This window comes from Schistocerca americana, chromosome 5, assembly GCF_021461395.2.
Source record: "Schistocerca americana isolate TAMUIC-IGC-003095 chromosome 5, iqSchAmer2.1, whole genome shotgun sequence".
Taxonomy (NCBI): Eukaryota; Metazoa; Arthropoda; class Insecta; order Orthoptera; family Acrididae; genus Schistocerca; species Schistocerca americana.
Window position 1 is genome coordinate 497,740,053 of NC_060123.1, and position 72,089 is coordinate 497,812,141.

A 72,089-nucleotide genomic window follows, 5' to 3' on the forward strand; every position below is an offset into this window, starting at 1 on the left:
ATCTCCATGTTCTCCACTGGCGATCGTTAGTCTCATTCATGAATAACAAGCAATACTGCGAGGCGTATCGCCTACTTTTCGTCAGAATACAAAGCCACGTTTGCTGCGAAGTGGGTGGTCTAGTGGCAGGGGCAGGCGCCTATAACTACGACGCTCTGTAGCGTCTTTCAATGACGTTTCTGGACACGGCTTCCTATCCTCGATTTGTTCTCAAGGCACCCTCTAATACCCCTTGAAGTTTCTCGCAACATTTGTGGGATCACGTGTACATAAAGAGGACACTGATTTTCAACGTTAGCTAGAGACATTTAAACTAGAAAATGGCACGATCAGATGGATTTTACAAAAAATGGAAATGAGCGTTTGGCGTCAATGGCCGGGAGGCCCCTTATGGGGCTGGTCCGGCCGCATTGGTGTAGGTCTCATCACATTCGACGCTACATTGGGCGACCTGCGCACCGGATGGGGATGAAATGATGATGGAGACAGCACAACGCCCAGTCCCTAAGCGGAGAAAATCCCCGAACCAGCCGGGAGTCGAACCCAGCTATCGGGGTGGACGATTTTACAAAGAAAAGTAGCAAAGCAACACTATTAAAATTTTACGAACATGCTCTTACAATATATGGAAGTTAGACGAAAAACGGATACACCAGAAACTCATCCGGCCGGTGTGGCCGAGCGGTTCTAGGCGCTACAGTCTGGAACCACGCGACCCCTACGGTTGCAGGTTTGAATCCTGCCTCGGGCATGGATGTGTGTGATGTCCTTAGGTTGGTTAGGTTTAAGTAGTTCTAAGTTCTACGGGACTGATGACCACAGATGTTAAGTCCCATAGTGCTCAGAGCCATTTGAACCAAAAATTCAGAGTGCGGGAATGAAGCTTTGTAGTCATATAGCACGATACAAAAAACAGGGTCAAGCCTGAATAACAACGGCAGAGTTAGGACTTATACCTCTGTATACAAAAGTAGAATAATATAGAATAAAATCCAATGATCGTATCAGTGAGATAGAGAATCCTATTTTTTTTTTCAAAATTAGTGTACAGATAAAAGTAAGAGAAGAAAGGACGATAGGAAGATACAAAAATGTATCGAAGGAATTTTTTACGTTGGGTACCCGGCAAAGTTTAGTACGAGCAGAAGAACAAGAAGAAGAGTTGTCTTTATACAGCCAGCGGAAGCATTTATGTTGAACTATACAGGGCGTTAGTGCTGTAGGGACAGATATTGCTGTCCTTGGCAGCTTAATATTTACCTACTTCATTGTAATAGTGGTTTTTCCTCTGCGTCTAATAGTCTTAACGCAAACAGATCACATAATTAACTACCTGATGTTTTCTGAGCGGTTGTAGCTGCCCTGCGAAGTGGACTACGCCAGTCAGGTCCACACTTTAAGAGCTGACCTGGTGCCCAGGCGAAAACTCAACATTGACGGCTTGCTTCTGCCAGAGGTACTTGGAGATATCAACCAAAATTAGTCTGCAGACGAAGTAGATACTGATGTAATGTTGTTCAGTACACTTTCCTCAGTTATCAGTAGAAATATCTGTACTTATACCCCCAACACCCTGTGTATGTGCACACTCGTCAGATTAATATGCGAGGAGGGAAGAATGAAACAGTTCATTGGAGTGTTCCAGAAGAAACTAGATTTGTAGATCTTACCATCACTATTACCACAATGACATTGACTGCTCACAAATTTGTCTCTCTTCCCCTGTAATCTCAGTTCCTGTTTTCACTGCCTAAACGGTGGCCCTTCTACGACAGTGCTGCTATAACAGCTAAGATCACGTTTCAACTGACCGCGATATGCTGTTTTTCTAAGACCATTATTTATTTGCTCATACCTACATCCTATTCCGGCCAAACTACATGCTCTCCAGTTATTATCTTTACTACCTTCTATCCATTCCACGTAGAAAAAAAAAAGACATTTCTAAGCCACGTCACGGCCATTTTCCATTGACGTATTACGCCTGAAGGGGCTTCGCCTGTTATTGGCTGGCGGATTAACGACAGCTAACAGCTTGCGTGCTGTTTGATTTTTATTCACTTTTTGTGGTTTTCTTCCCAGTGGGATGTGAGCAAGTCGGAATCAGACATAGTGAGTTCAGGAGCCCCAAGAATGATTCCATTTCGTGCTCAAGCTCCCTAAACAACATGAAGTCAGGATTTTTCTGTAAATTTCTAATGACATCGACTGTTAGTTCAAAGCTAAAAAATACAGGACTGTATTTTGATCGTCCATGCACACCTCATTATACTTTCTTTCAAATTTCAACTTTTTAGAACTGTCTGAAATCCTCTTCCCGAACACACGTCCTCGCTATATGTCTGCTGAATTATTTCATGCACCTCCCGATATAACATTGTGGAAAAGTAAAATTGTGTCAGCTGTGGGGCGGAGATCTACCGATATGTCAAAACGAGATGAATACGTTTACTCACCGAACTATTGAAGCAACTCTGATTAACAGATTAGCAAGAGCAGAGTAATCAGCTTCTATCCTGTTGTTTCATTTGCATGTGTTTCAGCTTAGTGCTTGTACTGAATGTGAAGCGCAAAAGCAGATTATGAGGCTTAAAATTTATCTCCGTATTTTTCGACAACCCTGTCTAAAACCGCCCAGTCTCAAAAGGCGTTGTATAATTCGGTGTAATAAATAATACAATATTTATGACCGATTGCAGTTTCCACTCATTCAAAATGGACTGCATTTTCGAGTAGTACACTGTCAATGAGTCTATCCAGTAAACATTATTATGTAGCAGTAAAAAAAAAAAAAAGTCTTGATAAGCCACTCTATGAGAAGCCCTTTCTCCGAGACTTATGATGTTCTAATATGCTATAGAAGAAGGCATGATACTCGCTTCAGTGTCTTAAAAGGTAATGTTGGCTCAAATGGCTCTGAGCACCTTGGGACTTAACATCTGTGGTCATCAGTCCCCTAGAACTTAGAACTACTTAAACCTAACTAACCTAAGGACATCACACACATCCATGCCCGAGGCAGGATTCGAACCTGCGACCGTAGTGGTCACGCGGTTCCACACTGAAGCACCGAAACCGCACGGCCACACCGGCCGGCAAAAGGTAATGTCAATGCTTCGGTTGAAGAATGGCAACAGCAGTACATGAAATAGACTAAGCATAAAAGCGAGTCTTTCTTGTATCCTCATTTACAACATCCTGTTCCCAATACGATTTTGAAACCGCAGATATGCTTTAAATAGTTACTACCATACGCGCAGACGCTACCAATGAAACAGTTTCTACAGTGTATGACATACATAAATTTCGATCATACTTGCGCACATTAAAATGAAATCACCAGAAAACAGTATATACATTACACTATTATACAAATACCTCTAGCTTTGAAACCATGCATATATCACACAATTCTCATTTAGTAGAAATGTACTGCACGACGCCCTGAGACTTATAGTGCACAAAACGTATTTTAAATTTCTGTTACGGAGAAAATTTCGGCAATGCATAACGTTCTGGGACGATGTTTTCTTTATCTTTAATTAACACCTGCTATGTGGTTTTTTCTGAAAGTTTTTTGTCTCCTTTCGCTGCATTTTAAGTAGAAATCCAGTATCTAATGTGAATTCTAGATTTCGTTGGTTTTTTTTGCTGCATATTAGGCTGTTAGTCAGCTCACATATTTATAGAGGATGTTTGAACAAAAAATGTGGAATGATGCACTGTCAAATAGGAATCAATACATATACGAGCATTTGCATACAAATTGCCATAGCTGGTATAGTAAAGCTTTATTAAATATACACTTATCATTTTTGTGATGTCTGTCTGCCACTGCATTGCAGTTTTTCTCAAAAGAACATAAAAATTTAAGCTATTACGTACACGGAACTACGTGATTATGAGACACACAAAAGATATATATTTAGTAAATTGATATATTTAAGTTTGTGTACCGTAAATAATAAAATACATTATAAGTCATACCCCATATCCTTTGTATTTAGGTTTGAACGTGTTTTATTCTTGACTCGTGTAGACCGTCGATGTAGGTTGCAACTATTTGTAATAAAAGATAACCCATATTGCTACATACTTATTATTCATACGCTCGTTTCCTTTGTATTTCGGTTTAAAAATTATTTCGTCAAGATCGTCAGTATACATTGTGGGTCTTTGTAATAAAAGATAAATCATACTGCTACATGTTTCAAATGACTTTTTACAAGCATGTAACAGCTGATTCCCACCGCTTCTTGAAAATGTTACTTCGTGACCCCATTTCTCAGGCTTGCAATCTTCAGACGCCTTGAAGTAGAGTAGAAGCGAAAAGCAATCTCATGAGAGCAGACTGAGCGGCCAGGCTTCACCTCAAAGCCTTGGTAAAGCTTCAGTGACACTAAAAATATTCGTAGTAGTCCAGTAGCCGGTGGTCCAAATGTAACCACTATACAAAAAAACCAATGGATGTTCAAAACTGCATCATAAAACAATGACATCTGTAAAACCGTCTCCTACGACCTGACAGCTCCTACAGTTCCAGTTTGCCGACGAACGCTATATTTCACGCTTAGAATACTCAGTCTGTATGCCACAGGTCAGGCTGTATGTCTACATCTACATCTACATCTACATCTACATTGATACTCCGCAAGCCACCCAACGGTGTGTGGCGGAGGGCACTTTACGTGCCACTGTTACTACCTTCCTTTCCTGTTCCAGTCGCGTATGGTTCGCGGGAAGAACGACTGTCTGAAAGCCTCCGTGCGCGCTCTAATCTCTCTAATTTTACATTCGTGATCTCCTCGGGAGGTATAAGTACGGGGAAGCAATATATTCGATACCTCATCCAGAAACGCACCCTCTCGAAACCTGGCGAGCAAGCTACACCGCGATGCAGAGCGCCTCTCTTGCAGAGTCTGCCACTTGAGTTTATTAAACATCTCCGTAACGCTATCACGGTTACCAAATAACCCTGTGACGAAACGCGCCGCTCTTCTTTGGATCTTCTCTATCTCCTCCGTCAGACCGATCTGGTACGGATCCCACACTGATGAGCAATACTCAAGTATAGGCCGAACGAGTGTTTTGTAAGCCACCTCCTTTGTTGATGGACTACATTTTCTAAGCACTCTTCCAATGAATCTCAACCTGGTACCCGCCTTACCAACAATTAATTTTATATGATCATTCCACTTCAAATCGTTCCGCACGCATACTCCCAGATATTTTACAGAAGTAACTGCTACCAGTGTTTGTTCCGCTATCATATAATCATACAATAAAGGATCCTTCTTTCTATGTATTCGCAATACATTACATTTGTAATGTATGTATGTGTGTGTGTGTGTGTGTGTGTGTGTGTGTGTGTGTGTGTGTGTGTGTGTGTGTGTCTGTGTGTGTGTCCTTCACCAGAGGAGCCACCAACGTCCAGATTGAACTATGAAAGAATGGGGAACTATTGTCATCGCATGCGAAGCTTGCTTCATTTTACATAATGGTTATCCTTGCCCATTGTTCTAGAAAGACGAACTGAGGAGTGTGGTAACCTCAACAGTTACAGAAACATCGTGGAAGGAGACCAGTATGAACGTTTAGTAGTTCGCGGTTGGGCTGCAGTCTTGTGGAAGGAACGTGGGGAGCTTCACGTATTTGTCGGAAGTCTGAAAAAATCATACTAACGCACAGAGATTCAGTTTTCAAGTAATCCAGCCGTGTATACTCTCAGAAGAGCAGCTGGAGTAGGCTTCCTCCTTGTGGGTGGTAGCACCAGTCCACACCGAAGGTCTCAGACAAGTTGTGCTCTGCCCAGTGAGATATTTGTATCTGATTGTATGACAACATTGTCATACTATTAAAAGGAAAGCATTAAAAACCTATTACTCAGTAACACACCTCATCTTGTGCCACGCTCTTGCAGAATTTTAAGGTAACTGCGCTCTCTATCAACTGTTTTCTTGGGGAAGAGATTGGGGTTTAATTGTCGTTTTACTTCCCTGGCTAGTACTTTATCCCAACCCTACCTTTGACAAAGGGATTAAAATTGTTTATGGCATTAAAGCAAACTTTGTACGAGCGTAAATTTCCACAGCTCTTCTCATCTTCAATTAAACGTTTCAAGGTATATCTCGACAACGTCATGTTTACAAAATCAATGTTAAGCGTTTTCTAACAGTGGCTGAAACGTTGGTTTTTTGTACAAGATTACGTGGTGGTCGCACTTCATCAAACGTTTTATTGAAAAATGTATTTACTTGTCACTTCCTTTCCTACCCCACATTCACATTTAATAGTTCCAGAGCTGTATTACCCAAACAGTATTTTAATGTACATTGTGAGGCATATGTGTTCAAAATTAGGTCGAAATTTCTTCAGGGGTTTCGGAGTTGAGCTTACTGGCTCATCCAGGCTCGAACATTAGAAGCTCAAAAATGTGTGTGAAATCTTATGAGACTTAACTGCTAAGGTCATCAGTCCCTAAGCTTACACACTACTTAACCTAAATTATCCTAAGGACAAACACACATACACCCATGCCCGATGGAGGACTCGAACCTCCGCCGGGACCAGCCGCACAGTCCATGACTGCAGCGCGTTAGACATTAGAAGCGCCAAGACGATCAGAATCTCACAAAATATTTAACTCAAAAACTGTGGCTTCGATGTTAAGATATTCAATTTTCCGTTATTTTCATATGTTATTCCTTCATACCTGCGCCCTATTCACATGGGAACTAGGTGTTTTTTACTCCGAAAACATCCTTTTTCCAGATACAGATTTTGTTGACATTGTTGCTTGTATTCCCGAGATAAAATTCTGTGCCACCATTTTGTGGAAAAAGAAAATTGAGGATCCGTTAGTGACCATCAGTTTGGATTTAGGAAAGGTAAAGGCACCAGAGAGACAGTTGTGACGGTGCGATTGGTAACAGAGGCGAGGCAAGGTTCGCAGGAGAGCTTCTGTAAAGTTTGGAAGGTAGGAGACGAGGTACTGGCAGAAGTAAGGCTGTGAGTACCGGGCGTGAGTCGTGCTTCGGTAGCTCAGTTGGTAGAGCACTTGCCCGCGAAAGGCAAAGGTCCCGAGTTCGAGTCTCGGTCGGGCACACAGTTTTAATCTGCCAGGAAGTTTCATATCAGCGCACACTCCGCTGCAGAGTGAATATCTCATTCTGGAAACATCCCCCAGGCTGTGGCTAAGCCATGTCTCTGCAATATCCTTTCTTTCAGGAGTGCTAGTTCTGCAAGGTTCGCAGGAGAGCTTCTGTAAAGTTTGGAAGGTAGAAGGCGAGGTACTTGCAGAAGTAAAGCTGTGAGTACCGGGCGTGAGTCGTGCTTCGGTAGCTCAGTTGGTAGAGCACTTGCCCGCGAAAAGCAAAGGTCCCGAGTTCGAGTCTCGGTCGGGCACACAGTTTTAATCTGCCAGGAAGTTTCATATCAGCGCACACTCCGCTGCAGAGTGAAAATCTCATTCTGGAAGAAAAATCTGTTTGTCGACATAGAAAAAGCGATAGACAATGAACAATGGTGCAAGGTATAATACTGGTGTTATACAAGATGAATAAGAATCAAGAAGATATAATAAGAATGAAAGACAAAAATTCAAGTGCTCGGATTCACTGCAAGACACGGAGGAAATTTTTAATGTTCACTGTTCATTCTGTACATAGAATAATCTATTGCTGATATAAAGGATGGCTGAAAGAATATCAACGATGACTTTGCTATCCTCAGTGGAAGTAAAGAAGGATTACAGGGTCTGTTAAATGGAATGGACAACCTAATGAATTCAGAATGTGGATTGAGAGTAAACCGAAGAAAGACGTAAGTACTGAAGAGCAGTGGAACTGAGATTAGTGAGCAAGAAGAAGAACTGAAGGAACCTTGGAAGCAGAATGACGTATGACGGACGAAGCAAGGAAGCCACAAGAAGTCGAGCAGCACATCCAAGACGGCTCTTCTGGCAGAAATAAGTCTACTGGTAACAAACACAGTTCTTAATTTGAGAAAAAAATTTCTGAGAACGATGTCTACAGAACAGACATATAAAGCACATATACATGGATGTGAATCATGTTGTTGTTGTTGTTGTGGTCTTCAGTCCTGAGACTGGTTTGATGCAGCTCTCCATGCTACTCTATCCTGTGCAAGCTTTTTCATCTCCCAGTACCTACTGCAACCTACATCCTTCTGAATCTGCTTAGTGTATTCATCTCTTGGTCTCCCTCTACGATTTTTACCCTCCACGCTGCCCTCCAATACTAAATTGGTGATCCCTTGATGCCTCAGAACATGTCCTACCAACCGATCCCTTCTTCTGGTCAAGTTGTGCCACAAACTTCTCTTCTCCCCAATCCTATTCAATACCTCCTCATTAGTTATGTGATCTACCCATTTAATCTTCAGCATTCTTCTGTAGCACCACATTTCGAAAGCTTCTATTCTCTTCTTGTCTAAACTATTTATCGTCCATGTTTCACTTCCATACATGGCTAAACTCCATACGAATACTTTCAGAAATGACTTCCTGACACTTAAATCAATACTCGATGTTAACAAATTTCTCTTCTTCAGAAACGCTTTCCTTGCCATTGCCAGCCTACATTTTATATCCTCTCTACTTCGACCATCATCAGTTATTTTGCTCCCCAAATAGCAAAACTCCTTTACTACTTTAAGTGCCTCATTTCCTAATCTAATTCCCTCAGCATCACCCGACTTTATTAGACTACATTCCATTATCCTCGTTTTGCTTTTGTTGATGTTCATCTTATATCCTCCTTTCAAGACACTGTCCATTCCATTCAACTGCTCTTGCAAGTCCTTTGCTGTCTCTGACAGAATTACAATGTCATCGGCGAACCTCAAAGTTTTTATTTCTTCTCCATGAATTTTAATACCTACTCCGAATTTTTCTTTTGTTTCCTTTACTGCTTGCTCAATATACAGATTGAACAACATCGGGGAGAGGCTACAATCCTGTCTTACTCCCTTCCCAACCACTGCTTCCCTTTCATGTCCCTCGACTCTTATAACTGCCATCTGGTTTCTGTACAAATTGTAAATAGCCTTTCGCTCCCTGTATTTTACCCCTGCCACCTTTAGAATTTGAAAGAGAGTATTCCAGTCAACATTGTCAAAAGCTTTCTCTAAGTCTACAAATGCTAGAAACGTAGGTTTGCCTTTCCTTAATCTTTCTTCTAAGATAAGGCGTAAGGTCAGTATTGCCTCACGTGTTCCAACATTTCTACGGAATCCAAACTGATCTTCCCCGAGGTTGGCTTCTACTAGTTTTTCCATTCGTCTGTAAAGAATTCGTGTTAGTATTTTGCAGCTGTGACTTATTAAACTGATAGTTCGGTAATTTTCACATCTGTCAACACCTGCTTTCTTTGGGATTGGAATTATTATATTCTTCTTGAAGTCTGAGGGTATTTCGCCTGTTTCATACATCTTGCTCACCAGATGGTAGAGTTTTGTCAGGACTGGCTCTCCCACGGCCGTCAGTAGTTCCAATGGAATATTGTCTACTCCGGGGGCCTTGTTTCGACTCAGGTCTTTCAGCGCTCTGTCAAACTCTTCACGCAGTATCATATCTCCCATTTCATCTTCATCTACATCCTCTTCCATTTCCATAATATTGTCCTCAAGTACATCGCCCTTGTATAGACCCTCTATATACTCCTTCCACCTTTCTGCTTTCCCTTCTTTGCTTAGAACTGGGTTTCCATCTGAGCTCTTGATATTCATACAAGTTGTTCTCTTATCTCCAAAGGTCTCTTTAATTTTCCTGTAGGCGGTATCTATCTTACCCCTAGTGAGATAGGCCTCTACATCCTTACATTTGTCCTCTAGCCATCCCTGCTTAGCCATTTTGCACTTCCTGTCGATCTCATTTTTGAGACGTTTGTATTCCTTTTTGCCTGTTTCACTTACTGCATTTTTATATTTTCTCCTTTCATCAATTAAATTCAATATTTCTTCTGTTACCCAAGGATTTCTACTAGCCCTCGTCTTTTTACCAACTTGATGCTCTGCTGCCTTCGGAATCATAGGCCGCAGAAAAGTCGTAAAAACAGGAAATCGAAGGGTTGGAGACGTGGTTCTGCAGAAAGATGCTGAAAATGAAGTGAATTGATAAAATAAATGAGGAAGTTCTCCATGTAATCGGCGAAGAAAGAAATAAGTGGAAAAAAACAAGAAGGGATATGATGACACACTGACACCCTCTCGTCACCCCCCCCCCCACCCCCACCCCCCGCCCCAAAAAAAAAGACGTCTTACTCGAAGATTAAAACTGTATGCTGAACAAGACTCAAACGTGGAATCCTACATTTCACGGGCAATGACGCTCTTACCAACTGAACTACCCAGGTACGTCTCACGACTCACCCTCACTACATTTTCTATTTCCCAACTTCACAAAAACTCTCCCACACAACTCGCTTCACTAGCACTACCGGATGAATGTTTATTGCGGGGTCTCTTCGAAGCCGCTGCCTAGAAGACTGTTTCCAAATTCGGTCTTTGACTATGGAGAGAACTGTGCGCTGTTTTGAAGCTTCCTGACAAATTAGACTGTATGTCGCATAAGAATGACCTTGCGATATGACTCTGCGTTTCGCGAGAAGTGCTTTCCCAGGCTGAGCTGCCGAGGCAAAGTGCAGGAGAACTTACATGAAGTTTGGAAGGTAAGTAAGAAGTACAGGCAAGAGTATTGCTGTGAGGGTTAGTGATAAGCCACGGCAGTATACTTCAGTCGTTAAGAGCATTGCTGGCGAAAGGCAAAGATGTCAGGTTCGAGTCCCGGCCTGGCACACACTTCTAATCTCCCAGAAACTTACAACTCTCTGGACTATCACAGCCTGCTTGTCTGGCACAGCCGTAATAATTCCGGGTGACGTAAATTTTGTATCCTGCCTGGATAGGCGGTGCGTGGGTCTGCTCCTGTGAACTGCTTCTGTAATACATGCCGAGAGTGAAGGAAGCGAGCAGGAGAGGTGAAGCACTTCAGTACTGCATGGAACTTTAACACTTTTAATAGAGTCAAAAACGTAAGTAAATATCAAATGTATACATAACTTTGGCTAGGATGAGCACGTAGGTGTGAAGCCGTAGTCCATGTCTAATCCTGTGAAGTTAGATGACTTCTGTATAATCTCAAAACTAACGAAAACTCGTTGCTGTCAAAACTTTAACTGAACGTAACTAATACAAAGTCTCAATAGCAAGCTAGCCCACTAGGTAACTGAAGCGATATTTCCGGCCGTCTGCTCTTGATGAAATGGGCGAAATCAAGACGGCACTCCCTGAGCTCCACAGCGTCGGCCAGAGGGCGCTGTGGTCGGCGTAGTCAGTCTTCTTTCGTAGTGCCAACTTACGACAGCGTGCACCTACGTTGTGGCATCGTAACTATCGACGCCACAGTAAATAGAAAAACTTGCCACAGTTTGCTGGCGAGATAAACAGGAACAGGCCACTGCGATTTTAACTTGATTCTCTAATCAGTATGTGATCGCGCAAGGTGCCGGCGAAGTTTTCACTTGTAGAGGGGCTCTGGTTTGTACATCTACTAGGGAAAGGTGGTAGGAATTTGTAACACTAATACGGAAAAACGTTTTGAAGGAGTTCAGAAACATATTGTGAAATTGAAATGTGACAGAATACTATTAAGCAGAGGTCAACCTTCACTGATATTACACAATCACAATACGACACCGTGAATGAATATCTAACCGTAGCTATATACACATAACCAAGAACGAAATCGAGAAGGAATACTGAACCCATGAGAAGCAGATCAAGGTAACGAAGAGGAAAGGGGGAGGGTGGTGGGAACAACGAAACTTCCACGAGTCTTACCGAATGGCCTTCGCCATTGGTCAGCAGTGGAATCACGAGATACTCGGGAACGAAACCACGAGCGAAATCAATATGCTTAGTACAAAACAATGAACAGTTAATTGTGACTCCTGCACGGTGGTCAATGCTTACAGCAAGCCGCAACCGCGAACGGTCTCGAGGCTGCAGCTGCTAGTGGTTCTCAGAAGCTCTAGAACAATGGTTCCCAACCTTTCTGAGAATATTATCCCTGAGTGTTATCTAATATTAGCTAGTACCCTCCCCCCCCTCCACCTCCCGTCGCTCTCCCCCAGCCCCACCATCATCAACTTCAGCTCGTAATTAACCCTAGCAATCCCAATGTATTTTCCATAACGCGAATTACCAAGATGGGTTTGGGGGTTTGCGTGGGGGAGACTTTCTGTCTACACTAACAAATATTTTTTTTAAAAAGCGTAAACTGTTGTTGACTTACATTAACAAACTGCATTTTAAAGAGATACACGTGTGTGAATTTTGTCCAGAACATGAAAACACTCTGTGCCTTATCAACGCAGTTTCAAGAACGTGTATTACCAACGTGAGAGGGGGTGAGGGTGAGGGGATAGGGTGCTTTATGTCCACCCTAAAAAAATTTAAAAGATACTAATTTTGTTAGTTGTTGTTGACTTTTGCTCACAGCGTGTTATTTAAAGTGATACTGATTTGTAAGTAAGGTCCCGAATCTGGAAATATTGGAAATGACCTTCACTGGGGAAGTGACATCAACTACTAAAACTGTTGGATTAAGTTTAACCGAAAAATTTAAAATATTTGTGAGAGCTAGTAGAAGAATTCAAATGCAATAAATATTCTTTCATAATTTCCAAATATAAAGTAAGTGACTAAATCACAATACTTTCCAAAGGTAGGCATATAGTAATGTCCCCCACGGTATTGCAAGGGTTAAAATTTAATTCTTGTAACTCTTTTATTAAACTGTGAATATTGCTTTAATGAGACAATTCGTACTGGTTATTTCTATAGAAGACGAAGCAATTCACAGAGCACAGAAAATGCTTTCTACAACTCCTTCTCGGATAAGGAAGCCAACTACCCGTATTGAGGGTTGATATCTGCTACAAAATACGGCTTCTTTGCATCAGTCCTCACCAGCGATACTAGCTTCACGAACTCTCATCACCCCCTCTTAAAATCAACCAAGTTAAAATGCATGTACACTTACTGTTAGTTAGTCGCTTGATGCTGGACTTATTAATTTTCAGCTGGCAGAAATTGAAAGACTTCAGGCTCCCGGTGTCTTGTGAGAGACCACTACAACTAATAATAATAATAATAATAACAATAATGATAATGATAATAATAATGTACACGGGCTATAGCAGTGTAGTAGCTATTACATGGTTACTGTTGTGTTCTGTTGTCAGTTCGTTATCTGCTGCGAAGTGAATAATGATACAGTTTCTGGTCTGTTCAGCGAAGTACCTGTAACTCATGAGATATTTAGCTTATGTGACGTATATGTGTCACTTTTACTACCATTGATACATACTACAAAGTACACTGTATGTGTACAGTGGATGGACTCCTTATTTCCGAGTCATCAGTCATCTGACTGGTTTTGCGCGGCCCGCCTCGAATTCCTCTCCTGTGCCAACCTTCTCACCTCAGGGTAGCACATATAACCTAAGTTCTTATTTATTCTCTGGATGTGTTCCAATCTCTATCCTTGACAGCTCCCTCTACTACGATGGAAGTTGTTCCCTGATATCTTTACACATGTCCTATCATCCTGTCACTTCTTGCTGTTATTTCCTTATATGCCTTTCTCTGCCGGTAGTTCGGAGAGGCCCCTCATTCCTTGCCTTCCCTTACCAGTCCAACTCATCTGTAATGCTTCGATTCTTTTCTGCTCCCGTTTTCCCACGGTCCTTGTCTCACTACCACACAATGCTGCGCTCCAAAGTACATCCTCAGAAATGTTTTCCTCAAATTAACACCTACATTTGATACTAGCAGACTTCTTTTGACCTAGAATCCCCATTTTGCCAGTGCTAGTCTCCTTTTTATGCCCTTCTTGCTCCGTCCGTCGTGGATTATTTGCCCGCATAGAGAGCAGAATTCCTTAACTTCATGTACTCGGTGATCACCACTACTGATGTTAAGTTTCTCGCTGTTTTCATTTCTGCTTCTTCTCATAACTTTCGTCTTTCTTCTATGTACTCCCAATCCATATTCTGTATTCATTAGACTGTTCATTCCATTTACCAGATACTATAATTCTTCTTAACTTCCACTGAAGATACCAAAGTCACCAGCGAATCTTTGTTAGCACTGGAGTCTTTCAGCATGAATTTTAATTCCGCTCTTGAATCCTTCCTTTATTTTCCCTCATTTATTCTTCGATGTATAGATTGAAAATTAATGGCGAAAAACTACACTCTTGTTTACACTATGCGAGCAAAATGTTGTACGTACATTCGTTTCACAAGCTGTAATCTCCACCACTTAGTTTCTTTTTTCCTTTTCTTTAAGTAATCATTCCCTAAACCTATGAAATCCGTAACGCAGTCTTCTGAAATAGTGATAATAAAGACGATCTTTTAAATATTTTTTAATATTTTTTAATTTGGTGACCGATACACAGTCTAATCCTATAGTTTTTACTCCTCAGAAATATTCATTTTACCCCTCGAGGGTGGGGGGTGGAAATTAGCCTATTTCTAACAGAATGGCAGGACGCGGTGGCGGACAGACCTTTTATAGGATGACTGGCTCCAAGCACTCGTAAGCCTACGAGATCAACAATTATCATCGTTTCTAAGCTCGTAGGAGGGAGGGTGGCTGTAGCTTGCCTGCTGGGATGTAGAAAGTGTCCACTTTCTTTTTGCCCCGGAGTTTACCTACCCTGACGGAGTTCTCGCAACGGCGGATTTTTCTGTATTCATATGTCCCAAAAACAAGAGACTTGAACAGTTTTTAACGATTACTGCCATATTCAGTAAATTATCATCACCTCTCAAACAGACAGCAGTCGTAATCTGCTTCTGGATCCGCGTTCCTCGGTATGTCAAGTATTACTATCATAACGCCTCTTTTCTATCTGATACGAGGCGTATACGGAAAGTAAGTACAGTTTCGTTCTGCCGCCACCGCACCACCAATGTCTTAGTTGCAGACATCCGCACTCGTCTCTCTGGTTCACTGTCTTTCCGCTGATCCCATTATAGCTGACTTGTGTTTTGTTTTCATATCTTAGACATCGTTCAGAATGTCTAAGACATTCTCAGAGCCGTCGACTGGTAAGTACGTATTGTAAAACGGTTGAACACGAAGTCAAGCCAGCTGGAATTCATCGTCAATTAGTAGAGATTTATGGTGAAAATTTTATGACTGATAAAATGCTGAGAAAGTGGGTGAGACAGATCAATAATGGACGAAAAACGTTCGTGACGAAGCACGGAGTAGGCGGTCTTCTGTTGCCAGTGATGATTTAATTGAGAAAGTCAATTAGAAAATTAGAGGATTCACAATCAGAATGCATTCTGATGCGTTTCCAAAAATTTCAAAAACTGTTTTATATGAGATTTTCCCAAATCGATTAAATTTTCGCCAATCCTATTCCTGTTTGGTTCGGAAAATGTTTAAAGATGTCCGCAAAACGGAGCTACTAGGCAGTACTTTGACATTTCTTACCCTATACGTTGATGATGGAGAAGAAATCCTAAACAGAATTGTGACCTGATATTCATGATAACGCAAAAAAACCACGTAGCCAACACAAAAAGTCACGTGCACCTGTATTCTGCGACAGACAGGGGATTTCGCTTGTTGAATTCATTCCCAGAGGCGAAACCGTCAATGCGGTAAGATACTGTGAAACATTGAGAAAACTTCAGTAGCTCAAAACAAAAGATTTGGAATGCTCAGCAAAAGCATTGTGTTGCCACATGACAATGCACGTCCCCATTCTGCTGGTGTCACTCAGTTAATTCGGTTGGGAGCAAATCGACCACCCACAGTACAGCCCCGATCTCGCACCTTCTGGCTACCATTTAGTCTTGTACTTGATCAGCAGTTGCTGTCTTCACTGGTAGCATCTTGCTATGAAGAGGGCGTAGAGAAGTTGGTTTACCGGTATGACAAATCCCTGTACAATGGTGGCAACTATGTGGAAAAATAGTTTAAGTAAAACTCTTTAGAAAAAAATTTTGTCAGACAGAAATTTACTTTTTCATTTTTTTCCCCAAAACAGAACTAACTTTGCGCACATGCCTCGTCTTTCTTTAGTGGTTTAATTCACACTGAGTACGCAGGCGGGTTTTTCATCTCGAAAGGGCCCTGAATCTGCCACCTGATTTATTACTTTTGATTTCTACTCGACTTACCCTTTGTTTTCTGTCTTGAATGAAAGATTGATTCAAGACATGTGTCTGGTAGAAGCTTTTCCATGCATTCCACATTTTGATATTATTTGCTGTTAGCTAGCTTACTATTAAGCTTTCACTGTCGTATAACACTTCCTACACCATGATCGGGCAAAAGGTTCTCATCTCTGCACTCTCACTTCTGCTCACAAATGTTTTGAACCGACTGTCCTCCCACTTCCCCGCACAACGGCACACAGCGACCTTTGGTTTACGCTGGGCGTGGCCTGAAGCCTTGTCCCGCGTCACTCTCATTCTCGGCGGCCCTCTGTGTCATTCGCGTGGAGACGGCTCTGCGTTAAGGGCACCAGCACGGCAGAGCGCCACCCTCCCCTCCCCTGGAGAACATCGGCGCGCAGAGTGCAGGCGCCTATCAAAGCAGCTGCGGCGGTAGTTTTTTCTCCCTCATCTGGGCGAAAATGACCTAACGGAATGGGGCTGCCGACCCGACAGCGTCCTGCTGGCGGGAGAGGGGTGGGGTTGTGCAGGGGCGGGGGAGAGAGGACGTCTCCATCGGGCAGAGGGCGTGCGGCGGCGTCGCGTGCGCCTGCCCTTGATTTAGGGGAGTGGCGTGAGTCCAACCCCTTAGGCCCTTATCTGCTAATCGGCTAATGAGAAGCAACCCGTTACGTTACGCCGCGTCCGTCTGACGCATGACGACTGTGCTCTGCGCCAGCGTCCTTGGACACGCACGAGGCTGCGTCGACATGAACTGCCGCAAACACACCAGGGTGCGATAGTGAGGGCTTTTACCCGACAGCTAATGCCAACAGCTTTTGGACAAACGTAGGAGAATTCACGATGTGACAGCCAATCAGAAGCCCGAAGTCGATGTGATACAACGTACGCTGTCCAGTCACATTAATGTGGCAACTCGACGTCAGTGTGCAACAACCACTAGAGACGGCAGATGGCAGTACTAGTGGTGGAGGGTATATAAAGCGTGTCCGTGGGACGTGAAAAACAGGGCAGGTGTTGTCATGCGGAAACAGAACGACTTACCTGACGTTCAAACGGGCATGATCATTGATTTCGGGGCAAGGGTGGAAGCATATCCGAAAAGGCTAGGTTTGTAAAACGTTCACGTGCCGCCGTGGTTAAAGTACACCGTGCGTGGAAGAATGGTGCCGATGGATCTGTGGTGCAGCACGATGACAAGGGTTAACAGCGGCTGCAGAGATGTATACGGGAGGACAGACGTGCAACTGTTGAGCAACTGACCGCTCAGATGAACCAGGGGGCTAGCAACAGTGTCTCCTCAACTACCGTTCAGCGAACGTTGATGTTTATGGGCCTTAGGAGCAGGGGCCTGTTTCATGCACACACGCTGACTGCTGATCTTAGAGACGAATTTGCACACGAAAGTGGCCATCTCAGATGAATCGCGTTTTATGCTCCATCAGCGCGAACCGTCTAAAAGCAAACACCTTGCAACTACCATTGGAAGAAGCTAGCGTTATCGCCTCGGAATGTTTTCGTAGCATTTCCTGGGTGATATCGTTATTCTGGATCAGTACACGTATGTATCCATCCTTTGGGACGATGTCCAACACTATACAGTTTGTTTTGGCACGATGGCACCTACCATCAGGGCAACGCAACTTCCTAACACAGCTCGCAGTGTAGGTGAGTGGTTCGAGGAGCACCAGGATAAGTTTACCGCCACCCCTTCCCCCCCCCCTCCCCACTGGCCACCAAAGACATCACATTTAAACCGAATCTAGGATCTGCGGGACCACGTCGATCGCGTTCGTCCACCGAGAAACCTACGTCAGCTGGCCACTGCAGTGGAGCCGGCATGGTTCCACCTCCCTGTTGGTACCTTCCAGAACGTCATTTGACTCTGTTCCTGCACGTGTCGAAGCGTTCTTCACTGCAAAAGATGGTTATTCAGGCTTTTGACAGGTGCTCACATTTATCTGACTGGACAGTGTGAATCACTGTATTTTCAGCAGTGAAGGATGTCACCGAATACGTTTTATAATTTTAGATAACTTTATTGGAAACAGCGATCTGTGAGTAAAGTAAAATTAGTAAAGAACAGTCTCGATCGCACAGTCATTGCCGAGCGGTTCTATGCTCTTCAGTCCGGAACCTCGCTGCTGCTACGGTCGCAGGTTCGAATCCTGCATCGTGCATGGATATGTGTGATGTCATTAGGTTAGTTAGGTTTAAGTAGTTCTAAGTCTAGGGAACTGATGACCTCGAATGTTAAGTTCCATAGTGGTTAGAGCCATGTGAACCATTTTGAGCACAGTCATTTATTAAAAATATGACCGGTACCAGCCTGTAGTATTAGGCCATTTTCTGATTATGTTCTGTAAAGATAAAAATTAAAACTGCTGATTTACGTAGTGAATTCAGAAAACCTTAAAAGGAACAAACGGTAACAGGATGTATCTTACCCATCTGGCAGACGGTGACAACGCTTGAATCTGCTCGGCCGACCCCAGACGCAAAACAGTTCCCGATGGCTCAGCAGCCACTGTTTGAAAAGAATGAAAGACGGCTCGTGTGAGCCGCATGACGTAAATGTCAGCCAGTGGGAGACGAGTTAAACGTATATTTCAAGATTTGAACTTCCATTTTCAAAAAGTACATAAATTTAACTTCAAACGGCTAAAAAACCTGAATTTAAATACCCGATGGATATCATATACGTTAAAACCAATTCTATAAACATGAAATAATAAGCCAACGTGATAGGTTAGCGCGGTGTGGAGGCAATAGTCGGTATTACGAAGACGTTGTTCCCATAGCAACTGCTTTTGAGTCATCAATTATATAGTTTGCAATAGAGTAAGATATAAAAAGTATCTATGTAGCGATTCAATACACCAGTATTCACATTAGTGCAACTGGTTTCTTAAACATACCTCAAAGTAATACGGAAAACTAGAAACTACGTGGTATGTAAACGCCGTATTGTGCCGTAGGTCACAATGTCTAAGGACGCCGTTTCCATGGAGACATCGTGGTTGAAATGGCTGTCGGTTGTAAAAGTGTATTCGATGGACGCTGTGTGTTACTTCGACAAAGTTGTATTAGCTTTACGGACTCCAGATGCATATAATAACAAAAATTTGCGTATTTTTACAAACCGCTAGGTACTTAACGTAAAAGTGGTGAGTCAATTGTTGAAAGTCCTTATCGGAAGCCTTTTTTCGCGTTCACCGTCTGCTCTAAGTGGCTTCGCTAGCGCGGCGTGACTTTACCACATACTCTCAATAAATGCAATTACTGTTTCATCAAAGTGAACAGCAAACTCTTTTAACATTCCAGATGTTCATGACAGAATGGTTAGTGTCGCTGCCTTCAGTGCGGAAGCACCCGGTGGTTAGGAATTGTAGATAATTTCATGGGCATTTCTCTAGTATTTGGGTGTCATAACGCATTAGCGCCCTTGTACTGTTTGAAACTATAATCAACCAGTGCCATCAGAGATGCAGTGTCGCCTGGAGCCTTTGCAAGATACGCGGGAGATGACGCGTACTGTTAATCGTGAGATCAGGAGGCACAGTAGTCGGCATAAGCCGGGTGGTACGGTTGCAGTTACATTCTGTGGAAACGGAACATGTTGATTTACCGATTAATTATTTGAGATGAGCACAGAGACTGGAGAATTTTGAGAAGAATATTTATTATGATTATTTTGATGAGTAATAGAAGAGGATTTAATTAAGATAATTGAATACAGATGTTTTAGGATTTAATTAAGATAATTGAATTCAGATGTTTTACTTTATTGTGGTAGCTTGTAGCTACTCCTCTTCTTTCTGCCTTTATGTACAAGACTGACCCTGTTTCATAGAAAACGTTTATTATTATTATTATTATTATTATTATTATTATTATTATTTTGGAGGCTGTAACACATAATGCCTGCACTATTCTATAACTCCGATATCTATTGTCAGTGATTAGCTTTAGATCGACAAGTTCATCATGGTTTGATACAAGCTGATGGCGCGCCAATGAAACTCCAATAGCATTCAGTACCAGCAGCGAATGTTATCATGCATAACGTATGCATTAAATACAAAATTTATTGAGAAGAGTTTTACCTGTTGGAAAAATTAACTCGTTTGATAAAATTTAACTTTTTAATGATTCTATGAATCAATGATAACATTTTGTACGTGCAAATAGCGTGTCCTCACTTGCTGTGCCACACGAGAATCCGAAATATACGAGAGGTGGAATTGCATAGCGGTGGAGTCCGTACGCTCGGGTAATAAACAATGAAAACAGATGTACTCTACCATGGGATAAACTACAGCTTCACAGATGGTTCACTCAGTGCGAATAATTTGCTATAAATGGAGCTAATTGCTCGGCGGCTGTGCGTAACGTGCAGTACGAGCGTTTAGGCTACTGTAACAGAAGACTGCAGTACACGCAGAGGACCGTCAGATACTACAGGTACTATATAAATTATTATTTAAAGCAATGAATCTAGGTGTTATCGCATGTGGTACGATGAGGCCCAAGGAAATTGATGCGTGGAAGTATTGTCACAAAGTAATATTGAATATTTCTTCAACGGGAACATGATACAGTAAAGTACTGAGCCGATAAAATAGCTGCCTCCACGTACAGTATGTTATCAGCAGTCGTAAAAAGATAAGGGTGTTACAACTCTCGTACAACACTGGTAATTGAAATGGAATGGATCTGAAATGTAGCATTATCCAGTGTTCTACGAGGGCAGTTCAATAAGTAATGCAACACATTTTTTTTCTGAAACAGGGGTTGTTTTATTCAGCATTGAAATACACCAGGTTATTCCCCAATCTTTTAGCTACACAATACTATTTTTCAACGTAATCTCCATTCAATGCTACGGCCTTACGCCACCGTGAAATGAGGGCCTGTATGCCTGCACGGTACCATTCCACTGGTCGATGTCGGAGCCAACGTCGTACTGCATCAATAACTTCTTCATCATCCGCGTAGTGCCTCCCACGGATTGCGTCCGTCATTGGGCCAAACATATGGAAATCCGACGGTGCGAGATCGGGGCTGTAGGGCGCATGAGGAAGAACAGTCCACTGAAGTTTTGTGAGCTCCTCTAAGGTGCGAAGACTTGTGTGAGGTCTTGCGTTGTCATGAAGAAGGAGAAGTTCGTTCAGATTTTTGTGCCTACGAACACGCTGAAGTCGTTTCTTCAATTTCTGAAGAGTAGCACAATACACTTCAGAGTTGATCGTTAGACCATGGGGAAGGACATCGAACAGAATAACCCCTTCAGCGTCCCAGAAGACTGTAACCATGACTTTACCGGCTGAGGGTATGGCTTTAAACTTTTCCTTGGTAGGGGAGTGGGTGTGGCGCCACTCCATTGATTGCCGTTTTGTTTCAGGTTCGAAGTGATGAACCCATGTTTCATCGCCTGTAACAATCTTTGACAAGAAATTGTCACCCTCAGCCACATGACGAGCAAGCAATTCAGCACAGATGGTTCTCCTTTGCTCTTTATGGTGTTCGGTTAGACAACAAGGGACCCAGCGGGAACAAACCTTTAAATATCCCAACTGGTGAACAATTGTGACAGCACTACCAACAGAGATGTCAAGTTGAGCACTGAGTTGTTTGATGGTGATCCGTCGATCATCTCGAACGAGTGTGTTCGCACGCTCCGCCATTGCAGGAGTCACAGCTGTGCATGGCCGGCCCGCACGCAGGAGATCAGACAGTCTTGCTTGACCTTGCGGCGATGATGACACACGCTTTGCCCAACGACTCACCGTGCTTTTGTCCACTGCCAGATCACCGTAGACATTCTGAAAGCGCCTATGAATATCTGAGATGCACTTGGTTTTCCGCCAAAAGAAACTCGATCACTGCCCGTTGTTTGCAACACACATCCGTTACAGACGCCATTTTAACAGCTCCATACAGCGCTGCCACCTGTCGGAAGTCAATGAAACTATACGAGACGAAGCGGGAATGTTTGAAAATATTCCACAAGAAATTTCCGGTTTTTTCAACCAAAATTGGCCGAGAAAAAAAATGTGTTGCATTACTTATTGAACTGCCCTCGTAATTCAGCTGTACGACAGAACTGAACTGCATGCTAAAATTATCTTATCCTTCCGATAAACAATCATAATCCTTCAGGACCTACAATTTACATTACTGCGAAAGGTATCCTTACATTACAACGAAGTCCGTGGTTCTAACGAAAGTGTCCTCGATAACCTAATAACGGCATATTACGTTTTGGTAGTAATCCTTACGATATTGGAGCATTAATAACGAATCTAAATATTTTTTTGTATTCTTAGAAAAACGTAAAATATGGTACGAAGAAATACTGCTTTTGCATTCGAGGTGATGGTTGGGTTTCGGACATGGGAAGATCAAGGCGTTTTCGCCTCTTGACAAATATCATGCTGCTATACTTCCTAACCTCCCCAGTTGAAAGGTAACACAGAGTGAGATTATGCGCTTGTTGAGACACTGGACTTGCTTTCGGAAACAGTAGGGTTGAATCACCGAGCGGCCAACCAGACTGAAGTTTTCCCTGATTTATCAAAATGCCAGTATGTTTACAACTTCCTTACCAATTTTGGTTGATTTCGAGCTTGAATTACGTCGCTCGTATACTGTACGTTCAGACCATAATTTTCTACCCTCTTTTCTTTCCACTTAAATAGCAGCTGATCACATTGTAAGCATCATACCTTAATCCTTTGAGGACTGGCGTTATGTTTGCTGTCGTCTAGGTACAAAGGCTCAGTTATTACAAGACAAAAAGTAGAGCTTAACTGGCGACTAGCCTTCTCTGCAATTTTTGTTATGCGGTCATCTCAAGTTAAACGAAATTTTTATATTCCCCGCCCCTTTCGATTAGCCTGTGTTCAGGACAATTATGCACGCATTTTCTAAGTACCCCGTACAATCCCGTAGCATATGTAAAGGGCGTCTAGAAACGCGTATTCGGAGCTGTGCTGTTTTCATTCTACAGGAATTATCTTGGGAACAATGAATTTTGAGCCGTCGTTTAGTTGGCAAAAGAGCGACATTAATTTACGATGATTCTTGTAATTACTGCAACTGTAACTAACTGATTAATGCTCACACATACAGTAGAACGTACAGTATGTCGTGTAAATTCGATTCCACTTCCTTAACTGTTCGTCGACAGTCCGTTCCACTTTACAACGGCTTTTAACATTGGTGCCCTATAAATGTGGCAATTATGAAGGTTACAGGAATTTTCTATCTCTCATTCACCCAAAAGATATAGGAAAGACGAACATACAGTGTCACGTGGTTGTTCCTGCTGCGCGGGAAAGATACGTCTACGGACGTGGGAGCCATTTCAAATGCAGTGCTCTCTAAACATCCCAAAAAATGAAATAAGAGACGTGAAGAAAGAACCCTTCACCACTATGTGTCAGTAAGGCTTATTATGTACAAGTCAAAATAACCTTGAGCGAAATGCTTTTTTATTTATTACAGTTGATCTTAGACCGCCTAAGGAACCGGTTCTAGGTACATGAAACGCGAAACAATACATATCCAAAAATGGTTCAAATGGCTCTGAGCACTATGGGACTCAACTGCTGTGGTCATAAGTCCCCTAGAACTTAGAACTACTTAAACCTAACTAACCTAAGGACAGCACACAACACCCAGCCATCACGAGGCAGAGAAAATCCCTGACCCCGCCGGGAATCGAACCCGGGAACCCGGGCGTGGGAAGCGAGAACGTTACCGCACGACCACGAGATGCGGGCTAATACATATCCATCAGAATCATTTAACTCATCACGCTGTACAGGGTATCTCAGGAATAACGGTTGACATTCAGGGATTTGGTAGAAACAGCCATTCGAAGCAAAAATGTCCAGTAAATATGGGATCTACAATGCATACCTTCAGAGCTATGAGCATTTCATCTTCTGTATAGTGAGACAAATCTCTTTTACTGCAAGCTCTTTGCGTCCCATTTGTTGGAAGGAGCTAGTACTAACCAAAACAATAAAAAAAGTTCAGTAAATATGGGCTCTAAAACGCATACCTATGGGGGCTTCTTCAGGAGAAGATGTGTGTTTCACAGTAGCGAAGATTAACAATTCCTCATTGCTCTTAAGGTACGCACTTTAGAGGCCATGTTTGCTAGACATTTTTGCTTTGAATTATCATTCCTGTCATATCCCTGAATACTGACCATTTGGCCTGGGACACCCTGTTTATAGCCGGCCGGTGTGGCCGAGTGGTTCTAGGCGCTTCAGTCTGGAACGGCGCGACCGCTACGGTCGCAGGTTCGAATCATGCCTCGGGCATGGATGTGTGTGATGTCCTTAGGTTAGTTAGGTTTAAGTAGTTCTAGGTTCTAGGGGACTGATGACAGGCTAGCAATGACATGACAAGGCTCTGAATAGAAATGGGGAGACAAAAAATTTATAGCACAATTTGACTAAGGTAGGGATCGGTTGGTAGGACTCATTCTGAGACGTTAACGGATCACCGATTTGGCACTTGAGATAAGTGTGTGTGTGTGGGGGGGGGGGGGGCGTGTGAGAGGATGGGCAAAAATGGTGGAGGTACACCAAGATATGAATACAGTAGGCAGATTCAGAATGTAGGTTGCAGCAGGTATCTGGAGATGAAGCTGCTTGCACAGAATACAATAACTTGGAGAGCTACAGCATACCAGCCTTCAGACCGAATACAACAATAACAACAATAAGGTAGATGTCGTAGGAGAACAAGGCCACGAGTTGCACAGCAAATCCATAGAGGAATTCCGTTTTGCGAAACAAAATCATAGGCAGATCAGTTATCAGTAAGGTAGGTTGCTGTTGCACAGTAGTTAATGTACTTCACCCAGTGACAGGCGCGGATACGATTAAAAATTAGTAGCAGCTTTTATATTTTTACAACTATCAATTTCCATAGTTCTCAGCTAATAGTCGGGGAATAAAATATTACTAAAAGTAGCTCTTAAACGGCAAACAGGGTACCCTTAACACGGTATACATTTTAGCTGCTTGTATGAGGCCTAGCCCAAGTGGATGGAGTTATGGCGTGACGTGCAACATTCTAGCCAGGTGGAGGCACACACTGAGGGACTGGTTGTACTTGCTCTCAACAACAAATCGGGTGTAATCGGCAAAACATATGAAGAAGTGTAAGTGAATACACAAAGATAAAGACCCTTCATTAAAAAACAGAAAAACTGACTTCCCGACCATAGGCAGAAACGATTAATTCCCCCATTTACATGCCCGTATGGAAATAGTTTCCAAACAACTTTTCACAATCTTAGTGCTTAGTGAGTGCACATTGCGATTTTTTATTTTTTTATTTATTTATTTATTTATTTTTTTTTTTTTTGTAAATTGCGTTATCACCGTTGACAGAGTTTCTTGTTATTATACTCGTAGTTCTTATATCAATTGCATGTAATATGTATTTTTGAAGTTTTTAGACTAAAGCTTTTCACAGGCAATTTTTTCGTGAATTGTAATGTTTAGAAGTCATTCGGAATCAATGTATTATTCATGGATGTAAAAGAATGCAGTACTAGGACATTATTCTTTTTGTATTCTGTGGTGATTAAGCTGTTTATTGTTATTTAAAACCGTTTACATTTTTTTAGTCATTATCTAAATCTTACACATATGTGGCCCGTCGGGGCGATGGCAAGTTATAATGGGTGTCCCAGGAGGAATGATCAATATTGAGGGATATCACAGGAACGATTATTCGAAGCAAAGAAGTCAAATAAACATGTGCTCTAAAATGCATACCATACCAGCTTTGAGCACTTCTTCATCTTCGAAGCTGTGAAACAAATCTCTTCTACTCTCATTCCATTGCTTTCCGTATTTTGAAAGGTGGTAATATGGACCAAAATTAGAAAAACATGCCCAGTAAACATGGGCTCTAAAATGTGTAACTGACGAGCTATGAGCATTTGTTCATCTTCGCTACTGTGAAACACATCTCTTCTTGTGAACAAGTGCTCGTTGCTCTTGGTATACAGTTTACAGCCCACATTTACTTGATCTTTTTTTCTTTTTGGGTCCATACTACCTTCGCAACCTCCTTTCTCCGCAAAAAAAGGAAAAAGAAGGGAAAGCAAAGGGCTTGCAGTAGAAGAGATTTGCTTCACAGTATAGAAGATGTTTACTAGACATTTTCGCTTCGAATTATCGTTGGTGTAATTTCCTGAATAGTGACCGTTCCTCTTTGTTGTGACCGGTAATTTCCATTTTCGACCAACCACAACTGTGGGGTCTTTGATCTGGAAGAAGATTCATAAAACTAGAACACATGAAATATTAGTTCACTTTATTACATAAGCGAATAAAAGATCTGCTTAGCGTTGACACAGTTCTTTACCATAGGAGTACTGGATGATTTAATGATGTTGACTGCTGGAATTGATGTCGCGAACTGTGGAGAACTCTTCCTAGCACCTTTCTAAATTGCACTCCAGTGTGAGGACGCTGCTGTGCTGGGAGAGATGCGTGGTCTTCCAGAGTGCGTCCCAGAGTGCTATGAGCGAATTAAAACGTTACATTTCCTAGTAGTGGGATCCAGCTCACTCGTTTAATATAGGGTGCCTAGGAAGCTGTTTTCTCGTATAGCTAGACAACATACAAGCAAATCTTATTAATAGAATTTATTAAAGTTATTGAATTCACACTACTTAACTTTGCCTTTTTAAAAAGAGGTGTCACAAGCAGCTGGCAACATGAAAATAATCAGTGTCCTTCGATATATACACTACTGGCCTTTAAAATTGCTACACCAGGAAGATGACTGTCAGGAAGAAGATTCTGTGATATGCAAATGATCAGCTTTTCGGAGCATTCACACAAGGTTGGCGCCGGTGGCGACACCTACAAGGTGCTGACATGAGGAAAGTTTCCAACCGATTTCTCATACACAAACAGCAGTTGACCGGCGTTGCCTGGTGAAATCTGGGTGCACGAATGGCAAAACGTTTACAGCGTCATGATGGTCGCATCCGAGTTTGGCGACTTCGCAGTGAACGCACATTGGAAGCATGTATTCGTCATCGCCATACTGGCGTATCACCCGGCGTGATGGTATGGGGTGCCATTGGTTATCCGTCTCGGTCACTTGTTGTGCGCATTGACGGCACTTTGAACAGTAGACGTTACATTTCAGATGTGTTACGACCCGTGCGTCTACTCTTGATTCGATCGCTGCGAAATCCTACATTTCAGCAGGATAATGCACGACCTCATGTTGCAGGTCCTGTACGGGCCTTTCTGGATATATAAAATGTTCGACTACTGCCCTGGACAGCACATTCTCCAGATCTCTCACTAGTTGAAAACGTCTGGTCAATGGTGGCCAAGCAACCGGCTCGTCACAATACGCCAGTCACTACTCTTGATGAACTGTGGTATCGTGTTTAAGCTGCATGGGCAGCTGTACTTGTACACGCCATCCAAGCTCTGTTTGACTCAATGCCCAGGCGTATCATGGCCGTTATTACGGCCAGAGGTGGTTGTTCTGGGTTTTGATTTCTCAGGACCTGTGCACCCAAAATGCGTGAAAATGTAATCACATGTCAGTTCTAGTATAATATATTTGTCCAATGAATACCCGTTTATCATCTGCATTTCTTCTTGGTGTAGCAGTTTTAATGACCAGTGGGGTAGTACGACTCTTCTAGCGCGTGCCTTCTATTGCGACCGAGGTTAGCTGGAGCAGTGCTCAAAAATGGTTGAAATGAGTCTGAGCACTATGGAACTTAACATCTGAGGTCATCAGTCCCCTAGAACTTAGAACTACTTAAACCTAACTAACGTAAGTACATCACACACATTCATGTCCGAGGCAGGATTCGAACCTGCGACAGTATCGATCGCGCGGTTCCAGACTGTAGCGCCTAGAACCGCTCGGCCACTCCGGCCGGCTGGATCGGTGCTTCTATTCTCTTGTATACGGGCCGCTCCTGCCGTGGTGCGGTCCTAGTCAGCGTACTATAAGCTGACGTCGTCTCACAGTCTTCTCGGCTGTTACGTTCCAGGCCGACGTGCCGACGCCTGTTGTTACGCCGGAACACAAGTTATGGTCGTTTATTAAACCACATGCACATAGGCTACACGGCTATGACAACATACAATGTAAGTTCACTTTTTCAAAAAGTCCCCAAAACGGGTAACCAACTTTTCGATTCCGGATGCGTAGAAATCACCTCCGGTGCTATGTATCCATCTGGATACAGCTGCTTTCATTTCCTCTTCGTTTCGGAATCGTCGTTCACCGAGATCCTCTTTCATCTCGTCAGATATATGAAAATCACATGGAGATAGGTGGATGTTGCCATACGTCCTGCCTGAGTCGCAGCAGCAATTCTGACATCTGGTGGGCCGAGTGCGGTGTTGCGTTATAGTCCAACAAAATCACACCGCAGCTTTTCTTTATGTTCAAATTTGTGTGAAATCCTAAGGGACCAAACTGCTGAGCTCATCGGTACCTAGACTTACAAACTACTTAAGCTAACTGAATGCTAAAGACATCACTCACGCGCATGCTGGAGGGAGGACTCGATTCTCCGGCGTGAGGCGCCGCACGATTAGTGACATGGAGCTTCTAACTGCGCGGCCACTCCGCGCGGAGCTTTTCTTTAAGTGCCTCCTGATGCTGGTGTCACGTTTAACAATACGAAGCAGAGTTGATTGTCTTGCGTTTCGGTATAGATTCCACGAGCACCACGCCCTTCATGTCAAAGAACACTGTCTCCATACCTTTCCTGCTGCAGGTTGGACCTTGGCCTTCTTCCTTCGTGGTGATGTGACGTGCACCGATTCCATCGATGTACTCTTTGTTTCGGGGTAAAGTGGTGACCCATTTTCCATCCCCTGTCATGATTCACGAAGAGACTCGTTTTCCTCTACAGAATACCGTTCCAAAAGTGCCAGTGACGAGTGGAATCGCTGTCCCTTGTAAACATCGGTCAGCGGCCTTGGGACCCATATGGCCCACATGTGCTGGTGAGCAAGGGAGAACACACTTCCAAAGGAAATATTCAGCACGCTGGCAATTTCTTGCAGTGTTACCCGCCAGTCCTCTCTAATGATTACATTCAGACAGTCAACTGTCGCAACGGTACCGGACGTTGCAGGCCTGCTTTCGCGGTACTCGTCAGTGAGATTCGTGCGTCAGATTGCCTACACCACTACACAACACCTGGGCCGGCCGTGGTGGCCGAGCGGTTCTAGGCGCTTCAGTCTGGAACCGCGCGACCGCTACGGTCGCAGGTTCGAATCCTGCCTCGGGCATGGATGTATGTTGTGTCCTTAGGTTAGCTGGGTTTAAGTAGTACTAGGGCATTGATGACCTCAGCTGTTAAGTCCCATAGTGTTCAGAGCCATTTGAACAACACTGGGCGAGAGGTTGCACACTCACGATATACAGCAGTGATTTAACGATGAAAGCCCCCGCAATTGAGCCATTTACCGCATAAAAGTCTGATCGTTGCACGCAACTCCAAAAAATGGCTCTGAGCACTATGGGACTTACCTGCTGAGAACATCAGTCCCCTTGAACTTAAAACTACTTAAACCTAACTAACCTAAGGACATCACACACATCCATGCCCGAGGCAGGATTCGAACCTGCGACCGTAGCGTTCGCGCGGTTCCAGACTGAAGCGCCTAGAACCGCTCGGCCACCACGGCCGGCCGCAAGTCCAATTTGGAGTGAACATCCAGCTGACACGCTGCTGAGCCCGGCCCACTCTGCACACTCAACCCGACGGGATATGACACGCCACCCTTGCCCTGTTGGACGTGCCAGCAATTCCTGTCGCGTACTATGCATTGCCCACGGTCACGACACACAGCGTGCTCTCCCACCCACCTAATGTAACTTTCTTCTTCATTCTCCCTGGTATTTCTGTAATATTTATATGAATAAATATTAGCTCATAGTGCTTTCATTTATGGCTTAGCATTTTCAAACGGTGCGAATGAGAAGTTATAAAAGTCACTTACAATGAAATGAACACCCTTAGCTGCTTACAGGCGTTGACATACGTCAGTGGGGACAGATGAAAATGTGTGCCGCGACCGGGACTCGAACCCGGGATCTCCTGCTTACATGGCAGACGCTCTATCCATGTCCGAAAGAACAGATTTTTTTTTTTTTTTTTTTTTTTTTTTTTTTGATCATCAGTCTACTGACTGGTTTGATACGGCCCGCCACGAATTCCTTTCCTGTGCTAACCTCTCCATCTCAGAGTAGCACTTGCAACCTACGTCCTCAATTATTTGCTTGACGTATTCCAATCTCTGTCTTCCTCTACAGTTTTTGCCCTCTACAGCTCCCTCTAGTACCATGGAAGTCATTCCCTCATGTCTTAGCAGACGTCCTATCATCCTGTCCCTTCTCCTTATCAGTGTTTTCCACACACTCCTTCCCTCTCCGATTCTGCGTAGAACCTCCTCATTCCTTACCTTATCAGTCCACCTAATTTTCAACATTCGTCTATAGCACCACATCTCAAATGCTTCGATTCTCTTCTGTTCCGGTTTTCCTACAGTCCATGTTTCACTACCATACAATGCTGTACTCCAGACGTACATCCTCAGAAATTTCTTCCTCAAATTAAGGCCGGTATTTGATATTAGTAGACTTCTCTTGGCCAGAAATTCCTTCTTTGCCATAGCGATTCTGCTTTTGATGTCCTCCTTGCTCCGTCCGTCATTAGTTATTTTACTGCCTAGGTAGCAGAATTCCTTAACTTCATTGACTTCGTGACCATCAATCCTGATGTTAAGTTTCTCGCTGTTCTAATTTCTACTACTTCTCATTAACTTCGTCTTTCTCAGATTTACTCTCAAACCATACTGTGTACTCAGTAGACTGTTCATTCCGTTCAGCAGATCATTTAATTCTTCTTCACTTTCACTCAGGATAGCAATGTCATCAGCGAATCGTATCATTGATATCCTTTCACCTTGTATTTTAATTCCACCCCTGAAACTTTCTTTTATTTCCATCATTGCTTCCTCGATGTTCAGATTGAAGAGTATGGGCGAAAGGCTACAGCCTTGATTTACACCCTTCTTAATACGAGCACTTCGTTCTTGATCGTCCACTCTTATTATTCCCTCTTGGTTGTTGTACATATTGTATATGACCCGTCTCTCCCTATAGCTTACCCCTACTTTTTTCAGAATCTCGAACAGCTTGCACCATTTTATATTGTCGAACGCTTTTTCCAGGTCGACAAATCCTATGAAAGTGTCTTGATTATTCTTTAGCCTTGCTTCCATTATTAGCCGTAACGTCAGAATTGCCTCTCTCGTTCCTTTACTTTTCCTAAAGCCAAACTGATCGTCACCTAGCGCATTCTCAATTTTCTTTACCATTCTTCTGTATATTATTCTTGTAAGCAGATTCGATGCATGAGTTGTTAAGCTGATTGTGCGATAATTCTCGCACTTGTCAGCTCTTGCCGTCTTCGGAATTGTGTGGATGATGCTTATCCGAAAGTCAGATGGTAAATCACCAGACTCATATATTCTACACACCAACGTGAATAGTCGTTTTGTTGCCACTTCCCCCAATGATTTTAGAAATTCTGATGGAATGTTATCTATCCCTTCTGCCTTATTTGACCGTAAGTCCTCCAAAGCTCTTTTAAATTCCGATTCTAATACTGGATCCCCTATCTCTTCTGAATCGACTCCTGTTTCTTCTTCTATCACATCAGACAAATCTTCACCCTCGTAGAGGCTTTCAATGTATTCTTTCCACCTATCTGCTCTCTCCTCTGCATTTAATAGTGGAATTCCCGTTGCACTCTTAACGTTACCACAGTTGCTTTTAATCTCACCAAAGGTTGTTTTGACTTTCCTGTATGCTGAGTCTGTCCTTCCGACAATCATATCTTTTTCGATGTCTTCACATTTTTCCTGCAGCCATTTCGTCTTAGCTTCCCTGTACTTCCTATTTATTTCATTCCTCAGCGACTTGTTTTTCTGTATTCCTGATTTTCCCGGAACATGTTTGTACTTCCTCCTTTCATCAGTCAACTGAAGTATTTCTTCTGTTACCCATGGTTTCTTCGCAGCTACCTTCTTTGTACCTATGTTTTCCTTCTCAACTTCTGTGATGGTCCTTTTTAGAGATATCCATTCCTCTTCAACTGTACTGCCTACTGCGCTATGCCTCATTGCTGTATCTATAGCATTAGAGGAGTTCAAACGTATCTCGTCATGCCTTAGTACTTCCGTATCCCACTTCTTTGTGTATTGATTCTTCCTGACTAATGTCTTGAACTTCAGCCTACTCTTCATCACTACTATATTGTGATCTGAGTCTATATCTGCTCCTGGGTACGCCTTACAATCCAGATTTCGGAATCTCTGTCTGACCATGATGTAATCTAACTGAAATCTTCCCGTATCTCCCGGCCTTTTCCAAGTATACCTTCTCCTCTTGTGATTCTTCAACAGGGTATTCGCTATTACAAGCTGAAACTTGTTACGGAACTCAATTAGTCTTTTCCTCTTTCATTCCTTGTCCCAAGCCCATATTCTCCCGTAACCTTTTCTTTTACTCCTTCCCCCACAACTGCATTCCAGTCGCCCATGACAATTAGATTTTCGTCCCCCTTTACATACTGCATTACCCTTTCAATATCCTCAAACACTTTCTCTATCTGTTCATCTTCAGCTTGCGACGTCGGAATATATACCTGAACTATCGTTGTCGGCGTTGGTCTGCTGTCGATTCTGATTAGAACAACCCGGTCACTGAACTGTTCACAGTAACACACCCTCTGCCCTACCTTCCTATTCATAACGAATCCTACACCTGTTGTACCATTTTCTGCTGCTGTTGATATTACCCGATACTCATCTGACCAGAAATCCTTGTCTTCCTTCCACTTCACTTCACTGACCCCTACAATGTCTAGATTGAGCCTTTGCATTTCCCTTTTCAGATTTTCTAGTTTCCCTACCACGTTCAAGCTTCTGACATTCCACGCCCTTACTCGTAGAACGTTATCCTTTCGTAGATTATTCAATCTTTTTCTCATGGTAACCTCCCCCTTGGCAGTCCCCTCCCGAAGATCCGAATGGGGGCTATTCTGGAATCTTTTGCCAATGGAGAGATCATGATGACACTTCTTCAATTACAGGCCACATGTCCTGTGGATACACGTTACGTGTCTTTAATGCAGTGGTTTCCATTGCCTTCTGAACCCTCATGTCGTTGATCATTGCTGATTCTTCCGCCTTTAGGGGCAATTTCTCACCCCTAGGACAAGAGAGTGCCCTGAACCTCTATCCGCTCCTCCGCCCTCTTTGACAAGGCCGTTGGCAGAATGAGGCTGAATTCTTATGCCGGAAGTCATCGGCCGCCAATGCTGATTATTTATCAAAATTTAGGCAGTGGCGGGGATCGAACCCGGGACCGAACACGTTTTGATTATGAATCAAACACGCTACCCCCTTTTTTTTTTACTACAACCAGGGATTGAACCGGGGACCTCTTTTTTTTTCGAAATGTGGTAAAAAAAAACAGTTGGACGCGAACACGCGACTCTTTTTTTTTAAATTTTTCGCTACCCCTTTTTTTTCTCTCTCTACATTTTCTTTTCTTTTTGAAAACCCTTTAACAAAAAAAAAGCAAGTGCAACCGCCACTTTTCATCCTAAAACAAAAAAATCTGGTCCACTTCAGGCGTTGGCTCCTGACTAAACCTACCCCAGAGAGCTGCCTATATACCAGGGGAAATATGGGAAATCAAGGTGAGGGCTATCCTTACAAACAAAACAAAATCTTCCTTTTTCTGAATTTTATTTTTATTGTTTTTATGTTATTTTATTTTATTTATTTATTTTTTTGTTTAGTTTTGTTGTGTAATTGATCAGAGGCCTTCTGCGCCCCGCTGGTAATATGTTGAGTCACGTCTTCTTGAAATTGATGTGTTCCGTTCAATTGTTGAGAAATGTTCATTGGTTCAAACAGGAAACCTTCTTCTCTCTTGGCTTAACACATTCCAGATGCGAGGCGGCTCGTGGAAAGCACTCCCAAGGAAGTTCGAGAAAAATTGTCTGTATTTTCGGTGACGGACAACGACATAATGACGGTCATTGAGGTATGTCCAAAAATCGAGTACAGAGTTTACAGTTTGTCCGCCAATCCAATTCACTGCATTGGTCTTTGTCCGAGGAAAATAGTCACGTTCCGGAAATAATAATGAAAGGGGAGTAATCCGATCCGGAATGTCCCGCGTTAGAAAAGCCACAATACGTCGAACCAAGTGCCAAACCTCCGCCGCCGGTCCGCAAACAAACCGATGTTCATCATTGTCTGGCACTCCACACGTGGAACATAGAGGTGATTGGGCGAGGTGGATACGATGAAGGCGAAATTAGTTGATTTGCTTACCATTGACAGTTAGGTACCAGACAGATTGAACATTCGTGTCAAGGTAACAGGCGAACACCGCGCGCTATACATGACGCCAGTCAACCTGAGGAACTTGTGTTCAATCGGGTTAGGTGGACGACCTAATTGGAGGACATTGTGTACTGCCTTTGTCTTGAGTAAAAGCTGTCTTGGTAAGGTGAGGCGTAGATAGCTGAGTTCCAGAAAGAAGTACCGTATATAATGGAACTGGGCCGGAACATCAGAGGTCATCACTGGGGCTGACAGTGAGACCGGCGAATATGCCGACAGGAGGAGACCAGTGAGGCTCGTTGGGCAACGTGTCCATACCGTCATCTGGGAGCTGACAAATAGGGCGCGAGCTCAATCCGGCACGTGAAACAGACCTATCCCACCTCGTTCACAGGGAAGAGTAAGGGTTGTATAGTTAACTTTGAACAACAGCCCAGAGCTGACGAAAGATGCCATCGCTGCCAACATGAGACGTGCCACAGTAAGCGGGAAAGGTAGAACTTGTGCTACATGGGGAACTCGGGATGCGATATATATATTGACATATCGAGCTCGTTGGAGAATATCTAGGGATCGAAGACGATGGTCCATAAGGCCTGCTCTGATCATTAAAAGGAGGCGTCGGCAGTTGATGGTGGCTGAACGCCGGAGATCAGATGAAAAATCTGTTCCCAAACAACGAATGGTATCAACGGTGGTGAGAGGTGTAACGCACTCCACGGGAAGTCCAGTGACAATGAACATAACTTGTGACTTACGTACGTTTAAAGAGCTACCCGACTCCTCACCGTAAATCGCTACCCACGTCAAAACAGCTCGAACCTCGTCGGCATTACGTAAACAGATGACTACATCGTCAGCATTGGCCGTGCAACAGAATCGGTAGCGATCTATGGACAACCCTACCAAACGTTGTCTTAGTCCAAATAGCAAGGATTCCAAGGAAAAGGCGTACAAAATTGCTGATAGAGGGCAACCTTGACTTACGGATCGAACCTATTATTATCGGTGGAGTGAGTCTGCCATTGTATATAATCCTGGATGAGGCACCCCGCAGAAGGCGCATCACTACCGTGATGACGGCGACTGGGAAACCCATATGGTGGAGAACGGCCGTAAGGAACGAATGGTCAACCCTATCAAAAGCTTGACTAAAGTCCAAAGACGCAAGTGCCCCAGAGAGGCGTTGTGCCTGGGTAACGGCGATCATATCCCTGTAGCGGCATAAAGCCGTGCGGATATTATTATCCCCTCCCAGAGATGCTTGGTCTGGCGACACAACATATCGGGCAACGTTTTTAAGTCGTGCTGCCAAAAGGCGAGTGAAGATTTTCATATCACTGTTAAGGAGGGTGAGGGGCCGATAATCACTGATATTGTTGCCACCATGCGGTTTATGTATAGGAATAATAATTCCTTCCATGAAAGCGTCCGGCACAGGTACTTCCGGAGAAATTCGAGGGGAAGACCGTCGGGTCCTGGGGAGCGATTGATGGTTCCTGCCCGGATCGTATCGCGGACTTCGTCATCAGTCACCTCTGACATCAAGTCAATCGCCTCATCTCCTGGGATACCACCGAAGTTGAGCTGTGAGACTTCCTCGATCAACTCTCGGGAATGTGGAATCGCGGCGTATAGCTGCTGGTAGGGGGGCGTGAAGCACATTCCCTATTGCAGATTGGGTTACGTAGCGACGCCCTTCTTGATCTGTTAGGACGTGAATCAATTTTCGGCGTCGATTTTGGCGCTCTTGGATGATATGATACATCGACGGATGTTCATGAGGCATGCGATCAGCAGTACGAGATCGTACTATCGCTCCTCCCAAATGCCTTCGCAGGAGAGTGGAGAGTTGGGCCTTAGCATGGTTCATCCTTGTATAGCGCTCAGGGGAGGCTGGCATCGTGGAGCATTCTCGTAGGATCCTGTAGTAAAAGTCCATAGTGCTCTTCCTCCAGGCGACAACATCTTTGCCATACCGGAGTAAAGTTTTTCGAAGAGCAGGTTTTGCACACTGGATCCACCAGGATATGATAGACGGATATGTGGGTCGGCGTCTATTACATGTGATCCAAGTGTCTTCTATTAGAAGTCGACAGTGAGGTGAATTAAGAAGGGCCGTGTTCAGTTTCCATAAACCACGTCCGTGCCATACTGCCTGTCTTGTGAGAACAACATCACAGAAGCAAGCCTCATGATCTGAGAAAGCAACAGGCCAGATTTCAGCCCGTCGAGTGTGTTGAATTAGGGATCGCGAGATGTGGATGCGATCCAGTCGGTTAGAGCAGTGTGCAGTGTAGTACGTAAAGCCCAAAAGATCACCGTGAACGTGTCTCCACGTGTCGACAAATTGTAGCCGCGTGACTACTGTTTCCAGAGCTGCGCATGGTGAGTGACGCGGCAATTGATCCTGAGGTCGCTGGGTGCAGTTGAAGTCTCCACCCATGACCCAGTCATCGTGTGGTCCCATAAAAAGGGGTGTAACTTCATTCACGAAGAAGGCATTGCGTTCACGACGGTAGCTGGAGCCCGACGGCGCATAAATGTTGACGATTTGTACGCCAAAGAGAGTAAGGGTCATATCTCTGGCCGTTGGGGAGGTATAGGACATCTTCGGCAGGAAGACCTTCGCGTAAGATGATGGCAACACCACTACCGGTGTCCGAAGCGGGAGAAAGATGCACCGTGAAGCCATGTGGTGGTGAGAAATCGGCGACATGCACTTCCTGAAAAAGCGCAATATCTATGTCCGCGTCATAAATCATATCGCCGAGCAGCGCTAGTTTGTGGGGCGCACGAATGGTCGCGATGTTAATCGTTGCGACACGATAATGCTGGTGTTGGAGTCCCACAGGCACAGGTGGGGCTGCTTCTTCAGGAGCGGGAGGTCGTCGATCTTGCCGGTCCGCTGAAGAGGCTGCTATTGTGGAGAGTTTGCGGGCGCGGGCGCAACCGATGGGGGTGCCCCATCATCAGCACCGTCCACCCCAGTCCGTTCGATCTCCACGTCGTCTGCCCAGGAGACTGATACTGCGGTAGGGCATCGGCTGTGCACATCATCCACGTGGAGAGGAGACGTAGTTTTCGTCTCATCGGATAGGCTCTCTTCAACGTCGACCTGTGGGTGCGACGGCGCCAGTAAGGAGGGGTGTTCGTTGCCAGTGGTCGCCTGTGGCGGGTCTTTCGCATCAGACTTTTGGTTATCAAAGAGCGGTTTGTCGTCCATCTTCGGGTCTGCATCCATGGTATCCATTCGTACAATGGATTCATCAGGGGGTGTACGGCTACGTTTCTTTCTCTTTCGTGTCGACCCTTGTTTTCGAACAGGTCGTTCAGAGTCCGATTGCGGGTGGTTTTCGCCTGACTCCGGACCAGTCTGAAGGAAAGCAGAAGTGGGTACCACTCCCGGATCAACGTCCATCTCAGTAGCATTTTCAGTTTCAGTGCTGCGTTGATTCGGCAGGTCAGGATCTGGCATCTGTGGCACCTCAGAAGGAATCTCAGAAGCGGTTGCATCTACCTGATCAGACGACGTCAAAGGAACCGGAAGACCCTGTGTAGAGGTGCTACCTTCCTGGGCAACCTTGGCATATGTGACAGGGATCTGAGTGATCATCGCTGGGGACGCTTCCTCTCCGACCAGCGTCTGGATAAGGAGGCGTCGCATGCAGGCGGATCTGACGTGGCCTTCTTCTCCACAATCCGCACATGTTCGGGGTTGGCCGTCGTACATGACAATGGCTAGCTTTCCAATTGTCAGGTATGATGGTATATGTTTTTTCAGTTCAATTTTGACCTGACGCACACCAGTAAGGACATGGTAGGTCGTGAAGGTTTGCCATTTTTCCTCTACGTAACCGATGACGTTACCGTATGGTTGTAACGCAGAGACAACTTCGTCCTTCGGCACTTCAAAAGGTAGTTCAAACACCCTAATCGTGCTTTGACCGTAATCTGCGAGTTCAAGTGTTAAAGCTCCGACGTGACCATCAGAGTATTTGAACTTAAGTCCATTGGCATGGCGGCGAATAACATCTTCACACACCTCAGTGTTTGTCATTTTAATATGAACGACACTACTCGTGATCGAAAAATGGATTCCGATAACATGGTTAGGATCTAAACGAACTTCTTCACGTATGAACGTTTCAACTTCATGTGCACGAGGTCGCGCATGTTCAGCTGGGAAGGAAACTTTAAGCGTCGCACGGCGGTAAGCGCTCGACATGTTGTTCACGGTGGACGGACACAAGCCTTAAAGCTACGACGCGGAGGTAAACAAACACCTGCAGCGGAGCACTGGCCGGCGCGCGGGGCCGTCCGCACGCTGCCACGGCTGAGAGCCGACTGTGTGAGATTGCCGTGGTCGTCCTTTCAACGCCCACAGTGTCCACCGTGCTAACTGGATATCCGAATGCCGCCGTGCGCTGTGGCGAGTGCGGTGGTGTCCTGCACGCCCGCCCTCGCTGGCCGGCTCGGCTCAGCGCAGGTATTCCAGCCATTCCGCGCGGCGTCAGCGGCGTCCGGAATGGCCCAAGGAACGCCGCGCGCGCCCTAAATTTTTCTAGGCGCTCAGAGATATGCAGCTCGCATGAATAATCGACGTTCCCCGCTTTCATCATAAGGCACCCCCTTTCTGCCCAGGAAAAAAAAAATATCCCGGTTACATGGAGGCGGTAAATATTTTACGTCTCGACCGCAGCCACGGGAGGCATGTAAATAACCCGCAGCGTGGGACGTGCAGGAATGTTCGATCGGAACGTGGGCACTTGCCACCGCAGCCGCCTCCACTGCCCCCTCCACCCCCGCCGTGCGTCTTCTATCGTCCCGAATGCCGCCTCTCTTTCCGAGCTGCCGACGTCGTACCCGTGCTAAGCGGCCTGTATTATGCGCGACATAAAAAATAAGACTAGGTCTCATATTCGGTATGACACAGGAAACGGTCTGCGTATAAATATAAAGTCAGTCAGTAGAGGGGCGGTTCAGGACTGAATTAATTAGGAGGCCTTACTTGATAGCGTTTCTGATAATGGCTTCATATTTGCCACCACGGTGGGGCCAAGGAAGAAGTATATTGCGTTCGCCATATGCCGCCACATAACCTTTTAGTACTCCAGCGAATAGGTTATTTAAGGCTTAATACCAGTCTTCGCACCCGGGGTTACTGCCGGTTATAATTTGAACACGCTCTTGCTGCACAATACTGCGCGATTTACAGCGCTGTAAGCCCAAAAATAAAATTAAAGGAAAAGTCTGTTTAGCTGCCTGCAGTGCTTCCCTTCGCATTCTTTGTTACTATTTGTTTCTTTGTAGTAGCTGCAAAATAAAGTGTATGACAGAATTCTCACGTGCGGCCTGAGGCGTCTTGTCACGGATCGCGTGGCTTTCCCCGTCGGAGGTTCGAGTCCTCCCTCGGGCATGGGTGTGTGTGTTGTCCTTAGCGTTAAATTCAGCAGTGCGTAAGCCTAGGGACCGATGACCTCAGCAGTTTGGTCCCATAGTCCTTACCACAAATTTCCAATTTTCCAGAATTCTCAAAGTAAAGGACGACTTTTTTTCCAAACAGTTCAACTGTTACATCCCAATAAGCAGCATCTAAATGCCATTGTTCAGAATTGGTCTTTTAAAGTAATTGAGAGGTAGGAAATGTTGAGGCAAACGCAATAGATTAAATGTTGTCGTTGACATTCGCTGTTGCAAATCGGGACGTGTTCCTATCGGCTGCTTCTTTGACGAGACTTATGGACTAGTGATGCAATATCGCCAGACGTGTCACATATTCCTCAAAAGTTTCCTGCCAGGATGTTCGTTTCAGTAGTAGACAACGAATTTGTTCTCTACGCGATGAGGTCTCATTTCGCTCTAGTGACGCCGTGAAAGACGGCCATTTTGGAGATGCAGTTGATCGACTATGGTAACCTACCCTGTGGCTTCACCTTTACTTATTAGCATTTATAGGGTTTTGAGCCTCAATCGCTAAAAACGGAACCTTCTTCGGGTCACTTTCGTGTCCGTCTTTCCGTCTGAGGACCTTTTCCTCAGTAACGGGTAAAAGTATTAAAGTTGAAATTTATGTGACACCTTTGAGTCGTTGGTTCCTTGGCGATGTGAAGAAGACCCCTTTTTGTAAGACATGGCTAGAGCTAACAAGTTGAAATTTATGTCAAATACTCTAAACTGCCAAAGAAACTGCTCTAGGCATGAGTATTCAAATGCAGAGAAATGTAAATAGGCAGAATAGGGCGCTGCGGTCGGCAACGCCTATATACGACAAAAAGCGTCTGGTGCAGTTGATAGAACGGCTACTGTTGCTAAAATGGCAGGTTATGAAGATTTAAGTGAGTTTGAACGTGGTATTATAGTCGGCGCTCGAGCGATGTGACACAGCATCTCCAAGGTAGCGATGAATTGGGAATTTTCCCGTACGACCATTTCACGAGTGTACCGCGAATACCAGGAATCGGGTAAAACATCAAATCTCCGACATCGCTGTAGTCGGCTTGAATGGGGGGACTTGATTCCAAATCCCAGACAGCATTTCGACCGAAAGCGTAGCACTAGAGATCTGAAACGCTAGTGTACATATCTTACGACCTCAAGCAGCACATTATCCACTACTATTTGTGATCCTTCTCAATCAACTATCGCCTATAACCCAGTCGATATATCACCCAACTTCTGACATGGCATCGAGACAGAACGCGTTACAAATACTGGAGAAATATCTAGCGGTGGCGGCGTGACGGATTTGAAAATACTGGTTTCCTTATCCGAATCACTTTCAAAATTCGGTAATTTTATTTCGAGGTTGCACCATCGGTGACGTGTAACGGCACTGTTGTTCTGATACTATACACTCCGCCGATCACCATCTACATTCAGTGTCAAGGCATTTGTCTGGAAAAAGCCACTTCATTCAGAAGTAATGCCATACGTAGATTTATAAAGCGAGTATAACTTTTAACACCGATACTTGTGTGCACCTGTAGGACGAAGACCACTTGTGACTTGTGGTGGTAATATGGTTGTGTTTTTTAACGTCTGGCTGTTTGTAATAAGATCACGCCTCTCTTTCTAGGACACGTTGTACCATTCGCAAGGAAACTTATCAGACATGTCTACCAATTTCTATTTCCAGAGCCACAGTCGTCAGCAGGGTGTATTTCTGATACTTTGCTCATTATCGATATCGTTCAACTGATACCGCAACCGTAACATTTAATTGTAAGTATAGTGATCAAATATATATGTGACCGATTTCGTAGGTTGATTCTGTCTATGTGTGCTTGGCACGGCGGCGGCGGTGACCAGTGGCAGAAATGATTTACGTTTCCCACTAACAGCAAGAGCTGTCCAAATGGCATGTTGCAATGCAGGGCTGCAGTTGACTTAACCACATCATCCCCTAGACGGCCGAATAGCGAAGTAATACTTAGTATGTGTTGGACAGCTTTCGTGATCACATGGAAATTTGAGAAGATTCAATATGGATATGTGTTTGCGCTGGACCGTTATTTCCTCCCATGTAAATTGTCCGATTGACTACTTCTTCACATTTCCCGACTTTATTGGGTTGAGAGAAGATCGGTTGTGGTGTGTGTTGAGTGCATCTAACAGGTGAAAGACGGGTGGAGGGCCGGCCGCGGTGGTCTCGCGGTTCTAGGCGCGCAGTCCGGAACCGCGCGACTGCTACGGTCGCAGGTTCGAATCCGGCCTCGGGCATGGATGTGTGTGATGTCCTTAGGTTAGTTAGGTTTAAGTAGTTCTAAGTTCTAGGGGACTGATGACCACAGCTGTTAAGTCCCATAGTGCTCAGAGCCATTTGAACCATTTTTGAACGGGTGTAGGACATTTTTGCTGGTTCTCTTGACATTAGCAACACATTAATTGACTTTGTAGATTACAATGATGATTTGGAATCTACAATATTACCGACCTCGGTATTAGCGATTGGAAATATCAGTTTAGTCTATTGTTTTCGAGTTTTCACGTAAAGGTCTTCGAAGACGGGATACGTTTCTCAGTCGAACGTAAAAAACCATACCGATTTTGCTCATAAAACTAAATGAAAATGGACTTTGTCTATTTTTGTGGAAAGAGGACTTTTATTATCATCGCAAATGTTTGTTTTCTTTTTTTTAATAGTTATAGGAGTTTAGTTGATGTTAAATAATCCAGCGCAGAACGGCGGGTGAGTTCTATAGGAGAACATGGCTCTCACCTCGGTCCCTGCTGGAGTGTCCTACATAATGTGAAACAAAAGTGTTTTCTATCGCAGAACGAGAGGCCTATTGGAGGCATTGTGGACCTGTCTAGTCTGTGGTAGCTCGTCGCTGTAGCGGTGCCTCCTGACAATTAGGGGCAGCTGTGCCACTATACTTTAGACAACCAAGATGCATTTGGGAAAGCCAACCTTTTATCTTCTACCTGCTTTTGTGTTGGCAAAGGACCATCACCTCAAGGCGGATAGCAGCCAACACGTTTAGTTCCCTCCCTCAATCCATCCATCCACAGGTGGAGAGATGGAATCGATTTTCGGCAGTTTGTGATTGTAGATCGAAGAGAATGCACATTCAACTACCAGCCCCTCTGCAGTCCTTTAGGTCGACGATTTTCCCCAGTACATGTGCTGCATTATGACCCATTCAATACAAGTGCTTGTTTTTTAATGACAATTTCAAAATGTAAATAGAACTGTGACTCCTTTTTTCCATAGCGAGTATTACTTCGGTTAGCTGCGCTGCAGGGTGATTTTTAGTAGGTGTGTATAGTGAACTCTGGCGTCAAACAGCTATAGATGCTGTATGTTTGCAGGTAACACATTTTCTTTAAACTCTCTCTGTCCAACATCAGCATCTAGTCACTTGAATGTACATCCCACCAATAATAATAAAGATGGTACCTTACACCTCAGTCTTCTCCCCCCTAGTTTGTAGGTTTAGGGTAGAGTTTGAGTGTTTCTCTCACTGGTTTAGAGTGGTATTGTGAAATTTTTCCCGGCAGGATGACACCAGTTGTAAGGTATTGTCAGTTTTTGCGGCGTATTGTGCTTTTTTACTATACTTGGGTAGCGCTATGCATATAGTTGTGCAATTAGGTCCGATCTTTGTGATTAATTAGGTACTTAGGATCGATATTTGAGTCAATTTCCCAACCAAAATAAGTGAAGTACACTAAGCTAACCTTCCTCTCCCGGATCTGGACAGTTTCCATGCATTGGAGGGTGCACTTAGGCTTTCCATCCAGTAGAATCAGGGTTGGAGCCACTGATACATTGCGTTTTTTACGTGCATTGAGTGTTTGTGCGCTGCATTATTTTTGGGTGTTTATTCGTTGTGAGCATGTTTGCATAGCATTATTTCGGTGATCTATGAGTATTTTGCACGTGTGTATGCTGTGTACTATTTCGGTAATTTACGAGTTGTTTGCATCTCTGCACATCAGTGTACTGCATTATATATGAGTAGTTTCCAGGTCTGTAAACTGTGTTTTCTACCAGCATAATAAATAAACTAGGTGAAATCCGTCCCTAAATAAATTGTTCCAAAAATAAATAAAATACACTTCTTTCTCTCTCCAGAAGCCCAGAACAGACTGATTCCTGTTCCCACCAATTTTCCCCTCCAGACCGTCGGGGGGATGAGGAGGCCGGGGCACATGTGCCTGAGAAAAACATATGATGGCATCATGCTGCTGTGCTCCTGTGGACTGAAATGCATGATCACATGACCTATCACAGTGCCCTCTAGCGGTGAACTCGCAAACTAGCTTAGTTCTTTGGTTTGGTGGATCAGAGGCAGTTGTCTGTTGTGTTGTGGGAGCTTATGCATAGGTTTTAGAAATGACAGACAATTCCAGCAGAGACAGATGTTTCTATGCATTGTTTAATGCATCTTTAATGCAAAGCATTTATTTGCAGGACCGTATTCTTCCTCTTCTTATGTTCAAGCATTAATGCTCGCTTCATTCTTCATGCAGCGAGCTGTGGATGCACTCCTCGGCTGAATGAGTACATGTAATACAGCTATTAAAACTCCCCCTGTCTGGCGCCAACATCTCACTAATTGAGCACATGCTCCTTCCGCACCAACAGCTCAACAAGCACTGATATCTCGGCCCCTTATGGTGGTAACACTAAGCCACGAATGCTGTAGGTAGATAATAAATTTGAACAAATTTAAACAAATTTATACAAATTTAAACAAATTATATTCGAATTGAATGACATCTTGAGCAGTCTCTAGTGGGAACAACGCCATATTAACTCCCTTCAGCTACAGGAGTAAGCTCTTAGAGCAAAATTCCCTCCAAAATTCGAAATTACTGCCCATTTTCTAAGAGGATGACGCACCATCATGCAAAAAAGTCCGAAAAATGGGGGGCAGGGGTCCCATAGAAGCACATAATTCAATTTCCCGCCAAAATTGAAACTTCCACCAGTGGGTATGGCAGAGGGGCTTGGCACTTTTCCGCCAAAAGTCGCCATCTTGGATAACGGTACTTTCGTCATCATCTGACGTCACGGCCGCCATGTAGGATAACGGTACTCGCGTCATCAGCTGACATCACGGACGCCATCTTGGGTGACGTCGGAGTGGGGTGGCACCCCGTTGTTACACTGCTTTCAAGGATCCAAGGATTCCCTCCAGCACTACTTCAGACATTAGCCAAGTCCATGCCACGTCGTGTTACGGAACTTCTGCGTGCTCACAGGGGCCCTACACAGTATTATACAGGTGTACCACTTTCTTTGGCTCTTCAGTGTATTAAGGGCCACGGCCTCTTGGCGCTGTAAATGATTTAAGGTCCTAAGTCAGTGCAGTCAAAAGGAAGGGCCATATGCCATACACAATTTCGTACTTGTGGATTCACTCATCACAACCTTTAGATACACTATGCATATAATGTCGGACTTGGTGGTCTAACGGTAAAGCGCTTGTGTCGAAACCGTTAGGTCACCAATGTGTGTCGGACCATGGATTTTCAGAATTGGTTCTAACCCACGCTCACTCTCTTCGTTTCGAGGAGTTGCCAGAAACAAAAAGTGGTTCCGATTCCATATTAAACTATTTCTCCTTTCCTCCGTTGGAGAACAGGGGTAGCTCGGCTACACCCAAGTCGCCGAAGTGCCGTCCAATAGCAAGACTTGCACCAGGGCATCTAACTACACAAATTACTATTATTATCTATATACAATATTGTAAAAGTGTGCGTAAATCTCAGAGGACGTCTCCCACTCGTACATGTCCGACTTTTTAAATTAACGCATTTTTGACAAGTGCAGAATCGTAATAAAGTTCGTTAGAGGCGCTACAAGTCAAGGAGATATAGATGGAACATTCAACACTATTGGTGAATGCTTCTTGGTAAATGGCCCACGTCTATACATATTATTGTCTCATACTACCTTTTTGTGTGTGTATGTTATGCCTAATCTCAGGGACTGCTGTAGTGCTTTTGATACGATTTTCACAAATAGACTGATTCATGAGGAAAGTTTGTGTATATCAGTGCATAATGTGAACAGGTTGTTGCGCTGTAGAAGCTTAGTGCTGCTACCCATGCGAAGTCGGGGCGTGTCGACTGAATTGTGTAAGTCATTCGTTCTGTTGGAGGCAAAATGAGTAATAACGAAAAATAATAGAGCACCAGAGTAAGGAAAAATGTCAGACCAAATGTCCAAACTTCAAATTAGAGCGTACTGATTAGAGCTTAAACTGGAAGTCAGATATTATAGAGTTTCTTAAACGCCCAAGTCAAGCGACGTTTTCTCAACCCGTAATTATTGATTATGTTGATGAAGCAGTCAGAAGATCGACTTACACTGCATAGTTCCATGTTTTAACATCACATGGAATACTTTTGGCCGGTAATTTCAGACAGACACACAAATCTTTCATTGGACAGAAACTTGCTTTGTCAATAATATTCTCGAACCTCGTGCAGGCCGCTAGGCATACTAACCAACAACCTCACAATATATTTTCTCTTTCGGGGTGTGAATCTGACGACAAATTGGAAAGAACAGCATTCATAAACATATCAGTTGGTACAAAACAGCCTCCGGTATCCAAATTTTAACCTCATTGTAGCACAGAAAGGAGCAAAGAATGTATTCATAAAAACATCCGACTCCCTTCCTTGCGTGCTAAAGGGGCTGCCAAAAGGGTTTTATTTCATGGCTGTGTGACTTGTTCTTATGCTGCTGTGTAAGGCGTGTGACCTTGAAGGGGACTTAGCCGCTGAGCGAGGCGGGTGGCCTTGAGTGTTAGAGAGCGAGCGTTAATTGAGAAATCTTTCCGCTTAACAAGTAAATTTCTGAGCGGATTTGTTTAGTTTATATTTATTTAAGTTTAATGTAGATAAGAATTAAAGTGAAAATCCAGTTACGTAAAAGGCCACCAGGAAGCAGTGTTTTCGTTTATAAAATACATAATAATTGTACTCCTATTGATACAAACGACTTGCCGAGTGTTTTATTGATTCTTAAAGTATTGTCAAAACCTTAAATTGGTATCATTAGTGCTGGGTTCAATTAACTGTCCACTTCTCTCCGCAAGAAAACGCGTAATTGTCTCGACGTTATTGGAAACAGTCTTGCTTTCGCCACATTATTCCTAGGTATATCTCCACCTCATTCTAATTATCTAGTTTTTCAGTAGTAGAATTCCACAACATGTTAGCACGAATCGACTCATATTTTTGACAATGATCACTATGAACTGAGGTACAGAACATTCAAATAAACAATAAAACAGTTCGTTTCATTTCACACACAACTTAGTTGGCGCAGTAGGTTTCATAGAAGCTTACGACCTCCAGTCACTAGTTAATATTGTTCCTCGTTCCAGTCCGACGTTGTTTCTCTATTTTTTGGCTCTCTTCATCTCCCCTATAATAACTGTGGTTGTTTGGTAAGAAGTTCACCAACGGTAGTCCCACAATCGACTTCATGGACGCTTATCTACATGCTTGAGAATTATTCGTGGTGCTCTACATCTACCATCAGTCGAGGTCCAAGCGTAAAATGGGATGTGCATAGAATGCATACATAGTAATTCAGCGCTCAATGTTTGTGTTTCAAATTTTAAGCTACCCAACAACGCATCAGAGGTGAACACTCGTAACGAGTAGCCGCAAGGTGGCATCGTAACGTTAGTCGTGTCCATTCTTCGTGAGACAAAGAACTGCATTTGTCCGCGGAGGCAGAGTGGATGTTTGTGCACAAATGCTAATCTCCCAGCCCGGTTTCCAACGTCCGGCGTTAAATCTCAACCCCACCCTCTCCCCGCTCGGCAGGATTTTGTAGAGAAAGGAAGCGGGGGGCTGTTAGGAGTGATTCATCTGCTTGGTGGGGACCGACGTCCGACATTAAGCCTTCCGCTCCATCGGCTTTCCAACGAGAGCTCTGCCGGCGCACAGTTTCACTCTATTTCTTATATTTGCATTCACACACTTACATGAAACACAGACGTTCCTTAACGTATAACATACGACTGCCCTCCCGCTCTTTCCCTTGTCCGGCATAATGCTTTATTATACAGGCCGGTAACAGGAAGTGCTTACTATATGTCCTGTAAAAAAAAATAATGTTATTCACATGTTGTGTAAATGGGCAGTAATGTCTTAGATACGACGAATTTTATAATGTGTATAAATATTTCAATAGTATTTTTGTAACTGATATTTTCCGGCGTAATATTCCAGTCTGATTGGCTCTCACGTTAAGCGAGTTGCAGCCGCCCTTTCACAGGATGAGGATGCGTTTGTGGACGATGAACTGGTTGGTCTTTGTGGAAATCTGGAAATTTGTGGTAAGTTGCAGTGGGACTAAACTGTTAAGATCATCGGTCCCTAGGCTTATACACTACTTAAACTACCTTAAACTAACTTACGCTAACGACAACACACACACACACACACACACACACACACACACACACACACACACCTATGCCCGAGGGAGGCTTCGAACCTCCAACGGGGCTAGCCGCGCGAACCGTGGCAAGGCGCTATAGACTGCAAGGTTATCCTGCGTGGCTTGGTTTTGTGACGTCACAGCGTGGAGTTATATGTAGAGTGAAAGACTGAATAAGCCAAGTAAAATTTTTGTTTCGTGGAAAGTGGTCAGTTAGATGCAAGATGGCATTCTATTTCACAAACAAAATGTGGAAGACTCCATATTGGATTTCTTCGTTTACAGTCGAAGCTCATATTTGGAAGATTTTATAACAAAACTAAGTCCTATGAATATGTGACGTTTCAAAGCGCCAGTGCTTTGAAGATCTCTCGAAAACACATCAATATCGGCACGACTCCTTGTAATAAAATGACAGGAAGCATTATATTGATTGTTAATTAATTTTCGTGTTTGTCGTTATAGCTCGTGCTAGACTCTGAAGTTCGCGCTTGGAGGGTTCTATCCATAATGCTACAAACTTTCTACTTGGGCAGAGATCTGATAACCTTGTTGGCCAAGGTATGGTTTCGTAACCACTAAAAGAAGTAGAAGAAACTCTCGCCATGTGCGAACGAGCACTGTATTGCAGAAATGTAGGCTCAGGATGGCTTGCCATGATGGGCAACAAAACGGGGCGTAGAATATGGTCGCCGGCCGCGGTGGTCTAGCGGTTCTGGCGCTGCAGTCCGGAACCGCGGGACTGCTACGGTCGCAGGTTCGAATCCTGCCTCGGGCATGGGTGTGTGTGATGTTCTTAGGTTAGTTAGGTTTAAGTAGTTCTAAGTTCTAGGGGACTTATGACCTAAGATGTTGAGTCCCATAGTGCTCAGAGCAATTTTTTTTTTTTTAGAATATGGTCGACATGCCGCTCTGCTGTAACAGCGCCGCGGATGACAATCAAATGCGTCCTGCTGTTAAATGATATGCCCCCCAGACACAACACTCCTGCTTGTCACGCCATATGGCGGGCGACTGTGTAAGTAGGCTGTTTAGGTTTTTATATTGGTAACGCCACGTAGCGCTCTGTATGAAAATCACTGGCTGTGCTGTGTGCAGTCTGTGGCTGGTTTGCATTGTTGTTTGCTATTGTAGTGTTGGGCAGCTGGATGTTAACAGCGCGTAGCGTTGCGCAGTTGGAGGTGAGCTGCCAGCGGTGGTGGATGTGGGGAGAGAAATGGCTGAGTTTTGAAATTTGTAAGACTGGATGTCATGAACTGCTATATATATTATGACTTTTGAACACTAGTAAGGTAAATACATTGTTTGTTCTCTATCAAAGTCTTTCATTTGCTAACTATGCCTATCAGTAGTTAGTGCCTTCCGTAGTTTGAATCTTTTATTTAGCTGGCAGTAGTGGCGCTCGCTGTATTGCAGTAGTTTGAGTAACGAAGATTTTTGATGAGGTAAGTGATTTGTGAAACGTATAGGTTAATGTTAGTCAGGGCCATTCTTTTGTAGGGATTTTTGAAAGTCAGATTGCGTTGCGCTAAAAATATTGTGTGTCAGTTTAAACACAGTCATGTATAATATTTCTAAGGGGACGTTTCAACCGTTAGATTCGTATCCCACCGCTGTCCAGGGCGTCCTCAGATAAGTCTTCGCTGGGCATCAGGGCTCATTTCGAAGCGGAACTCATCACTGAAAGCAATTCTACTCCAGTCAATGAGATCCCAGGCCGAAGGTGTGTCTGGATGTCTTGAGACGGACCAGGAGTGCGATGGGATACCAATCTGACTGTCGCCTGCCTTACGGCCCAATATTCCAGCCTCTATCTTCCCCTACAGTTTTTACCCTCTATAGCTCCCTCCAGTACCATGCAAGTTATCCCCTGATGCCTATCGTGTTGTCCCTTCTCCTTGTCAGTGTTTTCCATGTAGGTCCGCAGAGAAGTTCCTCATTCCCTGCATTATCAGTCCACCTAATTTTCAAAATTCTACTGCAGCACCACATCTCAAACGTTTTTGTGCTCTTCTGTTCTGGTTTCCCCACAGTCCATGTCTCACTACCATGCAATGTTGTTCTCCAAACGTACATTCTCAGAAACTTCAAGTTCAAACCTATTTTTGATACTAAGAGGCTTCTCTTCGCCAGGAATTCCTCTTCTGTCAGCCGGCCGGAGTGGCCATGCGGTTCTAGGCGCTGCAGTCTGGAGCCAAGCGACCGCTACGGTCGCAGGTTCGAATCCTGCCTCGGGCATGGATGTGTGTGATGTCCTTAGGTTAGTTAGGTTTAATTAGTTCTATGTTCTAGGCGACTGATTACCTCAGACGTTAGGTCGCATAGTGCTCAGAGCCCCCTTCTTCTGCCAGTGCTAATCTGCTTTTTACGTTTTCCTTGCTCCTTCCGTCATATGGTATTTTGCAATCTAAGAAGCAGAATTCCTTAACTTCGTCTACTTCGTGATCCCCAATTGTAATGCTCGGCCGGCCGAAGTGGCCGTGCGGTTAAAGGCGCTGCAGTCTGGAACCGCAAGACCGCTACGGTCGCAGGTTCGAATCCTGCCTCGGGCATGGATGTTTGTGATGTCCTTAGGTTAGTTAGGTTTAACTAGTTCTAAGTTCTAGGGGACTAATGACCTCAGCAGTTGAGTCCCATAGTGCTCAGAGCCATTTTGTAATGCTCGCTTCTCGCTATTCTCATTTCTGATGCTTCTCAGTAATTTCGTCTTTCTTCGATTCACTCTCATTCCATATTCTGTGGTGATTAGGCAATTCATTCCATTCAGCAGATCCTGTAACTCTTCTTCACTCTCACTGAGGATAGCAATGTCATCAGCGAATCTTACCATTGATATCCTTTCACCATGAATTTTATTCTCACTCTTGAATCTTTCTTGTTTCTCCGTCATTGATTCTTCGATGTATAGATTGAACAGTAGGTGTGAAGGACTACATCCCTGTCGTACGTTCTTTTCAATCCGACCGTTTCGTTCCTGTTCTTACACTCCTATTGTTCCCTCTTGGTACTTATACATATTGTATAATATCCGACTTTTCCTGCAGCTTTTCTCAGAATTTCGAATATCTTGCACCATTTTACGTTGTCGAACGCTATTTTCGGGTCGAGAAATCCTGTGAACGTCTCTTGATTTTTCTTCAGTCTTGCTCCCATTATCAACTGCAACGGCGCAACTGCTTCTCTGGTGTCTTTACGTTTCTTAAAGCCACACTGGTCGTCAGCCAACAAAGCCTTAGTTTACTTTTCCATTCTTCTGTATATTGTTCCTGGCAGCAACTTGTTTTTGGCTCTTGTTATTTTCGGAATTGTGCCGATGGTTTATGGATGTGCATCTTCTTGCATATACTTCATCTGATGATGTACACGAGAATAAGTACCATGACAGCTGTATCTTGAGAATATCTTTATTCTGTCACACGACTAGTTTCTGTGGCACATTACCGCCATTCTCAGGGCCCACCACTGAAAAAAGAGTACTTGATTTCCTTGCTGCATTTGCTGCGGAATCCTTGTTACTAGCACACGTAGGTAGCTTTGATCAGGGATCTATACTCGATAGCGTGTAGAGACTCCTGATGGAAGCTAGCCCACGTGTGCTAGTAACAAGTATCCCACAGTAAATGCACCAAGAAAATCAAATACTCTTTTGGCATTGGTAGGGGCCGGCCGCGGTGGCCGAGCGGTTCTAGGCGCTTCAGTCCGGAACCGCGCGACTGCTACGGTCGCAGGTTCCAATCCTGCCTCGGGCATGGATGTGTGTGATGTTCTTAGGTTAGTTAGGTTTAAGTAGTTCTAAGTTCTACGGTACTGATGACCTCAGATGTTGTGCTCAGAGTCATTTGAACCATTGGTAGGGCCTCAGGAAGGCGGTAATGTGTCGTCGAAATTATTCGTGTGATGGAATAAAGACATTCTCAAGGTACAGCTGCGGTGCAGCTTTTTTTGTTATGTCTGGATGATATTTTCCGAAAGTCTCAGGGTTATCACCAGTCTCACATATTCTACACATGAAAGTGAATACTCTCTTGGTTGCCACTTCCCCCAACGATTTTGGAAATTCCTATAGAATGTTATCTATCTCCTTTGCCTTATTTCATTTTATGTCATCCAAAGCGCTTTCAAATTTTGATACTAATACTGGAGGCCATATATTTTGCCTGCGGACTCCTGTCTGACGATATTTCACTCCCCATTCTGGTCCCGTTGAAAGAAAACCATCCTGGGCTTACGTTTCAGCAAGATAACGCCTGCTCGCAAACGGCGAGAGTTTCTACTGCTTGTCTGCGTGCTTGTTAAACCATTACTAGGCCAGAAAGTTTACCATGTCCCCTTCCCCAGTTGAGAACGTTTGGAAAATTATGGGCGGGACCTTCTAACCAACTCGGGATTTTGACGATCTAACGCACCACTTTGTCAGAATTTGGCGCGACATCCCTCAGGAGGACATACAACAACTTTATCAATCAACGGAAAGCTTTATAACTACTTACATAAGGGCCAGATGTGGTCCAACGCGTTAGCGGCTCTTTCGCTTGAATAAATCATCCATTTTTTCTGAAATTTGCGTTCATTTGTTTGTCTCTATATATACGTCACATCTACAGATTCCGTCCTGTTTGGATAACTTATAGGTGGTGTGTCTTTTGTTTGTCTTACTGTTTTAGAGCGTATAACATTGGTAATAACTTTCACCTTTTTTGGACGGAGGATTACATTTCCGCTTTTTTGGGCGAAAATAAATGTCCTTAACTTAATTCTTAATTAAGTGAGACAGGGTTGTAGCCTCTCCCCGATGTTATTCAATCTCTATATTGAGCAAGCAGTAAAGGAAACAAAAGAAAAATTCGGAGTAGGTATTAAAATCCATGGAGAAGAAATAAAAACTTTAAGGTTCGCCGATGACATTGTAATTCTGTCAGAGACAGCAAAGGACTTGGGAGAGCAGTTGAACGGAATGGACAGTGTCTTCAAAGGAGGATATAAGACGAACATCAACGAAAGCAAAACGAGGATAATGGAATGTAGTCGAATTAAGTCGGATGATGCTGAGGGAATTAGATTAGGAAATGAGACACTTAAAGTAGTAAATGAGTTTTGCTATTTGGGGAGCAAAATAACGATGATGGTCGAAGTAGAGAAGATATAAAATGTAGACTGGCAATGGCAAGGAAAGCGTTTCTGAGGAAAAATTTGTTAACATCGAGTATAGATTTAAGTGTTTCTGAAAGTATTTGTATGGAGTGTAGCCATGTATGGAAGTGAAACGTGGACGACAAATAGTTTGGACAAGAAGAGAGTAGAAGCTTTTGAAATGTGGTGCTAGAGAAGAATGCTCAAGATTAAATGGGTGGATCACATAGCTAATGAGGAGGTATTGAATAGAATTGGGGAGAAGAGGAGTTTGTGGCACAATTTGACAAAAAGAAGGGATCGGTTAGTAGGACATGTTCTGAGGCATCATGGGATCGCAAATTTAGCATTGGAGGGCAGCGTGGAGGGTAAAAATCACAGAGGGAGACCAAGAGATGAATATATTAAGCAGATTCAGAAGGATGTAGGTTGCAATAAGTACTGGGAGATGAAGAAGCTTGCACAGGATAGAGTAGCATGGAGAAGTGCATCAAACCAGTCTCAGGACTGAAGACCACAACGACAACAAGTCAATTCTACATTACCGAGAAAGGTAGGTGCCTTCAAATAAAACAGTATTCAGTTTAAATACTGACTGCATTCTGATTTCCGTCAAATACAAATATTCTTGATCACCAGCTCTGTTCGGTCATGCAGATTTAATTAGCGAGACGATCTGAAGCGATAAGGACGTTTCCGCGTCCACGCGCCGTCCCCGGCCTGCCGTCGCAGCAGGTAGGCCGCAGCGGCCGACTGCCGCCCCGGCGCTGGTCGACGCCAATAAATCACCGCCCCGCCGGGCAGTCAGTGTGCGGCGCTTTTCCGAAAGCGCCGACCCGCCGCTATGACACTTTAATATGTTTAGATATAGTCGCGCCGTATCAGGCCGGCCCGAGTAGCATGAATAAAATATGGCGGAGGCTGGTCTGGGCGGACCGTGGGCCGCGGATGGGCGGCGCTGCGCTGTCACTCGGTTTGAATTGCTAATGTCCGCCCGCGCGCTCTAGCCTCCCATCCGCGCCGCTACTGTGCGGTGCGGCAAGCGGGCGTCGCTCGCACTTTCAACACCCTCCCCGCTCTTGTTTCATCCTTTGATCCACTGCCTTATTTTTCAAACTGTTGCTCTCACACCAGTCCGCATTCTGCTCTCTTGTCAGTCAGTGAATATAGGTGAGTGTTATCATGGCAAACGTCGACCATTGTCCGAAATAGTCCTTTTTTACAGAACGGATGCAAATAGTCAAATTGGCGGTGGCTGAAACGCGAAAGTTTCACTTTGTAGAGGAGTGTTAACTGATTCGAAACTCTCTGTCACCTTAAAACAGTGTGTTGGATTGGGGCTACATCCCGATGCTTTGCATTCCGCGGTCAGTGCTCTTATTGACTGGGCTATCCAGCCATTACCTCTCTCCTGCTTACTAAGCGTTGCACAAGTGGTCGTGCGCACCTAACTGGGCTAGCACTCATCCTATGGAGTTCGGAAGACTGGAGGAATGAAGACTGCGTGGGCGCGTCGTGAGTCGTGTTTGGTTATCTAAGTTGGTCGCCTGTCGCTTATTTGTCGAGCATACCTTGCTCGGCATGTGTGCAGGTTAAAAGATTAGAATATTATTTCTGCAAAACGTCTCGATGTGGTATTATGATTACTTGACTTGCTGGATTGGCCTCAGGTGATGTAGAGATGCCTGTCCTGAAACTGTAGTGGAGAAAATTATTCTCGCAGGATGATTTGCATCTGGTGATGTGGAGGTGAGCTATCCTCAGTCTGCTGTGGAGAAAATTATTCTCACAGCTGGTCTGGCCAATGTGTTGTCGGCCTGCCGTGTTATCTGTGGCACAGGACGAGCCGACTGAACTGACTTCTCGTAGAAGACACATAAAGTCTGCCAGATTCCGTCGCGCAAAAACGGAATTCCACTGTCTTCTTGCCGCAGACGAGTTGAATATAACTGCAGAGCGAGTTTTCAAAGCTCTGTTCTGCACCCTCTGCAGTAACGCTATGAACCTTTCAGCGGCTTTCCCTCCACTCCATGGTCGTGTACTCAGCACTGGTCTGCCGGCCGGTGGTGGCCGAGCGGTTCTGGCGCTACAGTCTGTAACCGAGCGACCGCTACGGACGCCGGTTCGAATCCTGCCTCGGGCATGGATGTGTGTGTTGTCCTTAGGCTAGTTAGATTTAAGTAGTTTTAAGTTCTAGGGGACTTATTACCTCAGCAGTTGAGTCCCATAGTGCTCAGAACCATTTGAACCATTTGAATCAACACTGGTCTCAACAGTGTTAGGTAGAGCGTAATGCCATGGTGCGGCAGCGACGACGACTGTGGATCAAGCGGCGTGTATAGGGAGCAGAGACACCATGCTGCTCTGCTTCTGATGTCACGTATGTATGGGTCCCAGGTGAGGGTCACCCTGAGGTACTTCACAATTTTCGTCCATGGGATAGAGTCTCTCATGACGTTTACAGATCTGGTGTCAGCTTTCTTTGGCTAAAGATTGCGACTCCGCTCTTGGATTGGTTGAATTTAAGTGGCCACTTCATCGTCCATGCTCCCAGTCCGTCGCACCCGACTTGTAGGCGGCTTCTCATTATCTGGACGTTTATGCTCTAAATGATAAGCACTTTATAATCCGCATAAAGCATCAGTTCTGCGCGAGTCACCTGCGATGCATTGGCAGTGTTCAGGGAGTACAGCAAGGAGGGCCAAGTGCCGACCCCCGTGGCACCTCCCCCCCTTCCCCTCCCCTGTATCGGCCACTATCTTCATGACCTGTTGTCTGCCCTCACAAGGAAAGTCCTTCCATTGAGGTGAGGCCAAAAAAGTATTCAGACCAAAGAAGTATCCTATGGGATTTTGGTACTCCAAGTTCGAGGAGATTGCACAGGAGACTCTCATGCTACACGCAGTCAAATGCCGTGAACACGTCGAGAAACAGTCCATAAACTTCCATCACCGGCTCCATCAGTAGCAGCAGTTCGTGAGAGGTGGAACGGCCGCTTTGAAACCCAAACTGTTCGTCTGGTATGATCCTCTCTTGAGTGATGTGTTGCATCAGCTTCTGATACTACAGCCTCTGTAACAGGAGAGGGATGAGGGCAAGCTAATGGACCTGTAGCAGTTTGCCTGACATGGGTCGTTGCCTCAAGCATTAGCGCAGCGTTTCGTATCTGGTTAGTGGGTGAGTTGCCATTCATGGAACAGCCTGTTTCCCTCGATGATCATCGCCTGTATGTGGATCGGAAGTTGGGATGAGAAATCTCGTGGCCTTTGTGGCTATGTCAGAGTGTCTCCATCTGCTGCTCGGAGTGCTTTGCGGTTGAGAGATGCCAGTGCTGTGTCGGTTCCGCTTGCTCAGGGACAGGTACATCTACGAGTAAGTCGAACACCTTTTCTCAGAAGCGTTCGCCATCTGTATTTCAGTGGTTTGGGCTGCTAGGTGGCAGCATTATGGAGATAAGATCCATGTCAAAATGATAGGGACTTGATCCAGTGACAGGACGTTTCCCATTGTGGCCGACTTGAACTGCCTGCCTGTCGAGCACGTCCAGCAGGCCTCTGATGGAAAAGCAGGTGGGATCGAGTTGCCTCACAGTGAATGTGCCATTTTGTTGTAAGACGAAGGAAGACGACACGAATTGGTATTTGTAAGGCGAGAACTCCATTTGGTGTTATTTGCGTTGAAATCGCTCACAGTGAAACGTCGTCCCCCATCGCCAGCATGGTATCGACGTCCGCCTCGTGCAACAGTCTTCTGGGCGGCCAGTAGACTATAACAAAGACAATATTCCCGGTGTTGACAGCCTCCCAGCGATTTACAGCATGCCTGTCATGCGGTAGCAGCTGTAGTTGGCTGCCCACACGTTGACCCCTGGTTTGAAGAAAGTTTCCTGTACGACGTATGTGTCGATCGTGCCGTCCAGTATAAATAGGCGAAATGGGCTCTTCTAGGACCAGAGACTATTCACATTAAATGTGCAAACGGTTATTTCACTGATGTAACCTTATCAATGATGAGCCTGGTTGTTCCTGAAGGGTGGTTGTAACAGCATCAACAAGGACCGGTAGTTGACTGTAAGAGGTTTCAACTTCTGGTCTCACTCGAGTTGAGGCTAACTGTGGCGGGGACCTGCAGAGCCGGACATCAAACCGCCACTGGTCGTCGACTGCTCGCTGCTGCTCTGAGTACTACAGCTGTGTAGTGGGGTTAGGATGCTAAGTATGCTAAGTACGACGTCCACTCCCACACACTGCGACCTGTGGTGTCGCTGGCGCAGCTGGTATGCCGGTTTCTGCTGTTGTCAGTGGTCGAATGCCTTTCCTCTGATGATGTCCATGAAGATGGAGCCTGACTGCACTCTTCTTGCTGCTTTTGTCTCTTAAATGTATTTCAACCTCAGTAATTTGCCAAATGGGAGCCGCTACAGTTGCAACACTGGGCTGGGTCTTTCTTCTTGTTTGTGCAGACCTCGCTCTGGTGTGACTCAGCGCATTTGGTGTACCAGATTGGCATGAAGAACTACATGGTCCATGCCCTGGCAGGAGTAGCACTGAGCTCTTCTGCCCTTGATACGAAAAGGCTCCACTGCCACTCGGATGTCAGTTATCCTGTAGGTGGGAGATTTTTCTTCCAGTACTTAGACATGTCCCTGATCTTCCTTGCCAACTCCATGATACTGGAGGACCGAACACCATAGCTCATGTTCTCCAGTTTCTTCTTCAGGTACTATGGTGCCATCTTTAGGAGTTTTAGAGGCTTTGTGTTATGTGTAAAACAATGCAGCTCTTTCTTGGCGACACCATCACCTTACGAAATTCTTCGATCGTGGCGATTTGTAGGTAGTACAGATCGTTTCTGGCAACGCGGATGTCTGTTGTACTGGCAGCCTGCTTTACCTTCTGCTGAAAATCCTTATGAGGGCCCTCAGGCAGTGTTGTCCTCCGCAAAAGCTTCCTTATTTCTGCATACCGGTTCGCTTTCAGAAGCGCTTTTGATTGCATCGACTCGAGCACCTTCCGCTCGCTGACATCAAAACCATGTTGTGGTGCTGGTACACCGTCTTCTCTCTGTGTTCTTCTCTTTGGTTAATGACTGTAAGTGATGGCTTATGGGGTGGAGGGGGGGGGGGAGGGGGAGAATCGTCCTCACCTGTGACGGCTCGACTTCTGTTCGATTCCTGCATGTCCTTCATGGGCTGGTATTGCGACGTGGCTTCGGAAAAACGACCCTTCTGGTGCGAAGGGATTACTTGGTTCGCTGAAGCACCTCACGTTGCTACGTCATATGTGGCGGCGGACTGCATCGTGGCAACCTTGATTTTTGGAATGCAAACGGTCTCCGTCTCATATCGGTAGACCTGCCCACCAGTGGCAAGGCAGTGGCCACGATGAGGAATTCTGCAAGTCCACGCCTACTCTGCGACAGCGTTTGGTCATGGCTACGTGCATTCGCGGACATGGCTGCGTTCGCGGTGCGACGCCAGAATCTGTTCGTGGTTTCTGTCTAGTGGTGCAAACGAGTTGGGATGAGAGCATCTGTGGTCGTGTACTTCATCCTTCCCCTCGAGTCAGTGTGTTAGTGGCGGGTTTCGTTTGCAGCCAAGGCTGTGAACGTTGTTTTCATCTCGTCTGAGTCCGAGTTCACTATGGGTTGAGGGCCACATGAGCCACCGACAGTAAAATCTCTGCCCCAAGCCGTTAGTTTCGCTATAGCGAAAGTCTCTGATCACCCTGCAATATACAAGTTTCGAGAACACTACATTTTGCTGGGAAACGACAAGATAATTTGCTCTTTTAGAAGCCTCGCCACTCAGAGTATCTAGCGGAGCACATGCAAGTCTACACCGCACCGCTGATCGAGCTGGACTCTATGTGGGCTCAGTTGATAAGTGCGTTTCTCGTGGAAGACAAGGTTACAGACTGGAGTGTCAGTCCGGCATGCGATTTCAAACTGCCAAGGAATTTCGAATCAGCTCACGTTCCGTTGTAGAGTGAAATATCCGTTCTGGAAACAATCCACTAAGCTGCGTCTAAGCCACTTCTCTGCGATATACTTTCGTCTAAGCAAGGAAGTGGAACACGGAAGTACTAAGGAATGAAGAGAGACGCTTGAAGTTCTCTAAGGCTATCGGTACTGCCTTAAGCAGTAGCTCAATGGGCAGTTCAGTTGAAGAGGAATGGACATCGCTCGCATAGTCCTATCACCTTCAACAGATGAAACCTATCATTCTATCTACATAGTGTGCTCTGCCCTTTAGCACAATTGAGAACCACACTGTTAATGTGTAAGACATTTTGGCCGGCCGGTGTGGCCGTGCGGTTCTAGGCGCTTCAGTCTGGAACCGCGTGACCGCTACGGTCGCAGGTTCGAATCCTGCTTCGGGCATGGATGTGTGTGATCTCCTTAGGTTAGTTAGGTTTAAGTAGTTCTAAGTTCTAGGGGACTGATGACCACAGATGTTAAGTCCCATAGTGCTCAGAACCATTTTTTTTTTTTTTGTAAGACATTTTGTAGAAGGCACTTTGCTATCTAAAAATGCAAATGTGATACAGTGTCAGTGATTATTACTTCATATCCATGCATGAACTACTGAGAGCCTTTGGCATCAGTCATTACATCTGTGAAACGAACACAGCAAATGAGAAAAAAATACTTCATTTTAAATCTAAACATTTTTTGACAGAATTGCTACTTTGTGACTCTGTGAAATGTTTCCACAAGCGTATTATGGAAAGGGTACTTTCGTTGTTAGAGTAGTACTGGGCTGTTTCATACAATTCATAGATGACATCACAGGGCGTTCACACTTGTGTGTATTTTGGTTGTGCTTATAAGTTTAGTGAGAGTGGTATCGGTATTCTTTTTTCACTTTTATTGTTTATAATGTACTTCAAACCACGTGTCTGAAATACATAATGGTTGTGTGTTATTACATCACTGGTTTTCAGTATGGTCATATATGTACACAGTTTTCTTGATGATATAATGATGCCTCATACTGCCACAGTTTGGTACTTTCTCAGATTTTTCAGCTGAATTTTCATCAATATTTCGATGTACTAAGTGTGTATTCTACAATTCTTTTTTGTGGCAGTTTTACGAGAGTAAAACTGTATCAGCATAAATAAAAACTTTGGTGCAATTGAAGTTGTCGCTGGAAGAAAATACTAGTGCTCAATTTAGGAAGGATTAGAATAATAACTTTACCTGTTGTTTCTGAATACACCATGTACTGGAAGGTTGCAGTTTCATATGCAGTTTATGTTCTTGTCTTTAAAATTAACAAAACATATAATATACAGTAACTCAAAATACGCTCTTGCTAGTTAGCACTTTCATCCGCCTGCTTTTTTAGTGACATATCTATTATTTTACTCCTGAAGTTACAAAAAATATAGATGCTTACGTTTTATTTACATGAACACAACAAATTAACTTTCAGTACTTTCATATATAGTCAACTCAGTCGCCTTAGCGTGTTTTAGCACCCTTATCAGTTTCTAAAACGATATGTGCGCAACTATTTGGCTAAGACACAGTTAATGATAACTTCCGCAGCTTGACTGCGTGCCTCAGCGATACAGATAGCCGTACCGTAGGTGCAACCACAACGGAGGCGTATCTGCCTAGAGGCCAGACAAACGTGTGGTTCCTGAAGAGGGGCAGCAGCCTTTTCAGTAGTTGCAGGATAATATTGTGGTGGAAGGAGTATAGAAATGGAAGAGGATGTAGATGAAGATGAAATAGGACATAAGATACTGCGTGAAGAGTTTGACTTAGCACTGTAAGACCTAAGTCAAAACAAGGCCCTTGGAGTAGACAAAATTCCATTAGAACTACTGATAGCCTTGGGAAAGCCAGCCCTGACAAAACACTACCATCAGGTGAGAAAGATGTATGTGACAGGTGAAAAACCCACAAACTTCAAGAAGAATATAATAACTTCAATGCCAAAGAAAGCAGGTGTTGACAGACGTGAAAATGACTGAACTATCAGTTTAATAAGTCACAGCTGCAAAATAATAACACGATTTCTTTACAGACGATTGGAAAAACTGGTAGAAGCTGACCTCGGGGAAGATCAGCTTGGATTTTGTCGAAATGTAGGAACACGTGAGACAATACTGAGCCTACGACTTACCTTAGAGGGTAGATTAAGGAAAGGCAAAACTACGTTTCTAGCATTTGTAGACTTAGGAAATCTTTTGACAGTGTTGACTAGAATACTCTCTTTCAAATTCTGAAGGTGGCAGGGGTAAAATACAGGGAGCGAAAGGCTATTTACAATTTGTACAGAAACCAGGTGGCAGTTATAAGAGTGGAGGAGGCATGAAAGCGAAGCAATGGATGGGAAAGGAGTGAGACAGGGCTGTAGCCTATCCCCCATGTTATTCAATCTGTATATTGAGCCAGCAGTAAAGGAAACAAAAGAAAAATTCGGAGTAGGAATTCTAATCCATGGGGAAGGAATAAAAACTTTGAGCTTCGCCGATGACATTGTAATTCTGTCAGAAACCTCAAAGGACCTGGAAGAGCAGTTGAGCGGAATGGACAGTGTCTTGAAAGGAGGATATAAAATGAACATCAACAAAAGCAAAACGAGGATAATGGAATGTAGTCGAATTAAATTAGGTGATGCTGAGAGAATTAGATTAAGAAATGAGACACTTAAAGTAGTAAATGAGTTTTGCTATTTGGGGAGCAAAATAACTGATGATGGTAGAAGTAGAAAGGATACAAAATGTAGACTGGCAATGACAAGGAAAGTGTTTCTGAAGAAGAAAAATTTGTTAACATCGCGTATAGATTTGAGTGTCAGGAAGTCGTTTCTGAAAGTAAGTGTTTCCTATGGAAGTGAAACGTGGACGATAAATAGTTCAGACAAGAAGAGAATAGAAGCTTTCGAAATGTGGTGCTAGAGAAGAATGCTGAATATTAGATGGGTAGATCACATAACTAATGACGAGGTATTGAATAGAATTGGGGAGAAGAGAAACTTATGGCACAACTTGACTAGAAGAAGGGATCGGTTGGTAGGACATGTTCTGAGGCATCAAGGGATCACCAATTTAGTACTGGAGGGAAGCGTTGAGGGTAAAAATCGTAGAGGGAGACCAAGAGGTGATTACACTAAGCATATTCAGAAGGATGTAGGTTGCAGTAGTTACTGGGAGATAAAGAAGCTTGGACACGATAGAGTAGCATGGAGAGTTGCATCAAACCAGTCTCTGGATGGACTGAAGACCACAACAACAGCAGCAGTCTTCACCAACGCCAGTCATGTAAATAAACCAATCTCTGCCTCAAGGTGATGGTGAGAACCATCGAAACGCTTAGCGGCAAAATAAATAAGTGATTGACCCAGAAACTGTTTCACTTGGGTTTATCAACTGTCGCAGACTTCGTATGCCGACCCGTATGGATGAAATATTCAAAGTAACATATGGTACCATATCATGTACTACATGGACTGAGTACACCTTCTGTCTTACAGTACGTGAAGGGAGTGGTTTGTGAAGTTTGGATTTCGTCTGGTGCCAACGATGCCTGCGTGCTCTCTCAGCGGATGCACTCGCTTAAGTTTTCTCGTTACGCTCTGCAGACAGAGAGATGAAGATTTGTTTGCCGCTACAAGCCCATCTCTTCTTTCCCCTAGCGCCGGTGAAATTGGATTTCCCACAAAATTCGGAATGGATTTTCCCTCTTTTTTTGTTCCTGCGCCATAATCTATTCCATTTCAGGGCCACGAGAGCCGCTGCGATTATGAATATTACTCCTCCTGCGTTCTCTTCCGTTTACCGGCGCTCCCCTACCTTTTAGAATGATTACCGCGGAAATAAATAGACTTGAAAATATAATAGGCCTTCTAAGGAAAATTTATGCGAGAATGCATTCCAGTGTTCTCCATCTCTCTTTCCTTGCTTCGTCGGCAAACATTTCCCGAGTGAAATAGAGCGATAAATAGTGAGTGAAGGAGAGATATAGTCAGAAAGGATAAACCCACAGCAAGGGCAGCGTAGATGCTGCGTAAGTTGATCTTGGAACCTGAAAAGCTGCCTTTGTCTTGACACGTAAAATAAAAGTTTATTTTTACTTTTTCACGACAGCTCAACTTCTAAATCTTCAACTAAGGAATTTATTTACATTTTGCCGATGTGCGAAACTTCCATTAGTACCTTAGGTTTTCCTTCTTGTAAGTAAACTCTGAATGAGCAGACTCTGTTAACGCCGTCGTGATCGGTACGAAATTTGTCGTAAGGGTTTATAAATGATGTGGTACAATGTTATACTATACCATTCAAGAATTTTGTCTAAATATACTGATGCAACGGAGTATTCAGTTTTTTTTTTTTTTTTTTCGGTCTTTGCACTTCTCACTCTGGAACAGCTACCAACGCAAAGCTGGTTGGTGAAACAGTTAAATTTTGTACACTCCTGGAAATGGAAAAAAGAACACATTGACACCGGTGTGTGAGACCCACCATACTTGCTCCGGACACTGCGAGAGGGCTGTACAAGCAATGATCACACGCACGGCACAGCGGACACACCAGGAACCGCGGTGTTGGCCGTCGAATGGCGCTAGCTGCGCAGCATTTGTGCACCGCCGTCGTCAGTGTCAGCCAGTTTGCCGTGGCATACGGAGCTCCATCGCAGTCTTTAACACTGGTAGCATGCCGCGACAGCGTGGACGTGAACCGTATGTGCAGTTGACGGACTTTGAACGAGGGCGTATAGTGGGCATGCGGGAGGCCGGGTGGACGTACCGCCGAATTGCTCAACACGTGGGGCGTGAGGTCTCCACAGTACATCGATGTTGTCGCCAGTGGTCGGCGGAAGGTGCACGTGCCCGTAGACCTGGGACCGGACCGCAGCGACGCTCGGATGCACGCCAAGACCCTAGGATCCTACGCAGTGCCGTAGGGGACCACACCGCCACTTCCCAGCAAATTAGAGACACTGTTGCTCCTGGGGTATCGGCGAGGACCATTCGCAACCGTCTCCATGAAGCTGGGCTACGGTCCCGCACACCGTTAGGCCGTCTTTCGCTCACGCCCCAACATCGTGCAGCCCGCCTCCAGTGGTGTCGCGACAGGCGTGAATGGAGGGACGAATGGAGACGTGTCGTCTTCAGCGATGAGAGTCGCTTCTGCCTTGGTGCCAATGATGGTCCTATGCGTGTTTGGCGCCGTGCAGGTGAGCGCCACAATCAGGACTGCATACGACCGAGGCACACAGGGCCAACACCCGGCATCATGGTGTGGGGAGCGATCTCCTACACTGGCCGTACACCACTGGTGATCGTCAAGGGGACACTGAATAGTGCATGGTACATCCAAACCGTCATCGAACCCATCGTTCTACCATTCCTAGACCGGCAAGGGAACTTGCTGTTCCAACAGGACAATGCACGTCCGCATGTATCCCGTGCCACCCAACGTGCTCAGAAGGTGTAAGTCAACTACCCTGGCCACCAAGATCTCCGGCTCTGTCCCCCAATGAGCATGTTTGGGACTGGATGAAGCGTCGTCTCACGCGGTCTGCACGTCCAGCACGAACGCTGGTCCAACTGAGGCGCCAGGTGGAAATGGCATGGCAAGCCGTTCCACAGGACTACATCCAGCATCTATACGATCGTCTCCATGGGAGAATAGCAGCCTGCATTGCTGCGAAAGGTGGATATACACTGTACTAGTGCCGACATTGTGCATGCTCTGTTGCCTGTGTCTATGTGCCTGTGGTTCTGTCAGTGTGATCATGTGATGTATCTGACCCCAGGAATGTGTCAATAAAGTTTCCCCTTCCTGGGACAATGAATTCACGGTGTTCTTATTTCAATTTCCAGGAGTGTAGAAACAGATGCGTGGCTGTTGTTTGGTGGTAATTAGTGTAACAGTTCTGGTCAACACTGCAGACACATGTACTAAACGGATATCTGTTGGCGGATATTTTCATCAGCGTTTCATTTTTGTAGAAGTTGATAAAGAATAGTTTTTTAGTGTGATTTTATTAAAAACTAGTGACTTCCAGATTCATAACCAGTTGAGGTAAGCTTATGGAGTAGGTCTGCTATCACCTGAAAGTCGTCTGCGCTGGATGCACTGGGGAAGTGATTTAGATAGTGGACGCACTTGAGAGGACGGTGATTCAGATTCCCGTTTGGCCAATCTGATTGATGTTTACCACAGATTTCCTAACTCTCTTAGGGCATATACCGGTTAGTCTGAGTCGAACAGACCTGATTTTCTTCCCCTTCATTTCCGAATTCATCTCTGTTGCCGTCGCTGTTGGTGGGGGTGCTACATCCGTATCTTTCTTCCTTCCTCTTAAAATTGAATCCTTGAATTTATTTTTGAGTATGTGAGCAACAGAAGGCGTGTTCCGGACTCTCCGTTGAGAGATGGTCAATAACATGGAGACTATTCTGACAGATGATCGGATTGTTAGCGGAGAGATTATTTAAGTTCCAGTCACTCCTCGAATTTATGAATGTGGAGAAGCTGAGTTCGTGTGGGGGGTGCTTTTGTTACTCCACAAAAGATCGAAAAAGTTCATTTAAAATATTCACCTCACTACTTTGGCCGATGTACCGATTTTAGCATGAAGTGATGAATCAACGTCTCATCCACTAAAATACACCGGACTATGGTATCACATGAATTTCTTTCGTAACTTACTTTCACAGTGCCTTGTATTACTTAATTCTCTCGTCGTCTTTGCACTGGTACGTACACTCGAAGTCTCTGTCTGTTTCCAGAATTCCTGTGGCTGTGACAGGAGCCAGTGCTCCCGTGTGTTCTTCAGATCATCGACCGAGTTGAAGCGCTTCCCTTTGAGATGTGCAGGTTTAGGGCGGACGCTCCCACATGAACTCGGCCATTACACTTTGTGTGATCTTGGAGACATGTGGACGCGCGTTATCGTGGACCAGAATCACTCTCTCCGTGAGCAAGCCAGGCCGTTTGCTCATGATGGAGTGCCTCACCGTACACGTCAGTGTTAATGGTTTTTCCTTCCTCGAAGAATCAATATCGGATCTCGCACGTCGAAAAAGACGGTAAGCACTAAGTACGTGTTCCTAGATGTCTCACTACGTTATCGAAAGCAGCACATGAAAATATCAGCCATGTCGTTTCGTACCTTTTCGTTTGAACACTCCTTGTATATGACCTCTGTTGGTCCATCATGGACAGGGGACATCGGGTGGTTAAGTAATTGTCAATGTCAATGACAGGTTAAGATGTTATTTTATGTAATTTTGAAGGCTACCAGTTTCAGCATTTCAGTGTGCCATCTATCCAGCATGCATCTCTCCAAATAAACGGTAATGTCACATAGAGCCATAAATCTCTGGATGCCGTGATTTCAATCGTTACACTACTGCTTCAGTCGAAGACTTGATAATGACATAGTTACTCTGCTGTTGGTGAATTTCATTGACATTGACCTTGTATATGATGTTATCTATCTAATCTTACATTTCATCGCTGACCATCCAATACAACGATATACACTTGTTCGATGTTTTTACAAGTGGTTGGAGTTTTGTGACACTCTCAAGGAAGTGTGTATTAATTCTCTGGCCTATCTCTTAACTGCTTAAAATGAAGTTACGTGCTCCATATAAGCCATCAGCTTTGAATGATATTCAGTTTACGATAATCTATCCAAACCAGTTCATGATGAAATTATATTCTATTTTATCCCTTGAACGAAACACACAGGACACGACTGCTCCAGAAGGCAAATCTCCTCTTGCAAAGCTAATGACTTACGATACTGGGTAACGTAACACAGACACGTGAGAAACAAAATTCCTTTGCTATCGCCACTGCATTTTTTCCAGACAGATAATTCTCACGTTGTCCTTCTGTTGAGCTGGTTGACGCAGCAGGTCGGTCCATCCCACTGTCGATTTCTGCTGGTTCATGGTCCGAGCGCTTCCTTTACATCGAAATTTTTCGTACTTCATGTGAAGGCATTGAGTCTCAATCTTCAACAATACGGTCATGCCGGACCTCCTATTTAAACAGCTTTGTACATGCGGGAATACAAATGTGAAAGATATAATTAATAAAATATTCCGTGCTGTTATGCCGTGACCAAGAGGATTTCACGTTAAAATCCAAAGTTTCGTCTCCTTCTTTGAGTGTCCGATTCACACCCTGGCTCGCTATTGTCTGAAGGAAAATTCCGCTTACGCGTGCTCCCGCGCAGTGGCGTGAATTCAGATGCTTTGAATACCCGAGCGCAACTGGCAGTTGACGGCTCCTTTGTCCGCTGTTGCTATCACCTCATAGTGGACAACTAGTACACAGCACCGGGATCCAGATGACATTCAATTTCACGCCGTCCTCCTTCCTATTGGAATTCCTTGAGTCTATGTCGTATTTGTACAGCTTTTCACGGTAACCCCCTGTGGCGCCAGTATTTGAGTCCTGTCAAAATAAATGAGGCGGTCTCGTAGCTGCAAAGCAATTTCTGCAACAGCTGATATGTCAACAGTTGTCCTTGTGCTCTGCTAGTCGTTTTTTGACCCTTCTTGTAGTACCCATGTACACTTACCCAGAACTACGTGGAATCAAGCAATTTGTGAGTATCCATGCCCAATTTTATATGATCATGTATCTTCCTGGTCGGTTTGTAAATTACTGCAATCTTCCTTTTTCTATAGTTTCTCCTATGATGTCAGTAAAGTCACTAACGAAAGGCAGGAGAACTTTTGAATTCCCAGGCACTTGTGCACCGCTATCATTTTTTGCGCGTTGGTCTTAATGCTCTTCTTATCCCAGTGCACGAATAACCATTCTCGACCAACGCTTTGGAGAAGAGTTTTAATTCCGCGTCTAGCAGCTCTGGTTCGCAGATGCTCCCTGCTCTGTCCACTAACGCATTTGTAGGGCCTCGTTTTTTTTGTGGATGGTGCTTCAAATCCCCGTTACCTTCACTGGGATATGATTCCCCCTACCCCCTTTAAGATGTCCTAGGCAGATTGGGTCGAAATATCGGTTTTAATGTGAAGTCCATTCGACCACGGCATAAGAGCCCGGAATACTTTATTAATTGTGATATTTTGAGAAGTGGAAGTTAACATTTTACACATGAAAGATATAATAAATTGTTCTCGCCTACGCTTAGAAAATGATGAATGGCGCTTATGTAAGGTAAGAGTCGTCTATGGCACATGGGAATATCTGCCTTTTCTCTAGAATTGATATATAAAACAGCAATGTTAAATATTTCAAAATACGGATTTACCTCTATACCGTAAAAAAAGATAGTAACGCATCATGGAATAGTTTCGAAGGTACTATAGGGAGCCGTAGAGATAAAAGCTGTAGTGGAGGACGGAGCTCGAACATCAAACAATCAAGTAATCACGTACATCGCGTGTAAGTCCTAATCTGAATTGAGAGAGTGACACAGGACAAGTCTTGCCGGTCGCATCAGTCCCACGTCCACTCGCCTGCTCGTCTCTCCCCCCCCCCCCCCCTCCCCCCTTCCTCCAACAAAAATGTAGCTTAAACCTTATGTGACTGAGAAATTATTTTTTGTGGATTTGTTTCGACAGTTGAGGATCGTCCTGACTCGAGCAAACAACTATATCAATTGGAAACATAAAGTCTATAAACAGATCCTCGATTATGTTCGGCGATTTGTTAATTACCACATCACTAGCGCAATCTAGCGGCTATAGCTCATGTCTCAGTATGTCCATTTCCACTGCCGTTAACTTCTGTTTCATCTTCTTCGTTTCTGCTCTAGTTTCTGTTGCACATGTCAAAACAGGATACACCATTATTTTATATATTTTTATTTTCCCCTCGCCGGCCGCTGTCGTCAAACGGTTCTTGTAGCTTCAGTCCGGAACCGCGCGACTGCTATGGTCGCAGGTTCGAATCCTGCCTCGGGCATGGGTGTGTGTGATGTCCTTAGGCCAGTTAGGTTTAAGTAGCCCGCCAGATTGGCCGTGCGGTCTAGCGCACGGCTTTACGGGCGGGAAGAACGCCTGGTCCTTGGCACTGACCTACCCGGCGGATTTGTGTCGAGGTCCGGTGAATCGGCCAGTCTGTGGATGGTTTTTAGGCGGTTTTCCATCTGCCTCGGCAAATACGGGCTGCTTGCCCTTATTCCGCCTCAGTTACACTATGTCGGCGATTGCTGCGCAAACAAGTTCTCCACGTACGCGTACACCACCATTACTCTACCACGAAAACATAGAGGCTACACTCGTCTGGTGTGAGACGTTCTCTGGGGGGTCCGCCGGGGGCCGAACCGCACAATAACCCTCGGTTCGGTGTGGGGCGGCGGAGAGGTGGAGTAGACTGCGGTAGCCGTCGTGGGGTTGTGGAACCACTGCGGCTGCGGCGGCGACCGAGCCTCTCCGTCGTTTCTAGGTCCCCGGTTAACATACAATACAATACAATAGGTTTAAGTAGTTCTACGATTTAGGGGACTGATGACCTCAGATGTTAAGCCCCATAGTGCTCAGAGACATTTGAACCATTTTTGAACCATTTTCCCCTCAGTGGATATATATTTGTTTCTTTAAGCAGTAATTTGCAGGCATCTGTCTCCCCCTTACTACCTTTGTCACTTGATTTTTCAGTTCTTTGTTAAAGATTTTATTGCTGGTTATAACAGTTCCTAGACAGTTAAAGTTCATCATTTGTTCAGTTGACACACCATCTACTTCTAATTTACATCGTACAGGTGTTTTTGATATTATCATACTGTCAGATTTTTAGATGATGTTACATTGTGTAGCTGTTTTACTAAATTGGTGAAGCAATCTTTGTGAATTATCCTCATTACTGGGTATCAGTGTAGCATCATCACCAAAAAATATAATATTTCCCTATTTATAGCCCAGTTTCTTTCTTACGTCATCAGCGGTGTGGTTCATTACTAAGTTGAACAGGAGTGGACTTAATGAGTCTCCTTGTCGGATTCATTCATGTAGCATGATTGCATATGTGAATCTTTCGTAAGTTTTAATTCTGCCTGAGCGCACTAATTATTAGACGTTGATACTTCTGTCAGAAATAGTATGTTCCAGCCGTTAGCTGTAGCTATGTCGTTGTTATTTTTATGTATTCTAGGTTTTCCTGTAGTCTTGACGTTGAACCTTTCAAGCCAATGATCGTGATCCTTTTTCTGTTTTGTAACAGCCCTGATGACGGCAGTAAGCCGAAAGCAGTCATGGGGAACACAATAGTAATGTGCGATCGAGACAGAATTTATGAATAAAGACAACTGTAATTACACGTCGAGTAGTATCTATAAGTTGCGTGGGATTCAAAATTTTCTCGTAACGCGATCGGAATGTGGGCGTACAGCGGCACCATAGCTGTGGCAACTTTATAATCACTCTGGCGGTTTAGACTCAAAGCAGTAGCGGCCGGCGGTGGGCTCGCCACAAGTTGGCTAATGCGGGATCGAGCGTCAGAGCTCCGCCAGCCCCGGCGGACGACTTGAAGCTTAACCCTGGCGGATTAGCAGAGGTCACGAGCTGCCGACTATGCGGGCCCGCCTCAGGGAGTTGGTGCTTCGTCTCTGCCGTGCTGGGCGCGCTAGGCAGGAGAAGCGGAGCCACGTGTAGGGATGGTCGCTCCTGCTGCCATGCAGTCTACACCTACGTGATTACTCTGCTATTCACAACAGAGTGCCTGTCGGAGGGTTCAATGAACCACCTTCAAGCTGTCTCTCTCTACGGTTCCACTCTCGAACGGCACGTGGTAAAAACGAGCACTTTGATTTTTCTGTGCGAGCCCTGATTTCTCTTATTTTATCTATCATTTCTCCCTATGTAGGTGGTTGCCAACAGAATGTTTTCGCAATCCGAGGAGAAAACTGGTGATTGAAATTTCATGAGAAGATCCCGTCGCAACGAAAAACGCCTTTGTTTTAATGATTTCCACTCCAGTTCTGTGGCATTGCCTCCCGCCGGCCGGAGTGGCCGTGCGGTTCTAGGTGCTGCAGTCTGGAGCCGAGCGATCGTTACGGTTGCAGGTTCGAATCCTGCCTCGGGCATGGATGTGTGTGATGTCCTTAGGATAGTTAGGTTTAATTAGTTCTAAGTTCTAGGCCACTGATGACCTCAGAAGTTAAGTCGCATAGTGCTCAGTGCAATTTGAACCATTGCCTCCCCTATTTCGCGATAGTACAAAACGAGCCACCCCTTTTTGAACTTTTTCGACGTGATCCGTCAATTCCACCTGATATGGATCCCAGACCGCACAGCAATACTCCAGAATAGGGCGGACAAGCGTGGTGTAAGCAGTCTCTTTAGTAGACCTATAGCACCTTCTGAGTGTTCTGCCAAAGAGCCGCAATCTTCAGTTGGCTCTACCCAAACAC